The sequence below is a fragment of the Tetrao urogallus genome (genome assembly GCF_951394365.1).
Source record: "Tetrao urogallus genome assembly, chromosome: 2".
NCBI lineage: Eukaryota > Metazoa > Chordata > Aves > Galliformes > Phasianidae > Tetrao > Tetrao urogallus.
In genome coordinates, this window is record NC_136814.1 from 15,920,211 (window position 1) to 15,974,417 (window position 54,207).

Genomic DNA, 54,207 nt, shown 5'->3' on the forward strand with positions numbered 1-54,207 from the left:
TGGAACAGATAAGCAACGTGTCTGGGGGCAACTGAAACTTATTCTCAGATTACTGTGAGGTCCAGGCATCCATGCTCACCCCACAAAAAGCAGAAGAGAAGAACTTGTTTGGAGAGATACTGGAAGCATAAGTGAAGTGCACACAAGTTAAGGGGTCTTTAGGGACTTCTCTGCCACTCACACAATGTCCAAACAAGTGAGAGATTCAGAAAGGGAGACTGGCATAGGAAGGAGAGGCAGTGGGCACTCACAGGAAAACCATTTTCCCTGTTCAACCAAAAGAACCCTTCCTACTTGAGCTTGCTCTGGCTATGCTTGAGGGCGATGTATTGCTTGTCCAACTCCCTGCTGAGCTGCAGGCAGTGTCTCTCTGCTTTCTCTAAGTCCAGTCTGGCCTTGTCCCTCTCCCTGGAGATTTGCCTCACCTGGCTTCTGCAGGCACAGTAAGCAGTGCATTGAGACACCTCTTGCAGTCCAATGAAGGCCCTCTACCCCACATGAGAAGCAGCATCCTTACTTGAGACACTGGAGTTTGTATGCATAGGAGGTGATGGCTGCATGCTGAAGCCCACTCCTTGAGACCATCAGTGTGCTGTCCAAGGCTGCAGGCAGCTCTGCTGGGCTCCTCTGTGCTGCTAATCAGTTTCTGAAACAGAAGCACTGAGTGAAATCACTCTTCCTCTCTTCCAACAACACTTCCATGGTTACACCAGCTGACTGCTCTCAAGAGACAGCCTCCCATTTCAAAAAGAGCCCCAGTTAACACCCACCCCAGACTTTCCCCAACCCTGGGGTGGCCAAAGCTCACCATCCCATTACAAACCTGCCCACAGGCGCTTCTTCCACCCCAGAGAGACACTTGCTAGAAGGTCTCGTTCCTCACTTCACCTGCCACCACCAGACATGGTAATGCTGAGCACCTTGAGGATCTGCTGAGTTCTTCCAGGGCTCAGATGGCAATGACAAATTCAGGCTTGGCAAATCTAGTGCAGTTGCTGGTGCTGGTGAGGAGATGTGGGCTTACGCAGCTTGGCAGGAAGGATGGACTCCTCTGCTTGCACTCCTCTGACACCAAGAAAAAAAGCAACAGAGTTAAGTCAGTGAGGCAAAATTGGCAGAGAAAAACTGATATCTTTCAAAATCAAAATTCCAGGGATTCCACTGATATTGGATCAAGTTCTAATAACGACATCAAGCTGCCAGAAGTTAGCTTGGAGATGTCATAAGCCACCTCTAAGGCAGCCATAAGAAGACAGCTGGAAGCCACAGACCAACCACTTTGGTCTCCCTGCTAACCGATGAAAAGTCAGTGTCCACAGAAAGACCAACTCTGAAAGTTATACAGCATTAGAGGTTCATCTGAAAGCTGTTAAGACAGCTGATACTTGTTTGATCTAGAAGCTAAAATTGGGCTGAGGTCAGCTTAGCCCTTCCTGCCTCAAAGCTAAATGAGATTCAGCCAAGTTGACTCAAAAGAACTTGAATGCCAGAAAGTCAACACAGAGTTGGTAACACCCCAAAGAACACCACTTTCATTTCAGGTTTGGAGGAAGCCTTTCCTTTTCCACTTTAGTGCATTAAAACACTTCAAATGCATTTGCAACTGCTTTGTCAGTTCTTGGGATTAAAAGTGCTATAAAGAAATCATTACACCAAACAAGGAAAACACGGATGAACTAAAGAGGGTGACAACCTCAGTTAAGATGCGCAGTAACGTGTTTCTGAAGCCAATATTAGAATTGGGGTGATTTTTTCCCTTTTATTTTGTCCCCCAGTAAGGAGACAAGACTTAACAGCTCTCTTTCCTTCTGCACTATTGTCTCACCCCACCTGCACAGGTTTTGCTCCCACTTCTACTCAAGTGGCTCCCAAGAGGGTCATTCAGACACTACACAAGGGCCCAGACCGTCTCTACAAGGAACAAGCAAAGAACTCTCTCCAACTCACCACACCAAGTGACGTCTATTAAATCAGCCCCCTGTGAAAAATAGCAGCTTCATCTGAATTGTCCTCAGTAGAACCCATTCTTTAGCAATTTTGTTTTATGTTTGGATGAGGGGAAACAGAGATGTGATGGCTGGACTTGAGTCTGGATTCCCTTCAGAATGTTGCAGAAACATCAGACAGAAATGAACTATGTATGGCAGTGACTTATAGCTCCTTAATCAAAGCTAATAGAGGTCACCTCTGAGAAGCTGCAGATCAAGGCCACAAATCAGGATCTTTTTCTGCCTTTCAGCTCACCACATGATGTGCTAACAGCCTCAGTTGCTTTAGGGATCTCAGTGCACTCTGGAAAAAGAAGGTCGTGTGGCTGAGCAAACCAATCTGCAGCTCCTCAGAGCTCACCCTGCAGCGCCCAGCCTCGTTTGATTTAGTGAATACATCTTTGGGCTCCTAAAGGAGGACGACAGGAGCTCACCAGCCGCAGGAACACAGCTGAGAGCAGCCGATCAGGGTTTTACAATAGCTCCCCTCCTGGTTTTTTCGAGGCAGCTTCAAGCTGTTCCCGCAGATTCTACCGCAGAGAGAAGAGAACAGCACCAAACCGCTGCTAAAAAGAGAAAAGACAGAAGATACCAGACTTACCGCCCCACGGCGCATGCGCACAGCTCACTACGCCACTCTCCTGCCGCGCATGCACGCGCCTCCCACCTCTACCCACTTTGCCGTCGCGCATGCGCGGCGTTCTCAACCACCCCGACGTGCATGCGCACGCCTCTCCCCGCCTCTTCCGCCCGCCCACCATGCATGCACCCACCGCTTCCGTCGGGATTCCCGCGCATGCGCAGCGGCCCGTGCTCTGGGTGTGTGGCGGCCGCGCCATCGTCGTCGCGTGCGGGTAGGGCGGTGGGAAGGCCTGACTGAGCCATGTCGGGGTCCGCGGGCTCCGGCGGCACCACCGGCTCGGCGAGGAAGCGGATCATGAAGGAGGAAGACATGACGAAGGTGGAGTTCGAGACGAGCGAAGAGGTGGACGTGACGCCCACTTTCGACACCATGGGGCTGCGGGAGGACCTGCTGCGCGGCATTTACGCCTACGGTGCGCGGCGGGGCGGCGGCGGGAGGGGGAGGGAGCGGGGGTGAAGGAAATGGCGGCGGCGAGGGGCGGCGCGCATGCGCGGCGCTGCGCCGTAACGGCCGTGTCCCCGCAGGGTTCGAGAAGCCGTCGGCCATCCAGCAGAGAGCCATCAAGCAGATCATCAAGGGCCGCGACGTGATCGCGCAGTACGTGGGCGGGGGGGCGGGCTGCGGGAGCGGGATGGGTGGCTCCTCCGGAACGCCGGAGCCTTCACCGCACCTCTGTTCTCAGGTCACAGTCGGGAACGGGGAAAACAGCGACGTTCTCCATCTCTGTGCTACAGTGTCTGGACATACAGGTAGTCCACGCGGTGAAAATGTCCGTTGTCTTTACTGTGAGGGTGGTGAGATGCTGGCACAGGCTGCCCAGAGGCTGTGGATGCCCCTCCCTGCAGGTTTTCAAGGCCAGGCTGCACGGGGCTGTGAGCAGCCTGGTCTAGAGGGAGGTGTCCCTGCCTATAGCAGGGGGTTGGAACGAGGTGGACTTGAAGGTCCCTTCCAACACAAACCATTCTATGTTTCTGTGATTGCTTTCTTTGGAGGGCTGAATTGATTTCTCACCAGTGAGAATTGTGTTCTTGGAGCCTCTTGGATCCATCTGAACAGCTGGCACGCATTGTGTGGTCAGACACAGGCTTCTGACTGACGAGCGTTTGACAGGCACAGTGTTCTGAACAAGAAGATCAGCTGTTCTCAGCAATTGGATGAATAAAACAAGCTGTCCAGTGAAGAGCTGCTCAAGCACAGTCTTGTAACTTAGTGTAAGGGCTATAAACATGTAAGCATTCCATGGAGGTGCAGCTTTCTAGGTGTACCAATGCTTGCAAACCCATACGTTTTAGCGCAAAATTGTACAATTGATCCTTCAAGTGTGACAGTTCAGGGTGCTGTGGGCTCTATTCTGTTTGTTACTGCTTGCACTGTACTTGCTGTGCGATTAACTGCCACGTGGTCAACAGGTTCGTGAGACCCAGGCATTGATCTTAGCACCAACTCGAGAGCTGGCTGTGCAGATTCAAAAGGTAGGAACACCTAAATCATTGCCTGTAAAGCATTTATAAGGACTGGTGCAGATTCTCAAAGCATTCTCTGGCAGAGCTAGAAGTGCAACTTCTGCTTTTCAAGGGAATGCGTTTTCCTGAATGGAATAAGAAATCCTAATGAAGGGCTGTTTTTCCCATCTGTGTTATATCCGTTCTTCCTTACATGACGGGTTAGTTAGCAGTCTAATGTTTTACATATTCCTACCTGAATTTCTAAGTACAGTACTCTTTAAAAGTAGTTGTGATCCCTGGGAGATAACCAGATCCCCAGCCTTTGTAAGCCTGCCATTGAAGAGGTTTGGAGAACAACAGAAAAAATCTTTCGTTATGCTTTTATCTCTAGAAAAGCACCACGTGGCTATTCAGCCCAACATGACTTGATAAAAAACAAATTTCATAAGACCTCAGATGATTGATCTATTATTTATGTCAAAATAGGGTCTTCTTGCTCTGGGAGACTACATGAATGTCCAGTGTCATGCCTGCATCGGGGGGACCAACGTGGGTGAAGATATCCGAAAGCTGGATTACGGGCAGCATGTTGTTGCTGGCACTCCAGGCCGGGTGTTTGGTAAGATGAGGGAGGCTGCATGCTTCTGTGTTCATGCTTCAATTGAGCCATGGGACCACCCCGCAAATTTAATGCATTTAGATTTGAAATAGCATGGAAACTACATTTATCATTAACGTATGCAGCGATGAAGAGCAACATAAGTTATGGATTTATGAAACAGAGTAGTGCTTTGTTATATGAATACATACTACTGGGAGAACACTAGTCTCCATAGACAAAAATAACTAACAGCAACAACCACAAAGCAACTTCATAGCTGCCAAACTGGGTGGCTCTGAACAACTCTTAGAGCAAATAGTTCTGTCACAGGATGAAGGAATTACACAGAGCCATGTGCTCCTTCAGACAGGAAGTAGATTTGCCCACTGGATGCGAAATTGAGGTGGCACATTGCATTTCTGGCATCCAGCTGCAGTTCTATGTGAGATGATGCACTTGCATGCAGTTAGCAAATAATATCCCACAGCTTGGACTCAGCTTCCCTGTAGCCTGTGCTTCCTTATCTGGGCAGCAGAAACAAGCCCCTGCTTGCAGGCTATTGGGGAGCACTGTGGCACTTGACTGTGCTTTTCCATCACCAAACACCAGTCTCTGTTGGCAGCAGGGGAAGTGCCAGTCCCTCCTCCAGTGAAATGCACTGACAGCAGCTGGGAGCAATGTAGGCTCGCTTGCTTTCTGAGCCTTTTCATCTTACAAAGTGAAATCTTACAGATATGATCCGGCGACGAAGTTTAAGGACTCGTGCTATCAAAATGCTGGTTTTGGATGAAGCAGATGAAATGCTCAACAAAGGTGAAATATTTGTCTCCCTTGTACTTCTCTTTGCTCACCTCTTTGAGATTCTGATATCATCCCAGTTAGTAGTCCTGCTTCTTAAAACAGCTGTTTAACCAAAGCTAGGCAAGCACAGTTACATTATGGGCTGTAGGAAGCAATTTAATACACTTTGCCTAATTCAGTTATCATGTTCTTTTCAGTAGTTATAAATTCTGGAGTGTAGCTTTTTGTACTGTACTGTGCAACACAGCCATGTCACGGTAAGTCTGGCAGAACTGGGGAGAGATAAATGAGGGGTGACACTGGCTGTATGGTAAAAACAGTGTTATTCTTAGAGCATAGGCCCAATGCTGAAGTAATCTAAACTGAAATAAAAGGATATTCAGGAGAAAGATGTGCTAACTTCCCAATGCTACTTGATTTCCTTTTGCAGGTTTCAAGGAGCAGATTTATGATGTGTACAGATATCTACCTCCAGCTACACAGGTGGTGCTGATCAGTGCCACTTTGCCTCATGAAATTCTGGAGATGACCAACAAATTCATGACAGACCCCATTCGCATCTTGGTGAAACGGTGAGTTTTTCTGGGAAGAGCAATTCTTGTCTTAATCACGTTCCTTCTCAGCATTGCAGTTGGAGTAGGTATTTACAGACATCCTCATGTTGCACTTTGAGAAAGGCCAGATTGGTTCTCTGGCTTTATCCTTCTCCATTTCTGTTTGCTGCTGCTCAGCCCGACTTCCCTCATCCTCCCAAGTACAGTCTCTTCTGGAAATCTGTCTTTCATTCCTACCCAATTCCTGTGCTCCGCCATTAGACTTTTGTAGGTGTCTTCCACTGATACCATAGAGTATGGCTAGAAAGCTTAATGCTGATTGATCCTAAAGGCCCTAGATACACAGCTTATGTCTAGCATTGCAACAGGTACTTACGTGCTGCATCTCATCAAGTGTCAAAGAAGTAAGTGTAGGCAGCCTGACTGGAAAGGCCTCACCCCTGCCTGGTCTCTTACATTGCCCCAGTTACCTCACTACACTCTGTTCTTGTCAAGATGTTTGCAAGAGTGAGAACAGAAATGTTTCCCTTTGAAGTTGTCTGCCTAGAACAGAGAGGGTGCTAAGTTTGAGCCTCTGCTGTGTGGGTCACGCCTGAAGCCTTTCTTAGAGCAGTCTTCTCCAGGGACTTCATAGAGTAACTTGAGACCCAGCAATCCAGAGCACTTGAGACAGCCATGTGAGCATCCAGCCCTTTTAGCTGCATTGTATGCACTCACTCACTTGCAGTGTCTTAAAGCTGTTCTTCTTTCCTAAAGTGATGAATTGACCCTTGAAGGAATCAAGCAGTTTTTTGTGGCTGTGGAGAGGGAAGAATGGAAGTTCGACACCTTGTGCGATCTCTACGACACGCTCACTATCACCCAGGCTGTCATCTTCTGTAACACCAAGAGAAAGGTACAGCAGCCACGAGATGGGCACGTTATCTCACTTGCAGAGGGCAACACAGAAGAAAATGCTGGGCCGAGCCAAAGTGTCTGGTTGTTTCCCTGGTTGACAATTGCCTAGTAAGAACAGCAGTTAAATGTGTCTTTAGGAGATGCCTGATGTAGACAGCAAGCTACAGGCAGACCTGATGTAGTTGGCAGTAACTGCCTTTTTAGACTAGTAGGACTGATAAGAATGTGCTTATTAATTGTAATTCCCAAAGCAAAATCACTCTGAATGAATGCCTTTAATTCCTTTCCTTTCATGGAACCCTGTCATTTAGGTGATGCCCTGCAAGGACTATTTAGTTCCTTCTGCTCCAAAACACTTGTTAAAGTCTCTCTCAGTCATTACCAGCATATATGTGCAAACGTTCTCCAAACAGAACTAACACTTTTGGCTGGCATGAGCAGATCGCTAACCCAGGCTGCTCGGCTGTACACACAGGTAGACTGGCTCACAGAGAAAATGAGAGAAGCCAACTTCACCGTTTCATCCATGCATGGGGACATGCCACAGAAGGAGAGAGAGTCCATCATGAAAGAATTCAGATCTGGTGCAAGGTAAGTGATTTCAACAGCGTTGCTTACGGTATTGCTACATAAGGCAAGAGGTCTTCCAGTGCATCAGAGGAAACAGTCTTAGAAGCCTTTAAATCCTCTCTTCTCTCAAGGTCTTGTTTCTGGTTTAGTTTGAAAATCAGAATTATTGATTTCCCTCCATCCCTTTGTAGTGTCTCAGAGATGGGAGATGTCCCCCGTCCAAGAAGGGATGCTCGTACTTTTAGGCATAGAATTATCCCATTGTGTTTTGCTGAGAAGACTGGGAGTTGGTACATTTAAAATAAGGAATTAAAATGTAAGACCAGAGCTGGCTTTGCACCATCTCATCAGAGAGGTTTGGTGGTTCTGTGGGACCAGATTTCCTAGCAGCACACTTGTGGAAGTGCACTGGGGAGAGCAGAATAGCAGATGTTTCCAGCACTGGGCAGCCTGACTCCTCAGCTCACATCTGTGCTTAGTGACCGTCCCCTTCTCTTTGCAGCCGAGTCCTTATTTCAACAGATGTTTGGGCTAGAGGTCTGGATGTGCCTCAGGTATCCCTGATCATTAATTACGACTTACCCAACAACAGAGAACTGTACATACACAGGTAAGCTTGGTGTTCACAGTAGGGAACACGGCTGAGTTACCCTTACCCACGGTGGCTTCATTGTTTCTCCTGCCTTCAGAATTGGCCGCTCAGGCCGTTACGGCCGAAAAGGTGTAGCTATCAACTTTGTGAAGAATGACGACATCCGCATCCTGAGAGACATTGAGCAGTACTACTCCACCCAGATAGACGAGATGCCCATGAACGGTGAGTGCAGGCCTGCCCCAAGCTGCTGCCCTCCTCTGCTTGGAGGTCGGTGCGCTGCATCTGAAAGAGCGTGCTTTGTTCTGCACGCTTTGTTCCCAACCACAACCCTTCTCCTTCCCCTGGAGGGAAGCCCAGCAGTACATGCATTTTCCGACTGGGCTACAGTTCTCAGCACACTTGGTGCATACTTACATTTTCTTCTTTTCAGTTGCTGATCTTATCTGAAGGCCCGCATTCACGAGGGAGTTGGACTCGTACCTTGTCCTTAGCCTCCATAATTGTATTTTGGACCCCCCTCCATTTGTCATACTGCTGGTCATATGTTCTCGAGTTGAGGTTGCAGTTGGGAACTTGTGTAAATAATGTCTTTTCTCCTGCCCACGTTTTTCAATAAAAGTGAAATTTTACCATATCCTGTGCCTCATTACTTTAACCCAAAATAGTAACAGGCAGAGTTTTGAGATACTGCCATAAAATACAGTTTCCTGTTCTCCACTCCTTATAATTGCTGCACCACCATTGCACCATGTATCTGCTGGTTCAGATCCTCCCCTGCACACACCAGTACTGACCTTGAGACAATAACCTGTCAAAATACCCAGTGTTCAAGGCCTTTTTTGTCTCCACACAATTCAGATGGGTCTCAGTGGCCCTTAGAGTCTCTGTAACAAGAGGTTTGGTCCCTCTAGCTGCCTCAGGGAGAACAACATGTACATCACCCCAAACCTAGGGCTGCTTCAGTACCCCAGCAGGTTTACCTATTGCTGGCTAATCCAGATTCATATACAGACATGCATCCTGACTCTGCAGTGGCTGGCGCTTGCTTCCCACGTACTCATTCTCAACACAGTCCCTGTGTCAAGTTCCCTAGCCCAGTTGCTGGCACTTCAGTTGCACTGCAGTTCCAAAAAAAAAAAAAAAAAAAAACACCTTGATCCCTCACTCTTCCTGCCTTTGGATCCTCTCAAAATCATCCCACAACAAATTTGCACAAATCCCAAATGCTCTTTCCCGCATCAGTATCCTAAACCTTCAGTACTAGAAACAGCAGAGGAAGGATGAAGATGACAATTACCCCTCCTATTCTCTGTGTCCTTGCATTGTTTGCTTTGTAGCTTCTTGGGGCAGGGTCTACAACTTCTCTCCCCATCCCACCACATGCCCACCTTTATAACCACCAATCCTCCTGCCAGCAGAGGCTGGATCAAGACTTCCAGCCTCACTGACCATCACACTGCATAGAGTTCTGCTCTCACCATCACTGCAGGGCATGGCCAAGCCTCAGATCTGACCCTCAGTTCTGTTCTCCAGGAAGGTACAAAGCAAGTGTGGCACTCCAAGCCACCTTTGTGATTCCTCAGTTTTTTGACCAAGAAGAAAAACAGATTCAGCACAAGAGCAATAGATTGTTTAAATAACAGTATTTAATCTGTACAGTTTGAGAGAAGATAGCATAAAATGCAACATTCCTACCTCATCTTCAGCATCATTCACCTGGAGCTGAGCCCTAATCTCTGGAGGACAGGTAACAACCACCAACCCCTAGCAGCTCCGTAGGGTACAAAAGTCACAGTGCAATTGCTTTAGTTTAAACAAGTAAGTTTCCCTCCCTGTGAGAGGGGAGCCTGATGCAGCTCAAACATTGATGGAAATTTGTACTACTTCGGAATGAAGAAATAATAAAATACAAGCTATTGCACACAGTCATTTTCCAGCTGAAACTACAGCAGTTAGTTAACTGTTTAGCTGCCCTTATGCTCCGCACTTCTGAAAACACCTTAGTCGATGCTTAGTCAAGTGAAAACAGGGCCTGTAAAGAGATTTCAGAATGATACAGTTGTTGAAGGGCAGAAGCTGACAAACAACTCGGTAAAGTCAAGAAGCGTGCTTCAGAAGAGCAGAAAGTTTTCCTAACCAGGGAGGGGATAGGACCTAGACAGATGTCATCTTTCAGAGACGAGCAGGAAAGAAACATCAGCTTCAATAGAAAGCCATGAAGTACAATAGACAATTTCTTTATATAATTGTCAGGATAAGTATTTGACATAGTTTATGTAGTAGAATACATACTTAAACATCTTTTAAAAATAAGCACGAATTTCATTTCATATATACACAACTGATTTTAATCATGTACTGAAAATAAATTACAGGAAATAACTTTAAAATGCAACAGAAGACAAGAGTTTCACAACAAACATTCCCACTGATTTTCCCAAGGGGGTGAGATTGCAGTGCTCAAGGCAGGTAAATATCACAAATATATCAAAAAACTTCAAATTGTTGATGCATTCACACATTTACATGAGCCACAAACATTCCCTTACAGGGACTGCACTTAGCTACCACAGAACCAGGTTTTGCCATAAACTACAAAACTTTGATACAAAATCGTATTTATATATTTATATTTCATATACATGCCCTATCTGTGATTTCTTAAAAAATAAAAACTAAACACACTGTACAGACAATCCTAACTCATCGCTTGGTAGCTGTAGGCAACGTTTTTTCAATGGAATTTCTTCCCCCAGTAGAATTAATGGCAATATTATATACATGAAGGCTAAACTGCAGGAAAAAAAACAGCTCAGTTCTGATATGCACCTCCCTCTGGACCAGGTCTGCGAGTTCAAGGCAAGACACCAGATGCTCAGACCCACTGCCTCCCTTACGAGCTATTCTGCCATCAGCAGTGTGAGGAACCAACATACATGTTTGTGTAACACTGGTATAAAAGGCAGTAAAGCAGGATGCATATCTAACATAGTGGCTCTAATAGCTTCACCAACTCCATACACAGAAACATTCTGGCCTTAGAGGTGGCAAAGGGGTGTTGTAGAGCTCGGTACACCTGGGGACACCACAGCACCCCTTACAAGGTCTGATCCTTACTTCCCTGAAGTTATCTCCCGCAGAGGACAGGCTCCCACTGTAAGCCAGACACCGCATCAACTCAAACACTGGGGGGAAGATCCCTCCCCCACACACACCCCAAAACGCACACATGCAAGGTTCTCCAGGACTATGCTTAAAAACACACCCCTCCCACCCACCCCCAGTCTCCAATGGCACCAGTTTGTCTCAGAAGCAGAGCACTTGACAAACTTACTCTCCCCAGGTGATGGCAGCAGTCTGTGAAGCCAGTCACACTAAACTACTTCTACAGTTGATTGTAAACTTTGGTTTATTTTTATTTTTTTTTTTTTATTGAGTTCTCATGGTACAGCAAGCATGTCTAGGATGAGAGGGCAGAGTTGAAGAGGAGATGTACTGTCAGTCTGTCTTTAGTCTGGCATGGTGAGACACCTGCTCGGTCAGGCCTGCTTTGATAGAGTTTCTAACAGACTGCCTCATATGATCCTCCACCAAATTATCACTCATGGGCTTCAACACCTGTGGAATGAGAAACGTGCAAAGAAACAAAAAAATGAGGTAACCAAAGAAAATAAAATATAAAAAAAAAACATACAAAAAGATGAGACTTGAAATAATGGAAAAATTTGGAATGCTGAAGCCTGACACAAACTGGCATGAACTGAAATAGATGAGTTTCGCTGCTACACTAATGAGGTTAAATCAGTCACATGCTATGAACACAAGTGATATCCCTCCTACACAGCAGTATTTCTCTGAATTCAAACCACTTTACAGTTCCTAGAAGGTGGATGTGCAATTCCATACCCTATATGCAGCATCAGTCTGGTATGGTTACAGCATTTATGCAGACCGGCCCAGACGGTCCAGCTTATTGTCCTATATGTGTAAGTTGTGAACACTTCAGATACAGAAAGAAAGTTAAAAACACTGGCTAGTTTTTCTTCTTGTTATTGTTGGATGGGAGTCGCTGTCGCGGCACTGATGTAAGAGCACGGCGAATTGTTCGGCATCTAAGGACTTCAAAGAGTTTGAAAAACACCTAGAACATGAATTGAGCTGTTAGGAAACGTGGCTCTCAGAAGGCAGCAGATAAAGTCAGTTAAGTTCAGAAAAATCTGATTGCCAGCAACTTCTTACCTTCCTGGGATTCCTCTGAAGCATGGAGGGAAAAGAAAGAAAAATCAATAGAAAGAATATGGGACATACAGAGAGTGACTCAGACCAGGACCAATAAATGCTTTGCCTGTTATCTGTGATGTAGAATAACAACAGAAAGAGCAAACTCCTTTGGAGAACACCTTCCTCTAGCCCACAAAAGCTCCTGCTGCCGTAAACCACATGCTTCCCCTCCTCAGGGAAGGCCAGTGATCAAACTAAATTCATATGCTCTAGGTATCCTCCAGCAGAACTGCTCTCATAGGGAGCAGTGCACAACCAGCTGACACCCTCCACTTCTCTTGTAGTGCTCTTCGGCTCCAAGCTCAAAAGCAAGAAGCTACAGTGGTACAGAAGAGCCTCAATTTTAACCACTAATCAAGCAGTGTAACTCAATTTAGTATATTTTCTCATTTCCTTCCTTTTATTAGAAATCCACTTTTTCTCTCCAGTTATTTCAGAGTAATTCATTATCCTACACAGCTGCCAGAGACAGGTTGAGTATACCAGTGCCTACGAAAAGCCTGGAATAAAGTTATTTGAGATGTACAAGACTGCATCCGCATAGGAAGCTCCAGTTATTTGTTTGTGCTGAGCAGGACCTATTTTAGCATCATCCTGGGTCAATTCAGTCAGCCCTTTTAACTGGTAGTAACAACAGCTCTAAAAGCACTTCCCTTTTGTTGGCATCTAATATAGCTACTAGGAATGTTCCAAAAGCTACTTGGAAGAGTTGGTCAGTTGGTCAAGATCTTCACACTGGCTGTACTGGGATAGCTATGTTAACTGGATTCAGACAAAAGATCTTTGTACAGATGCCTTTGGTACTGTTGACACTCAAGTCTTCTCATTTTTGTCTAACAAGCATCACAATAACCATGCTATCTGAAGTATCACACACAGCACAAGTTTTCCAGGAAGAGGAAGAAACTTGGTGTACAACAACTATTGCGAGTCTGTCTGGTCACCCATCAGCCATTTTCCTTCAGGTCTAATTAATCCTCCAGAGACACACCATTTGGTGAAATGCAAAAGGACAGCACTGTTTTTAACATCCACATTTCTTAAACCATTGGAAATATTTTATCCAGCTCATCCACAGTGCAGGCCTGCCACTTTAAACTTACCTTTAAAAGCACAATTTTTCCGCTTCAAGAAGTAATAAGATTTTTAAAGAGTCCTTCCACTTTTACCATTCAAGCATCTAGTAAGGCCTGTAACATTCCTGGGCTAGCATTCCCTGTACGCTCTGCTAAAGAGATCAGTCACATTTCTAAGCTAATTTTCCCTTCAGCAAAACCAGCATTCTTTATTAAGTCTACACCAGCTTTTCACTCACAGCACTGAACAGAAACTATTTTGTATGTTTGCTCAAAAAAACATTTTTCATTAAAATAGATACCAACCTGTTCCCATATAGCTTCAGCGATCTGATCAATGGCTGTTCCAACTTCTCTGAATTCCCCAGAGTACTTAACGTATGCCCACGTACAAAAGGATATAAGAGCCATCCCCAGCACAAGATTACACAGGGTAGCTATGGAGTTCATACCAAGGAACCCAGTCAGTCCTGAGATTATATACATGGCAAACATGACTGCAAATAGAGTGGCAGGGGTACGAGCAGCGTAAAATATGTTTTTGCCATCATTGTGCTTCACAAAGTTTGCATAGATCTCGTCGATTTCTGCCTCAAGCTGATCCTGGTAGCGCCGACAGAACTCCTCCCCTCCCATCTTCTTCACAGAGCAGAAATGCTTGACAGCTGACTCTTTGAAATCCTGGTGCTTCCGCTCGAGATCCGATGGGGCAATGTAAGGCTTATCTCCTCCACAAATCTGCAGGAACAATCAGGTGGCGTCAACACATACAGCATCTTGTCCTGTACAGAAAGCAAACCTGCTCCTTGCTGCTTACCCTTCAAACCACTATCAGACTGACTCCTGCAATTTTCCTCTGTAAGGTCTGGAGCGCCATCCCAAGGGAAGCAGCTAAAAGTACTCTGCATCATGGACCTGCAAATGCCTAAACTGCCTGACTGTATACAAAGCCATAGCACGTGACAGGACTAATACTTTCTGTATTCTCCTTCAGGTAAGCCCATAAGGAGAGGACATCAACTCCACTGTAATTTCCTGCTATGAAGAGGGAAAAAGCAAAGAACATCCAGACGCAGAGAAAGCTTGGCTAGAGAAAGGTTAAATAGCACTCTTACGCCCTCCCCTCAGCTTTTTAGTTCAGACCACCCACCCCAATGAGAAGTTCAGCAACAAATCTGGACAAGCAGGGCAGATTTCACCCACTCAGTAACTTGTTGGTTATCGTTGCCACTCACAGGCTCCAGGGAACTCACCAGGTGATACAAATTAACAAGAACTAGCTGCTGACAGCATCTTTAGCCTGTTCTTCCCTAGACTGCCCTCTAGGACAGTTGATTCAGTTCAACCTGAGAGAACAAGTTTCTGCTGAAGGGAAGAGAGCAGGGACTCAGATGGATGCCTGCATTAAGGACACCCATCATCTTCCTCCCCCTAAATAAGCACAAGTACAAAAATGGTTATGCTCTTAAGGACTACTCTGTAACACTGACGTGTGACCACGAGGGCTACAGTCAGAGGGTACCTAGGACACAGATCCAAACTGTTCGCATCAGTCCTGACTCCTTGAGTCCCTTACAGTCAGACTATGTCTGAAGATTTTTTCCACGTGACCTTAAACTACAGCCTTCATCCTGCGACACAGGCAGACTTATCACAGTGCTCATCATCTCATTCTTCAAACACAACTTAACTTTCTCCTGCTGCTGTTCCTTCAGCTGGACACAGAAAGATCACTTTCTCAGAGTACAGCACGTCCTTTCTGCCTCACAAGATGTACATCTTCACTGGCTAGCTTTTTCAAAGCAAATCTCACTGTTGAAATCCTGACACCATCACCCCACCTGCTTGAGTTGAATAAGCACCTTTCTGCTTTTTCTTTTTTACAGTTCTCCATAGCTAGAAAGCTCCCTGGAAAACAGTTACTAATCTCTCATTTTCCAGAACAGTCTTTCCACATTCCCCAGAGTACTGTAATAAGAGGAGATCCTTGTGCATCAAAGCCATGGCTTGCCATGCAGATACTGCCACTGTTCTCCGATGCTCTGTGTGCCTGCACTTGTTTTTCCCTTACATTTAAGATCATTAAGGGAGAGTGTTTATGCATACTCAGAAAGAGGGTTTTGGCTCATGAGGAGAGCTCAAGGCACTACGGTAAGAAATATCCATACATAACCCAGCCTTAAGCCTCGTTCCTGAAAACAGAAGTTTCAAAGCTGTGTCACATTACGACCATTTGGGACTTCTGGATAAGAACTGATTTAAGATATTTGTGTTTCATCTCTACAGCAATATAAAAATATACAATACTGAGGGAAATTACTATGGAAACATGAGTCTGTTTAGGAGAACATTTGTTTCTGTTTATTCCTTGCTCCAAGTAAGGAAGTCCTACAACTATGGTATCTTAGTAGCCAATAAAAAGTCAAGACAGGAAAACAGACTGGGCTTTTTTTTCTTTCCTTCAAATACACAACATAAGTTATTTCAAGAGATATCCAAAAATGGAAACAAATGAAGGAGTCCCTCTACATCAGCATTCTCAGCTCAGCCTGCTAACAGCTGAAACTGCCTAGCCTGCCACTAGCACTAGGTCTTATTCTAACTTCAAAACAGAAAGCTATTTCAGTGATTAAGACCAGAATTTGCCCGCTTAGTGGGGAGCTGTGTTTGTAGCATGTTATCACACCCACTGGTCCCCTCCCAATATAAAGTTTCACAATAAGCATAGTCTCGTTAAACTTTAAGACATGCAACTGCTTTCAGAATTGGCTGTGATAAAAACCTTGTGTAACACTATGAAATCCATCTATATAAGTTACTAACTTAAAGAGAAAAAGCAAGTAGGAAATGGCATACATAGTTTTGGTATTACAAAGGTTTGCTTCAAAGGATTTTAATCCACACATTTGACAGCTAATAGACAACTGCTACTCAAAACTGTGAAACCATACTAGAACTCTACCCTCAGATGCCCTGACACCACATCTCCTCACTTACCTGTCTATTTCATGTTACAAGATCTTTAAGATATGTTAGGAGCAGCAGCAGGAATCCACAGGTGGTTTCTTACAAACTCCCATTCCCACACCGCCCCACCAATTCCTTTCTCAAAGAAACCCAGATGCACTACATCAGATACCCATCCTGGCTGCCTAAGCTATTTTTCCCCCCATTAACACACTCCTGACCTACACCAACCACTAAAACAGAAGGCCCATATTTACATTCAGTTAGAAGAAGTTTTGTTACCATACCTGCTCCATGCCTTTACTGTACAAGTCTTTTGCTCCTGCCACAGCAGCAAGATTATTTGCCTCAGCTGTTGCCTAGAAAACATTGAGAACCACTTATCACTATAGTACTACCAGCTAGTTTTACACATGTATCTGCACTGTCCAACATATTCCAGCAACCACCACCAAACAAAGACTGCCAAGAAAATGCCCCACACAAACAAGTGAAGGTTGGAGATATACATTAAGACACATTACGGACTAGGAGAATGGTTTTTTCAGCTAATACAACTCTGAACAAACTCCCATGTGCTTGTACAGCTTGTTACTGTGAGCAATCTGAGTGTTCTACTGTTAAAAAGCAAATAAGGATCCCTAAACTATTGAACATTAATCCTGACACATCGCTGCCTGTGAGGAAAGCTGCAAGCTGGTATTAATTCTGCACTGTGTATGTGCAGTTTTGGTGTCAATCTGTAAGGACTTATACTACTTTCAAACTGTGTCACATCAGAGACAGTTATTCTGGCTCATACTGCAAGATGTCATCATCTTTACCTCTCAGCCACATTTATAGCATGTTAATTAGAGGACATGGTAACCACCACTTTCATTGTGAAAAGTTCTCTCAATCACCCACTCTCCCCAAAAGTCTCAAAAATTGTTTCCTCAACTATTCTAGGTATTGACTTGCCCTCCATGTTTTAATGAAGTGACACTAAAAGCTTAATTTTTTTTACCATTTCATGTGGGTAATATTTTTTTAACTGGCTCTAGAGTCTGTACTTAGAAGAAAACTATCACAAAAATCTGAGTGTTCATCACATAGCTTTATACAGTCACTATTTCTAATTACTTTATAGCTGATTACACCCTCTTTGGATCAACACAGAAAGGAAAGTTCAGTGTAGTTACCTGATCTTTGTTGCACATGTTTGTTTGTTAGGAGCCCAACACTGAGACAGTAGTATTAGCTGCACTACTATAATCTTTCTCCATTTTGTCTACTAAGGCTGATACTAAAAGCTTTCTGAATACTGTCTGAAAGACACTGACAGAAGAGCAAGTTATTAAAGGAAACTTATGCCTGAAATTGAAGCAGGTAAAAAAAGAAACAATGCCCCCTGCTTCACTTGCTTTCAAAGCACACAGTTCCTTCAAGAATTACAAGTGTGTGTGTGGAAGCTTCACATTCCCAAGGGTCGTGACCAGGACTTATGAAATACATATCTACTATCAAAATACCTGCAGCATAGACTTTGGATGAGGTAGCTCCTCTCCTTGATAGATTTTAATGTAAGCCTAGAATTAAAAAGAAAAGGTTTCTCACTTCTTAAGCATATATGGGTAAGAAGGAAAGAGAAGGCATTACATAGAGACAAAGCTCATGAATTATTACTTTGTCATAATGACAAATACTCACACAAGTTTCTCCATACATCAATATCTGTCACTTGCCCATTTATCCCTAGTGCTTTAACCCCTTTACATTTCAGAAGCCTAACATGAAGCTCCCATAATCTCCAGTTAGAGCAAATCAAAGCAGTATTTGCTTTTAACAAAGCATTTCAAGTAACATGCTTTTACTGGTATTAAAAATAAGCTGTTCATCTCTACCAAAATGGTTCTCTTTCAATAACCACTGGCAGGCTTTCTTAACGTGCAAGCACCAATAAACTATGAAGTTTGGCTTTTTTTTTTTTTTTTTTACTCTCTTTGGTAGCTATTACTTTGATAGCTATTTCCTTCAACTAAAACCCCTCAGTTTTCCAACTCAGAGTTCACGATTTCAACTTTAGATCCAGACCAGGGAGTGCTTTTTCCTGCACAACTGCTCCCAGGTTGGCTACTGCAACATGAATTAGACTGCTTTTCAATAGCCAAAAACAGTTTTAGGACGCACTCCTTTTCAAACTGCCACTGAATATGTACTCCCTGCACCCTATGAGATCAAGCCTCACTAAAGAAGAAAACAGAGCAAGCTATACACAACCATGTGAACACCAAGAGACTGAGCACACCAGCTTCAGAGCAGATTTTATGCTTGTCAAAGCAGCCATGAGTACTGCATCCCACATCATACCCTCCACAAAGCATCTTCTTCTAAGCATACATAAAACAACATCATCTACGTGTCAGAGTTCTGGTCTCAGATTCCACTCCATGTAAGTACTTCCATAACACCAGCTGACTTGCCATCAACACGTGTTCAAAAGTAGTAATGTAAAATTCAAGTCAGTAGGGATGCTGCTTTCCCATATGAAGGCAGCTAAGTCCTTTCAATTCAAAAAGAGCTATAAACCAGACCAATTCGTGGTGACGTTGGAATCATGCTGTCATGTTACTCCTGATGTCATCATGATATCAGAACAGCTCAAGAGTTTAATAGCTGCAAGCACCCACAAGTGTTATAGCACACAATGGTGTAACACATGAAGATGCTTTCTTGCACTCACCTTGCATATTACAAACTTGGAGGGATAGAAAATAAGATGAGATTTTTACCGCACACCTAGAAGCTTAGGAGCTGGATTTCTACCTGTCAGTGAGAGCTCTGAAGAAAACCAAAAAACAAAACACCCACCCACATAAATCCAGACAAACTAGATTCTCAAAATAGTACAAACAAAGAAAAAAATCTCTATCTGATAGAACGTGAAGTATTTTAGCTTATTACCAAAAAAAAAATTGCTAACAGCAGATTGCAAGGGGCTATTGTGTTAAGCTGTGTGCCAGTTCTGGAAAGTCAGATAATGAAAGTAAAACTGAGATGATCAGTGGATGTCAGCCTAGATACCTTTATCTTCTCTGGGAACAAGATATCCTAAAATTAGAATATTTTCTTTCAAGCCATTAACAAAAATAATTAGCATGAGTTTGCTTACCTTGAAGTATTCTACAAGATCTCTACAGGTCACCTTGGATCCACTAATCTCTTTTTCTACCAAGTTCTCAGGGGCAAGCAGTAATGGTACCAAATTCCGCAGCTCTTTCTTAAAATCCTCATCTATATCTGGAAAAATTTAGTTTCAGAAAACAATCATTAGTTCTCTTTTCAATCTTATATTTCCTAAAGGAACACTGATAACCCGTAACCCTTAACCCTTCAAAATATCAACAGAACTGCATTTTATTTATTTATTTTTTTAACTTTTCAAGTCTTAAATACATGTTATGCCTCCATTAAGTTCTATTTACTCCTGAAAGCTTGAATTCAAACAGAAAACTGAGTCCTGTAGACCTTGTAACATTCAAAGTACATTTCCCAATTCCACCAGTCTCTTACACAACCTATAGGTTGTTTGTGCCTTCAGCACAGAACTAGCCAGCATCCCAGTATTGCACAGTCATATTTTTAGCCTTTGCCACCCTGATACGTTCTCTCTACTGGGAGAAGCACAATAATAAAGAAATCCTAGCTGCCTCCCATTCCACAGTGGCAAAATCCTACAGTTATTTTACAGCAATTCCAGTTTAGACCTTTTTATTTAGCGAGTTCTTAAAGAAAAGCCTTTCAATATTAAGAAAAGTTCAGTCTTTTAATTTTACAAATGCTCATGTCTGCATTTTTTTTTTTTTTTTTTTTAGAATCCTATTTAATGACCTTTAGGTATGTCTCACACTAATTGACATTACAGTCAACACCTAGATGCAAAGAAAGATATCCATCCCCTTTGAATTGATAAGAACACACAATACACATTTCTAGATACCATCAATTCACCTTTTAGCCCCATATTTTTCCAATAAAACATTTCAATGGCCAACTATATCAGTGCTTAACTTTCATGACAAAATTAATTCAGTGATCTGAATAAAGAACACACAATAGAGATTTTCTTACCATTTAATCTCCCATCAAAATTTGGATTTGTTGCAACTTTAAGACCAGGGTGGGGCAACAGGAAACAGCCAAGGTTACTGAAACAGGAGTGAATATGCTTCCTTACATTCTGTAGCTCTTCATGTTGGTTTTGCTTCACCTGAAGAAAAAAAGCATTAAGAACTGCTAACAGTTTTGCAGCACTGCAAGAAAGACTGAGTATCAGTTTAAAAGCAGTAAGAGCACAAGATTGTATTTAAGCTTTCATTCTTGAACCTAGAAATGTAGAGTTCTAAATCCCAGAACTCTATACAAGTGGAAAAGCACAAAGAGCTAGGTCATTATGCATCACTATCTTGACAGTGAGGCATCACTTATGCCAGACCATGATACTGGGATTACTGTAAATAATTTACCTGCAATCTTTTCTCTAGGAACTTTTTTCCTCCTTCCAAGCCATATGCGTGCTCATAAGGGTAACTCCAATCTCTAATTAAGAACATTAGTGTCTGTAACAGGAAGAACAACAGTGGTTAATGGTTTGTATCGTTCCCAAAGTCGAGAACGATGACACATGATTATTTTAAGATTAAAAAGTCTAAAACTGGACTACTATGAATGAATTAGCCTTATAGCTTTGTGGTGTAAGTAGCAGCTCTTTTAAAAGACACCACACACCAACACACAAGCAACTGCGACTGACTTCTTATCTGAAAAGTAGTATTTCAGCATCTCAAAAAAGAGCTTCTCTTTTCCATGGGTTTACTTTTTGCTACCTCTGAGGGATTACATGGTCCATCCTCCTATTTATTAGCTGAAGATATAGAACTAACCTTGATGTTAGCCTTACATTAGATGAGGTGCTTTTAAAGGCTCCATCTTACCTGCACCAACACAAGAGCACGAAGGACTCACACAAATATTCTAGAGACACAAGTTGTAAAAACTTGCCACTAGTACCTTTAAATGTTCAGAAGGATCATTTGATAATTCAGATTGAAAGGAATCTCAGACTTTGTCTCCACTAAACGTAAGAAGCCTCAAACCTTTCTCTAGATTAGCCAATAGAGAGAGGAAGTTAGCAATCTAGAGAACTCAAACACTAACATCACTGATGCTTCAAGTAAATGAAACATAACATGGCCCTGAACAGTATTTCAAAGCTATATGACCTATACTCACAAACACACAGCAAAGACCAACCACAACTCAAGTAGTAATGATAAGGAAAAAATGAATCTTTTCTCCTTAATGTCAGCACAAGACTTGACTTTCATACCTCCTTAATGCTTAAGCTCATCTTGTAAAGATGAGACTAACTTGAGGCAAACTAATTTATCTTCATACATTATCCTGAGCTCATTTTCTACACATTCAATTGCTTACAACACATTTAACATGTATACTTACTTGAAACGGCTTTTGGTAAATTTCTTCCATTGCTAGTCTTCCATATTCTGTAAACAACTAATAGAAAGAGTGTAAGAGGGCCACACATAAAACACTTTTCCACTGTAACAACTCACTATGTCACATTATATCACTAATAAATAAAGCATTCAATCTTAAATCCCATTATGGTTTAAAATGGCCAATGCAGCTCAAGAACAAGCACATCAACCTGTAAAACTCAGGAAGGAAATAATTTCCACTGGTTTCACAGTGCCACACCAGAATTGTCATGGCACTGCAGCTCAAAATGGGCAGCCTGCAGGCTGTTCTCAGACGAAAGCCGAGCAGGTCTCCAGCCAGTTTCCAACACTTGTCTGCAAGGCTAAGGAGGTAAGCCTGCCTAACACTTGTCCCTTACTTACATTAAAGATCTATTCCTCAGAATTTCAAGGAACTTGCCTAGACCCAAAGTAGCAGACATTCAAAGTCAAGCAGCTTCCCAGATCTCTAATTCAGCCTGAGATCTCGTAATTTTTCTTACTCTTCAGCATAAAATGAAGTGCTAACTTAACTGTCTTCCTCTGGTTACTTTCACCATCTTTAATGCTAAAAGCAGCATTCTTCCTCTCCATGTTAAGCGGGCCAGCAAACTCATGAGAACACAAGTAAAAGATGAAGGAGGCATGCCAGTACCCTCTATAATCAGGCAATTGTTCCTCTGCATTAAAGCTAATCTCTCTAACACTTCAGGAAGAAAAAAAAAATCCTATGTGGACAATTTTCCCTTTGTTTGTCAGAAGAACATCTGAGAACTTACGAGACAGACTTAATACAAGCGAACTTCTAAGTCCCTGTCATCCTGAGCATAAAGCTTTGAAGAGGCCAAGCATCCATGTGAGAATGGCTTGTTTCTCTGACCCTGACTGCCCACTGCACTCACCTTCCTGCTACGTGAAAAAGACAGAGTGAGAGTATTTCAGACTAGCACATTTTCTTCTCTCAGCCCATGACTCCTTGTCCCCATCTTTAGTGGGTAGGGAGTGCCTGTGCATTTGCTTCTTTTTAATTGCACTTCCCTCAAATCTCACTATTCACTATAACACAGATTTATCTATTCTGACTACACTGAGGTTGCCAAAGGTTATTAAAAGTTATTTGTAAATTATTTAAAAGCCAGACTTTCCTGACCCTTTCTGTTTGCTTGGAAATGTTTTTGTTTGTTTGTTTGTTTTTTTTATGGGGTTTGTTTTGTGGACTCTGGAGTTTTTTTGGTTGTTTTTCTTTCCTTTGGCATACCACTCTTAACTGAGAACAGAATCAGAAGATTATGTTCAGTTAATTCACTTCTACTCCCAGCACTGGCAGCCAGCATTCCGCAGCACTGAACAAGACAGAAGTCCTTTCAATCAGACGATATATAAATAATCAAGCTGCGACAAGGTCACGACCTGAGCACAGGCAGACATAAGTTGATACAAAACTGCTTTTGAAGCTACAGGTTTTAAGTTGAGATAAAGCTCTTGTACCATTCACATGAAGCCACAATTCAGTGACATTTGACTACAACATCCCAGTAGAGGATGAAAATCTCACAGTAGAAAGTGGACAACTCTTATGATTTTTGTTTCCAGACTGAACCGGACTCTCTAGAAGTTTCTCAGCTGAAAAACTAGAAAAGGTTTCCAGGCAGCAGATGCTCTTTCTTCTCCAAGTCACGTTCCCAAATTTCAGTAGAAACCAGTTATGAAACACTGTCAGTTTTCTAATTTTAGGGAAAAAAGAAGAAATATTGGAAACTTCTCATTAAGTGCTCTCAGGAATTACTTCCCATTCTAATCCTTTCTGGAATTTTGGCACTTCCTGTATAGAGAACAGACTTTCGGAAGACTTTACCAAATGAGAAGTTTATGCTATATTACTTTTATGCTGTCAAAGAGGAAACATCACAGCATCATGGAGTTGATGCAAATAATGTTTTTATAGGCAGCATTAGTTTTAGCATCAGGTCAGACTCAGTGCTTGCACTAAGTACAAAGCAGCTACCAATCACAGTTCTATCAGTAGTAAATTCAAGAACAATTTCAAGATTGTCAGCTCAGACGTAGCTTAACATAAGTTCTGTATATTCTTACCTGCAAATGTTGAAGGTCATCTTCCTGAATATTCTGGGACAAGTTGTATACCTAGAAGGAACAGTAAAGAAATTAAAACATGACTTGAAGCCATTATCTTTTATGTAGGCTCCTTTAGACCTGTTGAGTATTTTCACCACCTCCAGAAACATCCAACTACCTGAAAGCCAGTGTCTAAAAACCAGCCAAAGCAAACACTTCAAGAGAAGTCACTACCTTGACCTAGAGGTAATGACAAAAAAAAAAAAAAAAAAACCACTGCTGACTACCCTAATCCTTCTTAGAACATCCTCTTTCCAAGGAAAGAAGTGATAAAGAAATCTAGGAAGAATGCTGGAATGCTTCTAATTACAGCACAGTGGTGAGAGGGAAGGACTAAGATGGGCATGTCCATCTGCTGTTCTCAAGTTTAAGTGCTCCTGTGGCATCATCTCTATTTTAAAAACAGCTGGGCAGATGGTTCACCAGCCCTTTTTGCTCTCAAATCTTTCCAGAGAAATCTGACTTTCTCTGGGGAGCTCACAATTGCTCCAATGACATCAATACTGAAGAGCACTTAGCTCAAGGATGCATCAGTGATTCACACTTTATCCTAACAATAGGAACAAAGGGGTGGAGGTGAGAAGCAGAGTTCCACATCCTCCTGTTACTTTGATGTTTTTAGTATCAGTAGCTGTACCTTTAAGAGACTGCAGTGTAATTTCACCCTAAGCTGTATTATCTAAAGTCTTAAAGGTTCCCTACTGTATCAATACAGGAGTGGTTGTTACTATGACATTTTTGTTTGGGATTTACCAGTTCACTCAGCAATTTAACCCAGCCTGGTCTTGGATATCTTTCTGGAATCAAGGTTATCTACACAATACTGCAAATGGACCATTAAGTATGAAAGCATTTATAATTACTGGAGGAAAACGTGCAGGTGAACTTCCTAAGCATAGCTAAAGAGAAAGTGCAGACTCGGGCAAGAGGGTTCCTATAGCTGCCATTATTTGTCAGCACAGGTATTCTCACCTGGACAGAACTTGTCATGGTGCTCAGGGCAAAAACCGTTGCACAGTCTTTGATAGTGGATTGGCTATCAAAGGCACCTTGGGTATCCATGAGTAGTACAGCAACCTAGAGATTTTTGAAGAGCAGCAACAGTTAACCAAGTTGTTACAGTTTCAAACTCCAGGTCACTGGGGTAAATTCTGTTTACAGTACAGTATTGTTTCTGCTTCCACACCTGCTTATTAAAGCCTCAACTAGTTTCCTGTACAAACATTTATATATACCTACAGATTAGCAAGCAGCAACTACACAAACGCATCAGCCTTATGTCCTTGGTATTGCTATGCTGTTCATCCTCTCCCACAGAAATAACATCTCACAGCCCAGTTAAGAAAAAGGTAGCTCTTAAATCACTGTAAAAATATCGGTCTCAGCTTTGATAACCTGTACTGGATTGTCAACTAAGTATGAGATGGTCCCTTTAAAAGACAGACAGACAGACGTCTTAAACTAATTATTTTCAAAAGAAAGCTAGACAAATGGCACATCTACTGAAGCAACATGGAAATGAAGTGGTCTTAATGATAAGAATTAATCTGCCCAATATCCATCCTTGGGATCTAGTACAACTCCTTTTTTCTTTCAGTTGCAGACAACAAATAAGCAATAACAAATAAGTTTGTTGCTTTTTTTTTTTTTTCCAGAGCACCAACAGATCCTCATAACTCAACTGCTTTCCAGTCAGAGAACTGCTTGGTTCGCTCTAAAACATGGTAAAATCAGCTTCCCATACTAATTCATCATCAAATGTTCTCATTGCACTTCAGCAATATAAGGACTATGCAAGTTAAATAAGAGTTTACAGTTCAGGAGAATAGTTAAGAATACAGTGCTGATGTTAGGGAGTAAATACTTACTGACAACACTGAGACTGTTTCAGCATGAAAATAAACATCTGAAATCAAACTCTGTAGTTACAGCAATTTAGAGTTCAAAGGTGCACCAGTTTTGATAAGTACAGTTAGTATATAAAGTATTTCCCACAAGTAGATGTGCTTTGTTTTTATGAGCCAGCTGCTGAACTATGCAGAACAACCATCTTCTGGCCACTGAAGCTGCATTTCTAGTGCTTACAGCTACATGCTACATGTCGCCAGAACAGTTACAAGCCAGAACACATCTCAACTCCAAAAGCAGTACTTGTTAGAGCTGTTCTTATCACAGCACTTGTCTATACACTGTTTTTATAACCAACATAGTTTTAGAACATTCACAGGATAACCCACCCACTGGCCTGGACAAAACAGACTTCGCCAAAGTAATTTTAAAATGGACTATTGTTGGAGATTGAATACCAGCAGGAAAACACACACCTGCACTGATAGAAGGTTTCCAAATGCCTTACATAGCCAGTGAATAGAAAGGAGCAAACCGATGTTTGAATTGCCCCCACAAAACCCATGGCATTAAAACTCTTCACCCGGAGGCCAAAAATCACTAAATACAACTGTTTAAATCAAGCACTTACCTTTGTTCCATTGGGTTTATCAATTACAAACACTTCACTCCAGATCTGTATGCCAGTGGTTTCCCGTTCACATCCACCTCTCCATGTAAACCCAGTCAAAGGCTCTGTGTTTCCACCTATCCAGCAAGGAGAAGTCTATAAAACAAGAAAAAAATCTTATTTAATACCAAGAAAGGGTTTTTTTTTTCTTATTCCAAGTATGTTTTAGCAGACTTTCATATCGCTCTTTCATTTTTGTCAAAGCTGAATAGCAACATTACACTAAGAATTAAAAACCACAATGCTACTCAACTGTACATTGTAGATGATAAAAAAGTTTGTTTTGTGGTCTATTGCATTTCAGCAGTTGCCCAGATCTTTATCCACTGAAGAGTGCACATGCATAACTTTCAAGTCTCAAGCGCTCAGAGTCAGCATGAGAACAGCTCAGTTTCATCCATCAATTCCACTTTGCCTACTCTTCCTCTCCAAAACAAAGTTGTAAACACCATATATTGTAACTTCAGAAACAGGTGAACCTCTGTGAGAAACAGAGAACTAATTTCAACTTGATCCTCCCCCTTCTCCGCTGCAAACTGGTCAACTGCTGAAATTAAATAAGCATCTAAACCCCTGCACTAACAGAGGCAAAAGTCAAGAATCCCACTGCTGCTTGCAGAAGCCAAAAAGAAAGCACAAGGATTAGAGGATTCCTATACACTAGTCACAGTGATTAGTATTCACCTTACAAGGTAAAACTGAGAGCCTGACATGTACCAATCAACACACGCATGTTACAAGCTCACAGGCCAAGTCTTCTGTGTTGGGAAAGGCTGCTGGGCAGTCAAATACAGACTGAAGCTAAGGTCTGGCTGCTGGTATGGTAGCAAGATCTTCAGTCCTCAAGGACTGGCAACGAATGGAGCACTGGCTCACATAGTGGATTCCAGACACGATGTGAACAGATTTAGCCCACAAAAGCAGCTTACGTACTGGGGAAGTAAGGAAACATGAACAGGCACTCTAAGGAACTTCAACTGTGATAGGTTACACACACTGAAATCCTGGAAAAGCAGGAAGCAAATTCTTCAGTGAAGAGGAAGCTTAGGGAAAAGCCTTTATAACACAGAAACACATTTTCAATGAATTTGCCTCTGAGCACCCAGAGAAAATCAATAACAAGATAAGTGTGCTCATAATGGAGGTCAAAGGGGCATCTCCTCCACTCACTAAGCTACAGCCTAACTTGCTAACTCCACATCACATCTTTTCAGAATAGCTCACGACAGACTTCTTCACATCTCAGAGAACATCAATGATGTGTTGCACATTCAGAAATATATGCTGTGGATAAATAAAACTGCTTATTTCAAAAGAAGGAGGAGAAAAAAGTATGCTTCATACACACTACTGTCACCTTCTTAAGAGAAAACCCATGTGCTAAAAGGAAAAGTCAATTAAGCAATTCTGCATCAGCATCCTCCCAACCTAAGTGCACACCATTCATCTTTGCTACTTGGATCATACATGGCAAAAGCAAATCAAATGAGCAGATAAAAAAAATACAGAAGATGTATTCACCTAAGGGAAGCAAACTACTGCTCTTTACAGGTATCTTTGTCTTTGTCTTTAACACACATATACCTACAACCAATGAGAAGAAGAGTAACACAAAAATACTCCCTGGAAGCTTTGTTCTTTTTGAGGTTTTGTTTGTACCCCACAACTGCACAGCCACTGACCATTGCAGAAATCAGAGCTCCAAGCTTGCTTTGGGACTCAGTACACCCCAGGACAGAACTCTGCAATGCTGAATCAGATCTCACAGACGTACTGTAGCTGACTGTAGCTTTGCACTTTTTTCAAAAGCAGCTGTTACGTTATTCAGCAATATAATCCATTACTCAAGAGGAAGAATACTTTTTCCCAATTTAGTCCAGACATATATTGCCCTATGCGCAGAAACTCAGACCAAAACTACCTGAAGTTTTAACAAGTATTTCAGTGAGAACTGCATAAAATCACTTTTTACTTCATGTGATTCATGCAACGGGAGACATTAGCGCCTTAATAAGCAGAAGTTCAGCTCAAGCTGCTTCGTCCTGTAGGCAATGCAGATAAAGCCTGGGTCTGACTCTGAGCTTTGCATTACTTTGAAGCATTCCTAGCTTGGCTCTCCTTTCCAGGGAACAATGTTTTAACAACTTTCATCCACTAAGCTGGCTTTTGGAAGGCTTTACTCCTACAGGAAATCAAACTGTAAGAAGCACCATAATACTGTATTAGTCTCTCTAAATGTATTTCATATCAAAGAAAGGTCCAATGCAGCTTTATTTCGTTAGTGCCATCAACGTGAAGTGCATCTTGCAGATTAATACAAGCTATGGTCACACCTCTAAATAATAAAAGCTTTCCCATTTAAATTTACTACTGTTACTGCACCCAATTCTTTATAAAGCTCATTATGCAGAGATCACAGGATCACTGCAGCAGCTTTATTGAACACATACTGCTGCTATTCAGTAGCAGCTCCTGTTCCATTTCAAATAAGCAATGATAACATTAATTATCAGTGCTTGAAATGAGATGCCCATTCTCCCTGAAGTCAGCAGCCACTTTCAGACTTGTAAAACTTCTACGTTTGACTTCAGCAGCACAAGTTAGATTTTTAGAATGGGAACTTCCCACATGACTCTTAGCTCTTGGTCTTAGATAAGAAAATGGGATGTCACCGTTATTTTGGCAAGGTTTTCATGTACTTTAAGTGGAACAGAATATCCCAGGATTGCTTGATTAGTGTATGAATTGAACATGGATGCACTGGTATTTTGTGCAAAGGCCAACATTCAGTTCACAGTAAATATAGACTGTAATAAAGTTAGAGAGATCAGACTTAAAAGTATTAGAAAGCCCCACCAAAGCTCCACCTCCCCTCCTGTACCAAAACTTGTGTAAGCATAGATGACACCACCTGACATAAAATTCAGCAGGCTCAGAAGTAGAGGCACTGCACTTATCTTTCTTCATCCCCAATTTCTATTATTCAAGTTTGAAGCTGCTCTTATGCTTGTCATACTCCTCCCCAGAGCCAGTTTACGTCACTGGCAGGAAACAATTCAGCGAAGTGCAGCATCTTCTGATGCATCCATGAGCACAATCAGCTCAGCTAAGGGCCTGCGAGCATTACAGCTTGAGAACACAAATGCCTGGCCAGAAGCATCACATGGAGAGCAAGACCTCCTCTTTTTAGGGAAGAGATAGCTGTAACACCAAATGGCTGAGCTTGTCAGCAAATGGTATTTAAAGGACACCTATAGAAAACTGAAAAAAAGTGTTTGTATAGTACAGGGAACAGAACATTACTACGCAAGACTGAAAATGTTCCAATACATTTTGCTCTCTGCACTTTTATTTTGCAATCTGAAAGTTACAGTATTTGCTTGAAGAGCAAACCTGTTTTTGAGATAACCTACTTTTGTCTCCACTTAGTGCCCATTTAGCTCAGAGGGCTGTATTTCTTGAGAGTTTTGTTGCTGATTGTTTCGGGGGGGAGAGGGTTGGTATTATTATAAACATGACACTACAGAAGGTTTATATACATGAAGAGCCACCCACTGAACAGCCATATCAATGAAATGTTTATTTCTCTGTAGCCTAAAAGAGTCTTAAGAAGTTGCAAGTGCCAACTTACTATTTAGTATTCCTTCTACTACACCCTTAGTGAGTGTCTTACGGAACTTTTGGCAAATCAGTGAGAAGAATTCAATGGCAAGCATTACTTGGAGTGAGGGAAAGAAAGTCTTCATCTGCCAGCTACCAGCAGCTTCTTTACAATATTCCCATATTTCCTGAAAAAGCAGGGGTCGCTTGATTTCTCCTCAAGCCAGCTAGCACAAAGGCAAGTTTCCACTACCATGAATTCCAACTCCAAGAAGTGACCAAAAAGGAATTTGTTCTTGTTCTGTCACTTAAGACTTTCAAAAAGCAGCAAAGTACTGAACTGTTAATATTCACTGTACAAAGAAACACATCACAACTTATGACAGGCAGATGAATACATTCACAGGAGGCCCTATGCCACCTTCTGTATCAGCCAAAAATTCAAAATATAGTAGACAAGCCAAAAGCTACAAAGTAGAGGAATTAAGCTTCAGATCAGGCATTAACTAATCAATGACTGAAAAGTACCTAAAAAAGTTCCTGGATTATGTTCAGGGACACATTCCTGTTTGCCACATCTCAGTAAGCAGATTTAACCCTCCAATAGCTATCTGCTAAGATTCTTCTTTTTGCAGCAATGGATAAAGACAGTGGCACAACATGACTGTAGGAGACCAAGTCAAAGGAATATTCTTCCAAGCCACTTTCTGGATAAGACCTTCTGCAAACCTCAACTAGAAGGCCACTGTGATCACCTGACTCAAGATCTTCTCAAGTCCACTTACATCAGGACCCCAATAATTTAAGTGATAACTATAGTAACTACATATTGGACAACCATCACCTTAAATACACTTCTTTACAGAGTTGTAGCACACAGCAGCTGGCTTCCCTTCTTCCTCTGTTACCTGCTATATTTGTACTCAAGTCAACAAATACAAAAGTAAACAACTGAAAGATTACTTTTTTTTTTTTTGCTGCAGGAAAAAGGCCAAATTACTCACCCTGTTATACATGTATCTAAGCATGAAGTCCAGCAGAAAAGATTTTCCTTTGCGGAAAGCTCCTGCTACAGACACAACTACTATGTTAAGATCTTTGATGTGTTCCTGAAGCAAGATTTTTTCCAATGCTTCTTCATCTAACTCAAAGTTATGGTCATCTTCATGAGCGAGAACAATCTGTATGGGGCGTGGCTTATCCAAATCCACCTCGTCATCTGAATCTGGCATGACATCCGAGTCAGGTAGGGCATCCTCCTCTTCTTCCTCCTCATAATGCTTACCTGCAAATTGACAGGTTACACTGCATTAGTGAATCAGACCTTAAGACACCAGACATTTCTATGAAAATCCATGCTAGGCTCTCATTCCAGCAACAAGAGTAATGCTGTTGGGAATGCACATGTGCAGATGAGATCAACAGCTGCTGTCTGTACATTTTCATGAGTTCTGCACATCATCTGCATTTCAGATTCCAGCATTCCACATGTTTTAAGAAGTCACAGAAGGAAACTTTTTCAGCACCAAGACCTATTTTCAAGGCTTCTTATATGCAACTTGCATTAAAAATTGCAGGTTTCTTCTTTATCTGGGAAATATTAGTTAAACAAAAGCTCCAAAGAGGTAAAAAAAAAGTTTAGGTAATCACCTTCTGCTGCTGTCAAAATGTTTTCAGTCCGTTTTGGTTACCAACATGTACAAGCAAGACCAAGATTACAACAGCAGATGATGAAATTCCTTTCTAATTCCAACACCTGCTTCAGTTCTCAAACACAGCAGAATGCCTGTTCATTGCCTTGAAAGAGGAAAAACCTCACACACATATATAAGGAGTAACATCTTGGGGTCTAAAACAAAGCGAGAAACACCAAAACAGTTCCCACGCTGTTTTTCTGACACATTAAGCATGGTTCAATAACAGCAAGTACAAGTTGCTACAAAAAGAAAAAGTTAAAGAACATTGGGAGCTCATTTTATTCACACTAAGAATCAATAACCTTTGAGAGTCCATTCTTTCAGTAGCTGAAAGAAGGTCAGATTTAGTTACAGAACTCCATGTGCACAAAGCTGATTGAGGCATCTCCCCAGCAGTTACGTATGTGGGGACATCAGTGTATCAGCTTCACTGTGTTGGATGGCTTGTCATGCCTACATTCCCTAGCATGGCTTTTATCAAAGAGAGGAAGCAGCTGTATGTAGATTTGTTATTACCCAGCCCAGCGTTCCCTGTGGAAGCAGACCAGGAGCAGTATCACAAGGCACCACGGAACCCATGCAGTTGGACTCATACATGGCAGAGATCCTGCCAACATCCACAGGTTCAGCCAAGTCATTCCTGCCAGACTATGCATCTTAGATCCCATCCCCAGCAAAAGACTTTGAACAGTGCTCCAACACACTGTTTTGTTGATGTAACGAGACATTTGAATCATTACCACGTACTTGAAAGCCTGGCAACACAGTGACCCTGGAGTTTTTCCAAAGGCTGCCTCTTTAGCCAGTTCTGACAGCACTTCACTTTACTGTAAATTAGAGTGGACAACTCCATTTTCAAGCATTGCACTTGTGTTGCTCCAAAGGTCAATGGCAGTAAATCTTTAAAAATGCACGTATGTATTGCTTTGAATATAATATAAAGCCAGTGTAGAACTTCAGGAGGAAAGAGTCTACCTATAAATACCTGGTGCCACAACCAAAATATCGGGGGGGTTTTGTCCATGGGGTGGCCTGCGTGGATCTGGGCTTGCAGCCACCAAACACCTATCACCTTTCCCAAGAGGAAGAGAGTCCTTGGGGAAAAGCCAGTAGGGCTTCAAACTAGGTTCAGAAGGAGAGGGGAGCGATAGTTGAGTCTGCCCATGCACAGATTGCCTGGACATGTGGTAGATTCTCCATCCCTGGAGACATTCAAGGTCAGGCTGGACAGGGACCTGAGCAACCTGATCAAGCTGTAGGTATCTCTTTTCGTTGCAGGGGAGTTGAATTAGATGACCTTTAAAGGTTTCTTCCAACTCAAATGATTATATGGTAATCTTGAGTGTTTAAATCCTAAGGAGCTCGAGTTAAGTTATCCAGCATTATCCAAGTGAGCGCACAAAACAGCTCCCAGCAGCACCCTAACCCAGTCTGGCTGACAAAGCAGGCCAAAACATTCAGCTGCACCCACAGGCCTGATAAACAGGAGTAGCTTTAAGATTAGCTATCAGTTGGACACCAAAGTACATTGACACAATACTGGTCACCATTTCAGAAGAAAAACTCCACCTTCCTCCTAAAGCTTTTTTCTTCTCAGAAGTTAAGCACACTCTTTTTTGAAAGTTTCACAAAACAGAATTGGCCCCATATAGCAAGCATTCTTTGTAGGTCAAAAAACATAGAAGATAGCCCTTGTCTTTTTGACAGAAAGAGAGAATAATTCTATTGATAAAAACATTAAGTAGGAAAAAGCAGCTTTCAAGTTCTAGCAAAGTATACCTCTGCTTTTACATATCCCCCAGACAACGTTTAACTCTGCTTCGTAAAAGCCTTATTCTTAAATCTGTTCCATTTCAACTGCAATAATGCTTCAGTTTTATAAAGTAAAATAGACTGTGTTGTGTTTTTTATTATCAGGGCAGTGAGGCACCAGCACAGACTGCCCAGAGATGTGGTGGATGCCCCAACCCTGGATCAGGCACTGGGCTACCTAATCTAGTAGTGCACGTCCCTTTCCATTGCAGGGGAGTTGGACTAGATTACCTTTAAAGGTCCCATCCAATGCTAAGGATTCTATGATTCTATAATATCAAGCAACATCTGCGATTTCTCTTCCCTGAACAGGAGTCAGACACTAACCACCTTTTCCTTCCTGGAAGTCAACAGACCCTTAGCAGATCTCAAAGCAAGAGCCTTAGCAACATTCTTCTGCCAATACACAGAGCAGCCACCCAGAGCCTCCTCAAGCCAAAACACTTTCCAGACAAACAAGTAGTATGATCTTTTATCATTAGTTTTTTTTCTAAACAAACGTTCTCCCTGTCACAAGTTGATAATGCTATCAAGAGCTTGGAAGCGATAGGTCTGCTAAAGGTCCACAATGCCTTGTTAATAGTCTTCTGCACCCTGCAGCTTAAATAACAGAGTATGGAAGTTTAATCTCTAGTCCTGTTCAATGTCCATTATATTTTACTTACCAACAGAGACTAGAAAGAAAAGTCCAGTGCATCAAGTCAGGAGGCAGAGTGTGTTGGTTTGGATATTCTTTTGTTGGGTTGTTTAGTTTTTGTTGCTTTTTTCCCCCCCTCCTTTGGGGGAGGGAGGGGAAGGTCAGACTAGACAGCTTAATATATCTCCAAGTTCCCAAACTGCCTACAGAAAACACTATCATAGCCATGAATCAAGCACTTTGAGGGTGGAGAACTACAGTGTTGACAGCTGTGAAGGAAACTTGATCCATCCAGAAGAGCTGGTTTCATAAATCCACTCTCAGGTGGCACAGAATACCCTGCCTTTCAAGAGATTTTAAACCAGTTAACTGGACAGACATTGCAATGTTAAATATGGTAACTGTGGAACAAGTACTACTGTTCAGCCCAGCAACATAACCAACATACGCTAACCTGCCACTGGCTCCCAGGCAGATATCACAAGCTATCTGGCCTCTTGATACTACTTTCTGACTGCTTACCCTGTCACTTTGCTAGCTGCTGTCTCAGGTAGCACCGGAATACTCTGGAAGGCTTCCTTGGAGGCTTCGGAATCCTGGGCAGAAGGATCGCATTCCACTTCTAAGAGCTACTTCCACAGCAGTGTCTCAAAACAATGATTAGGAGAAGTCCCACTCCACAGTCAATTTTCATCAAAAGCTGCAGGAGCATTACAGTAAGCCTGCATGTAGTTCATAAAAGAAATGTGCTGAGCACTGTCAAGTCAAGCCAGGATTGACGAAGTGCAGAATACTCCTTACTGCTCTACTCATCATCAGTTGGGTGTTCTTGTTTTTTCTGGTTGGTTTGGTGCATTGTTCCCCACCCCCCCCCCATTCATCACCTATCCCAGCACAGACACAGTGCACAAATACCAACTCAGAATTTACGTGTATTTGTCCTACACCTCATCTAAGGACCACACACTGCTCTAGGTTCTTCCAGTACTCCAACAATCCAAGCATAAGCAGTGGCTTTCCCAGAAAGGTCATCCCTGCACTGGAGTGTTTCTAGACAACTAGACAGTAGTTTGAATTCACCAAGCTCACGGCAACCTCTCTGTATAGGTCTCCATGACAGGGCATTCAGATTGCAGAAGAAGCAATCTAAGTAGTTGAATTCTGTTGCCTTGGGTGGATTTTTTGTTTGTTAGTTCTTGTTGTCAGCTCTTTTTTGTTTTGAAAAGCTTGACACTGTGGGGAAGTCCAGCTCCATTCCAGAAACAGGGTTATGGTCCCAGTGCACTCATTCACAAGCACTTGGAGAAGAGTTTTTTCAGAGGCATGGCATAAGGCTTGCCTCAATGTTGGAAATGCCCACGTGAATGGAAATGCCCACAGAACACTGGACTTAAGGCTTTCAGTACCTACAGAAAAGCCTCATCTGACAAAACACATGGCATTCATAGAGTTCATAGAGCAGTGATAACATGCCTAGAAAGCCACAGCTGAATTTTTTCAAGCAGTACATCCATCCTTTGAAGCTTCTGCACTATTAAACTAACGTACTTTGGTCTGTAGTCACATACTTTGTTCTGGAAGAAGCTGATGCAGAAAGATCACTGACTGGACTTGCCCTGAAGCCTGCTGTCCATTCAGCCCTATGACTACAGTGATTTGCTAATCACTCCCTACTCCATTTCAGCCCCTCACAGCCTGAATAATTCAGATTAAGAATCTGAGCTACTGCAATAGCTTCCTAAGCCAGGTCAAACAGCCTAGGAGATGCAGGAGAAGCAATCACAAAAGTAGACAGACTTGAATGGAAGCAGATACAGCCACAGGAACCAACTTTGCCCAGCTTCCCCAGAAGTTTTGCACTCCACTCAGCAACCACTACAGCAGGACTACTGACACAACAGCTAAGTATCCAAAACAAGCAACATTTGTTGAAATGCTAAGCCAGATTGTGAAAACAGTAGCTTCTTGTGTAGGTAAAGAGAATATTTCAATTGAACAAACTCAACTAAATAACCCATTTCTTAAAGTATGAAGTAAAATGAACAAAAGCTAATTCCTGCTTCCCCTAAGGGCACAGTGAGCAGCTGATGACCTATTTGTCCTCCAATGTAAGAACATGGGAACAAGAGCTCAACTTGCATGCTATGAAAATAAAAGAGACAGCCTGCTTTTAATGCTTGGGAGGAGGAACCTGCATATTCATTGAACCCAAGCATCAGACCTACCTTTAAGTTTCAACACAAACAGAGCCTGAGCAGGTTAAACGCATCACTCACGCTCTTTCATAAGGTTAAAAAAAATTACATAATTACTAAATTCAGTTGGTGTTAGATACAGTGTGTTTCTGATCAACAAACACCGCATTTAAGCATCTCTGGACACAGGAGCTGACACATTAAAATAAATTTTGTTTGCTCTTTAGTAGCTCTATAAACATTCAACTAAATCAGTCATTTTCATTTAGTGTAGATGGTGCATCAGTATGCCTTCTATTTGCTCCCTCAAGGAGTTACAGAGACATGAGGAAGTCAAAGCCTCCAAGCTAGCAGTCTTGCAATCTTGTTCATTTACAAGCCCACACTTTGGTGGAAGCCTTGCTTCTTCAGCTCTCAGCACACCTGAGCCCCTCTCCTGATCATCCACAGACACCACACATCTGTGGCCGCACAAAACAACCTAAAGCTCCCCCCTCAGTGTAGATTCACCATCACTTTGTCCACACAACTGAATGGCAAAGCAAGCTGAAGTGGACTGCGCTGATCTTAAGCCATCCAGCTTGAAATTCTGGTGTACTTCAACAGCCTGTGGAAGTTGGCAGCTTTAATTAAAAGCTTAAAACAAGGCCTTATGAAGAAATCATTGCACCACATATAAAAATAATGCATTCTCTCAGAGCTTCACCTAGGAAATTTTCATTAGAGAGAAAGGAAACAAATTATTTAAATGTTTCTCATTTTGGAGTAGTGAACCAAGGAGAGCGTAGGCAGGTGTAAATTGAGTTCCAGAGCATAGAAAAAAAGTAGGTTAACTTTCAAGCCTTATTTGAACAAGACAAAAAAAAAAAACCTGACATCCACTGTAAAAATAAATTAAAAAAAAAACAACAACTAGATTTAAGCTCAAATCCTCCCTTTCTCCATCAGTGCTACTCCATGCAGTTAACTCACAACAAGACCCACATGAAAGTTAAGGGGCTGCTGCAGAACTTAATGCATCATTGCTTTCTCACTGCTGACTAGCAAATACTGCCAAGTAGCTCATTTTAAGGCCAAAAATAATTAAATGTTTTGAATATTTCAGCTATAAATAGGACTGACAAGCTAAGTTCCAAAGACTTGTTTGGATACCCAATAAGACTGACAGAGGAGAACGGGGGAGGGGGAAGAAAGCCATGTTTAACTCTCTCTCTTCCTTCAGGGCAATGGGATGTTGAGGGAGGGATCTAGAACTGTTACATAAAGTACTAGGAGAAGCAAAAAGAACCTGAAGCTACAGTTCTGCCAGCAAAGGTGGTGGGGGGGAAAAGATACTCCAATGACCTAAATAACTAATCAGACAATAGGTCTGTCTACTCCTGAAGTGATTTAAATTGCTTCCTCTGCTGAATGATCAGCACGCTCTGAGGAGTCAGCTCTCTCATCCCCATACAAAGTACTTGTAAGCTGGCATTTTGCATTCTCCATTTAAGGGGAGAGAGAGGCTGAAGGGCAACTTCACTGTAATGATGAGCAAGAAAAGTTAACCTTCCAATTCAGCTATATTCATTAATGCCACGAAGCAGAGGCTAAGACAGAAGCAGCACAACCCCTAAACCAATCTCAGAAAATAAGCAGCAAAAAAAACCTGTATATGAAAGAACTGCTCTCCTGAAAGCACATCATGAACTGAGAGAGATGTTTCTCCATAGCTACAAGGAAAAACTTGGAAGGTAGTGATAGCGACAAAGCATGCTCCTCAGCCCTCTTCCTCTCTGCCTAAAAACCACAGCTATTATTAGCATATCACTGGAGAATACAACAGGATCTCTACCTACTAAAAGGTTTATCAGCATTTTTCCAGCCCCCTCAAAGGACACTGCTTTAGAACACCAAGACTAAGGTAGACAAAATTATTAACCTTTTCTTCCCTTTCTCACCACATCCAAGTTGCTGAGGATGGGAACGAGCTTATAGCAGATGTGGCAATGCCTGTGTCCACCACAGATTCTAACACTGCCAAGTGAAAGGTGTACAAACACTGCAGGCTAACTGGATCCTTGCAGGCCATTACAGACACAAAACAGAGTTGAAGATCAGAGTATGACACTATTTCACGTTGCTGCTCATCCTGGAAGATTCAAGCAGCATCTTCTAATCATTTTAGGCTGTAATTGCATGTTACATACATTATATGTAGTCCTCACACATCAGCAGCTACTAATTCAGAGAATAATTAGCTACCCCAAACCACAGTTTTGAGTGGGGATAGGGAGATAAGAGTAAGGTGAGAGATGCCAGCTGCAATTATGCCATGTTTGATCACTAGATTACCAGCCAGAATAGGTGAAGCCACCAGCCCCATCTGCGTTGTGGTCACAGAAGAGCTCAAGGAAGTGCTTAATTGGGCTGTACAAGCAGCTATGTCAGAAGGCCAGTTTTCATATTCATTTCCAGGATAAACAAGATGTCAGTAGGAATACCAACAGGTTTAAGAAAAAGAGCGATTCAAAGAGGCTTTAATTTTTCTTTTTTGCTCAGACTATGCTTTTGATCTGAACCTTTTAAGTAAAAACGATCCTTTAGTCCAGTCTCCAGCTTACACCCAGCTTCCTGCCTTCCCTTCAAAACATGTAGCTTAGAAAGCCTCCCATCCAGCTCTTCCAGCATGGAATGCAATAATTTAGTTTTATTACATACTTCTACAATAAATTTCAAAGAGCTAAGAGCTGTACAGGGAGTAACTGGATTTACATTAAGAAACAGCCTTCTCTAGATCATGTACCTTGCAAAGTGCATACAGTAACTACTTTCAGACATCTTGAGGGGGTATTTCAATCCCTCTCCATGTCACGGAAAATGGTTCTTAAGCTGGTGGTATCACTAACACACACATGCACCGGGTGAAACCGAAGCATGACCAGGGAAAATGCACGCAAAGTTAGCGCCCAGAACGAGAAGCAGAATCAAAACAGGAGAAACTAAAGCATACCATGCAAATCACATTTTAGGGAGAACTGAAACAAAAGCAAAATGAACACTGAAGGAAGAGACTGTTTTCACAAGGCTATAACACAAACAGTTCTCACAGTCCCCACTGCTAACCATGCACAGAAAGAGCCCTGGGCTGCCCTATCAGAGTTCTGCAGCTGAGCCACAATAGATGATACAGCACCTCATGGAGCCCAAGCTTTCCAGAACCCCACACTCACTCTCCACCACTGCCGAGTCTTCGCCAGGCATCGTTGCTGCTGCACAGAAGTCCTCTGCTAAGACAACAACTCAAAGTACACTTCTCGTGCCAACGAGACAGTGCCAGTACCTGCCTCCTCCCTCTCTGCCGCCTCTCCACAACTGAGCTTTAACCTCCCATTCACACGTGGGCTCTCCCACTCCTTCTCATTTCCAGTACCAATACACAGCCTTTCCTGCTAGCTTTGCCACATATCCAACTCTGCTAAGAGACAAACCAGCTAAATTATACTACAGCAGAAAAAGCAGAAAGCAATTCATATTGGATTGCAAGCTGTAAGAGTTCAAGAAGTAGCTGAGGTGAAGAAAAACAGCATAGCTATGCAACTTCGTCATCTGACCCCAGAGCCTAGTTCATCAGTATTGCTGAACTGTACAGGACAGCTGCCATACCAGTTGGCACCACTGTCCTTGATCCCCACAAAAGCTTATCTTGAAGATACACAAGGTGATGTGCTGTGCACCCTACAGCTTCTGAAACAGCTGTACCAGCACAAGTGAGGGGGAGGCACAAGCTGCTTGACTCAGCACTGGTGCTAAAAGGCAAGTTTGGCTTTGTGATTACAGCCTAGTGAATCTGGAAGACTTCTCCCACCACCAAAAAGCTGAAGTGCATTTAAGCAGCGTGTTCACACAGCAAGTCAACGATACATGATAATGCTGCAAAGGAGGATAGACAACTGGGCTGTAACTGGATCAGACACTGCGTTGCCAAAGATTTGTCTCAAGCTGAAAGAGTTCAGATTTAGATAGCCAATACACTTAATGGTCATTTAACAGGGCTCCCCTCCTCTGTATATGCAGTTAAACACCAGCTTCAGTTTTGTCAATAAGGTAGGTCAGGTTGTGCAACTGGTGGGAAGACCTTGAGGTCTCCCAGTCCTCCTGCACTGGAGGAAGCTGCCCTTGAACGTACCTACTGAATGCCCTCAGCCTGCTAACAGCAGTCTCCACTATGTGATTTTTGAAACTGCAGCCGTTGAATCGTCGTAAGGATGCTGTAAAACTTTCTCTCTTCAGTATCTCAGTGCCACGCAACAAGCATCTCTGCATTAGTTCAAAGGACTCCAGACTTACCTATTTACCTAATGTTCTGTACCATCTTGTCCAACACTTGTTACCACAGCAGCCTCTGTGATAACTGAGAGCCCAAACAAGAACGTCGTTGTTAACAGTACTCTTCTGAAACAGTAAACACCACTGTTACCTGCATGCCAAGCGTTGTGAAAGCCAAGCTCAGCAGAGTATAGTGCTAGGGAGAGAAAGATGATAATCCCAAATGAAAAGCAAGCCACACCATTCTCCTGATCCAAACACATGTAAGGGGAGCAAGTTACTACTTCTCTTTACTTCCAGTTCTCAGAGTGAGTATATCCAGGCAAACCAACTACTTTTCTGCAGCACGCTGTATGTCAGAAGTACACTTTCATAGCCATCTTTCCCTTGGGTAAAGGAAGAGGGAAATAAGTGACTGTCTGCAGACTGAACGTTTAACACCTCAGCAGCCAACAGTTTTGCTTTTGCAGAGCATATTCGGTGATCCCGTTCTGTGGGTTCAGGAAATCCTTCTTTAGAGCACGTAGAGGATAAGAGGACAAGTCCAAGTTCACAAAAAGAACCCAAACAGAGATAGATAGCAGTGTGCTGCTTTTTTAGATTCATGTGGTCTTTTTTAGTGTGTCTTTTTAGTTTTAGTGGTCTTTTTAGGTTTTTTTTCATGTGGGTTTTTTAGCTTCATGTGGTCAGTCCTAGTACACTACAGAAATGAGAAATCAGCAACAGTTTACATCACCAAACAGCTCAGTTTGATATTTGATTAATGAAACAGTGATATGTCTGCAACTCAAAGTACTTAGACTGAATGTTATTCTTAGAGTCTCAGGGTATCACATGAGCCAACTTCCAACCTCTTTAAATGCAAGAGGCTGAGTTTCAAGGCTCTTCTCAAACAAGTAGGATTTCTGGTAGGACTTGAAGGTATTTAGGCACATCTGCTAAGAGCCGCTTATTTCTGTAGCACTACCAGTTCTAGAAGATAGCCCAGTTTGGTGCCCCAGCCCCTAAAAGCATTACTGAATGCCCTTTTCCCAAACAGTTACTGTACTAATCAGTCTGACGCACCAGCGTTTAGGAACATTTCCTTTTATGTATTTTGCACTGCATTCCCTCCCTCATCCCTGTGGCAACCTTAAGACTTCACTGCCTGAAAGATAAGTGATAACTGCCTCAAGGGCAACTTCCAGGGCAGGTTTAGAGTTGGCGTTACTAAAAACAATTCCCTCGGATTTGTTCCAAACTAGAAAGTTTAAGAAAACATTTCTGTTAAAAACAAGATAACTTTCCAAGTGATTTCATGTACTTTGAATGATTGTTCACACCCTGAAATCAGTACTATAATGATTTCTGCATTAGGCAGAAGATTTACAAACATTATCTTTCACTTCCCCCAGTTAGCTAAGGTTCCACAAGTGGATCTCACTACATAGACAAAGTGAGAGACAGGAAAAGCCAGAGGAGTGTTTCTTACATCTACCTCAGGAGCTGAGAACATAGACAGGGTTACAGGGAAAGGAATAAGACACAGCACTCAAGCTTACAGGCTGTACTATCACAGGACTGGGCTTACAGAGATGGTTAAAATAACCATGCTTATTCCTCCACTCACCAGCACCACCCTGTTTGAGAAGATAAGAGGCAAGAACAGTTTTTCCAAGTACACACAACACACAGGAATTAATCCTAAAATGTCAGCACAAGCAGTTGATACATTCTGCAACAGGTTGAAAACTGTATAGAAGCCAAATAAAACAAACAAAAAGCCTTGTTGTACTGGAATGGTTATACAACACTTTGCTCAAAAGCCACTTCAAATACTGTACTGAAACCCCAAAAAACTTACAAGTTCAATATGACTATATTACAATTTGACAGTAACTACTGACAGGAATCCAAGCCTCACCTCACTTAAGCAACAACTGCATAAGATCAAACCACATTCTGCTTTCAATTTACTCAAAATTACATTCTAAATTATATTCTAAACTCCACGCCTGTAACCTGTACATTTTATTAATTCGAGTCCTCAACTTTAATGTCTTTCTGGTTTAGCTTCTATTTCTATCTTCCAAGAGCACCACAGTGTGGTTTTAAAGCTCTAGCAGTTCCCTCATCTATTACTGCACAACAGAGAAGAGCAGGACAAAATACCTCCAAAACTTAGTTGTACATAATCCATTTCCATATATTCGACTGCCTATTAGCTCCGTGCAAGCATTCACCAAGAGGCACCAAGACCTCCCGTACATGGCTTACCGCATTCATTCGGGTCACTTTTAGCAGGCTTTGGATGCTGCATGACTCAATAAAGCCATCTTAGGTGCCAAACGTTTTGCCTTAAGATCTTCCAGCCATAAACAGGAGCCAGTTACTTCCTGTTCAGTTAATGCAATAGTGGTCAAAGACAGAAAATGCTTATTTCAGCACCAGAGGTCATAATGAGCACTAAGACCTACCACTATTCTCACACCAGAACTAGAAACTAACTGGTTTTGTTAGCTCAAGGAGTAATATCTGTGTAAGAGCAGGGGCTTGCAGTGACCAACTCCATGCAAGCCAACTGGATAACTTTAGAATACATAAGTAGATGAGCAACCTGCTATGGAGGCAACTCACTGGGTGAATATGCCATCAATAGCACTGTACAGCATGTGTATGCTCCCTCCCAAAAGGAGACAGGAGGGCAAGCTCCTTTCTTGGCAGCAGTGACAACTCCAGTTAGACAGCAGCAGGTAGGTACTTGCCTAGTATTACTTTATGCTCTTGATCATCTCACACTAACTTGTTTGTGCAGCTATAGAAGGTAAGGAACATTATCTTCAAGTTTTAGAAGATAAACATAGTCAACCAAGGCTTAAGAGTGGGAAATCTGTCCCACAGATTTCATTTCAAGCTTCCTGGTTGAAGAGAAAAAAGATTTCCAGAGTTTAAATGTCCTCCAAATTCCTCAGATTTCTATACTGGATGTGTTCCATAACATACATTTAGCAAGCACATAAGGTCTTCCTCTGCTGAAAATGAGCACTAGACAAAATGTATTAATTCCTTTCAGAAATAATCAGAAATGACAAGTCAGCCATCAATGCTCCCATAAAATTAGTACCTAATACATGTTAACTTGTTACTAGAAATGACGTGATTACAATCCTTATTCTAACAGACATAACTCACTTCATATCAATCATCACTTTGCTGTTCTGTTTAGCTGCAGACATCAATCTTAGTGATGTTCACATGTATCTTAAACTCACTCACAGAATAGATCTGTATTTCTTTTGTAGACAAATCCCAACACCACAAATTAATTCATGTGTAAATCAGCTTTACAGCTCTCTGACCTCAAAATCTGCTCTAGAACAAAATAATATTCTTAATGTCATAAACAGCCTTCTGTAAACAGGGAAAGCCACTTTCATCTTTCCTCCCAGACAGCTCAAGTTCAAAGTTTGGGTTGCTGGAAGTGTTTTGAGAAACAGACCCAACCATTTCCCACTAAGAAGTCTTAAGAAACTATGCATGTAATTACTTCTGAAACTTTCCGACTGCTTACAAATGACATATACTGCAAGTCTAAGCAGATGCTCATAGAATGTTTCCTTGTTCACCTTACATAGTTGAGAGGTAAGACAAAACCCTACCAAATAGTATAACAACTTTGAGACGTTAAGACAGAATTTAGCAAAACTTTGGCAAAATGTACTCAAACTGGCAAGTTGAAGATGTCATTATAAACACAGCATACAGCAACAACAAAAACAAGGATGCAATTCCACCTGCTATTAAAGCTCATAACTTCCCACTCAAGAATTGCCATACCAGCACCCCCAACTTTAACCTGACTTCCAGCTAAGTTTGATGTGAAACCTGGCAGTTTTCCTTATGAATGTCCTTGGAACAGTTAAAACTTCCTTTACGGACTGCTAAAAATGTGTAACAGTTTGCTAACAACAAGCACAAAGTTGGAACAAGTTATCACAGTGCTCAAGTACAGTGACCCAACTTGTGTTGGAGACTAGCACATCAATACGTTTCACTACCAAAGCAAGAACACAGAAAACAATTCACCTGCATTTGTTACATCCGTTTTCACAGCTGGACAAAACTCAAAGGCAGAGGGGTTACAACACAGCCATCAGGAGATAAGCACCCTGCTATTACATCAGAGAAAAATCCCCATCTCTCCTTCCCTCCCACACACACCTGCACTTATCCAGCCTAGCCAGCTTGAGCTTGCACTCCTATTCTTACCAGGATAAGGAGAGGAAACAATCACTCCTGTATCATCATGCCTTGCTCCATTCAGCAGTACCTCAGTAGCCTAGTCAATAAGCAGACGTTAATCACAGATATTTAACTGATACATGGGGACCACATCTGGCATACCCAAGAAGTATCAGCACCCCCACAAGACTTGGCTCAGGCACTCCAGACCACCTGGCATAAACGAGGGCAGCCTGGCCTCTCTGAGCTAGGAGAGTATGCCATGCTTAAAGGAATGCTTCCACAACAGTTCCAGTACAGAACAGCTATACCTGAACTATTCTAGAAGTGTACTTAAGCTACAGGCAGGTGAACAACATGAAAAGGAAAGAATGCAGCCTTCCTTAGCCTTACACCTAGCTTTCAGAAGATTCATAGCTGAAATATATCAGAGCTCTGGCTATTATTTGAGAAAGAACTGTAATGTCATGAGTGGCTCTACTGCAAGTTAGAACATAACAGCTGTTAAGTAACATTTATTAATGGTACAGGAGTTACAGGCCTCTCCTGTTACTTATCTTTCTTTGTAACTACTCTAATCTTCCATGCTGCTTTATTTCATTGTACAGAAGGGTATTCTGCAGGCACAAAAGGATCACCCATATCTTTACATGCAGACCCTGTCAGCTATGTTGTTCCATTCCTAAAATACCTAAGCAACTTAACAGTGACATACTCTCGTTTCCCACACTAATGATGACACAGCTACCTTAAAGGCCATTTATTATATGTGCACTGCTACACTTCTGACCCTGAGCAAGTTAAGCAATAACCCAATACTTTTAAGATTATTATGCCAGATACTACTGAAAATATAGACAGGACCATCAAATAAAATTCAACAGCAGTAGGAGTGGAGGAATGGAAAACAGAAAGCCAAACAGCCAAGCAGCATCGCATCCTCAGTTTTCCACCTCTGAATGCATCTGGCAGCACCGCATCTTCAATGAAACAGCTCAGTAGATTTCTCCTACCCCTCCCCTGTAAGAAAGTCAGAACAGCAGATCTGCACCTGCCAGCTTACAGCACTGTCAGCCTTCCCAGCTCCTAGCTGGCTTGCAGAAGCAATTTGAACCAATACTGCCACATGGCATCTGCTAGCTTTGTTTAATCATGCTTAGTTCCACCCTTCTGTTTCAAAATTAAGTGAGAGTTGTTAGAAGTTGTTCAAATAGCTCAACATCTAATTGCAGCACTAAAACCTGATGCAATTGAGACCTGTGTTTAAGCCAGTACTAACTCTGCCAGTCCCAGTGATAGTCCCCATCCATGCAGTAATGCAGACCTACATTCCGAAGTTCAAGCTACCCTTCAGATCTAACCATATAAAATGTATCTATGTATTAAAGAAACCCCACACTGCGCAAACTCCAGCCCATCTGAGGCTCAGCCCCAAGCAGAAACACGTCCCACTACCAGAAGACGCGTTAGGAGCGAGCACGGTGCAGGGCACGGGCTCCGCGCGGAGAGCGGCCCAAGGCCGAGTGGCCGCCCGCCCTGCCAGGCGGCCAGAGCCCCCCCGGCGGCCCAAGGTACCCGCAGACCGCCGCCGGGCCCCGCCGCCGCATTCCCGGCCACGCACACGTCGGCCGTGCCGCAGCGACGAGCGGGGTCGGCGGCCCCGAGCCCGCAGCCCCCCTCCGCCCCACACAGCTGCGGGCCCGGGCCGCGCGGGCAGAGCGCGGTCACCGCTCCCGGGAGCGAGCGGCGGGCCGGGCGGAGGGAACGGCGCTACGGCCCCCACCGCCCTCACCCCGCAGGGGTTGGCGGCCGCCCCCGCCATTTTGAGGAGGGGGGAGAACCCGGGGCCTCCCCCCGTGCCGCCCGCGGACGGCTCCCGCCGCCCGGCCCCGCGCGGCCTCGGCGGCCCCGGTGGAGCTCCCGCTGCCGGTCCCCGCCGCCGCCGGCCGCCCGGCGGACTGCGCTACCTGCCGGCTCGGGCCGTTGGCGGGTCGACCCCGCGCGCCGCGCCGCGTCCCTTTCCGCCATCTTGTCCGGGTTTAAAATTAACTCGCCGTGACGTCAGAGCTCCGCCGCGAGACCTTTATCGCCCGGCGGCGGCGCGCGGGGCGCGGGCAAGGCGGGTCCTAGCGCCTTCGGCTGCCCGCCGCGGGAGGGGCAGCGCATGCGCAACCCGCAGCCCTGCCGGTGGCGGGAGGAGAAGGGCGCATGCGCGGTTTGCGTTTGACGGGCCTCGAGGTGTGAGGGGGCTGTGTTGGCGCGGGGTGGGCAGGAGGGTGTCGCCGCTTCGGGCTCCCTGGTGCCGTTCAGCACCCGGTTCTGCCCCAGCAGCTGTTCGGACTGGCTGCGGAAAGGCTTTAGGCCTGCGAGGTTGCCTATTGGTAGAGGTCACGTCATACATTTCAATGGTAAATCAGCACGTGAGCCGGGCAACAGCGTTGCTGAAACCCCTCTGAGTGCAGCAACGCTCCTTGTGTAGACCTTACCCTTCTCAGGGCCCTGAGCTACCCTTGCTGAGCTGGTTCTGGAGACATGGCTTTGAGTGGCAGCAAGCTAAAAACACCAATGCCTAAACAGGTGGAAGGAAAAGTCAGACGAGGTTGAAAACCAATGTGCTCTGTCGTAGCCCCAGCGAGCGCTTTCTGAACCTGCACGCCCTGCTTTCAGCTGGGCACAAGGGGCTTTGTGTCACTGATACCTGGCACACCGCTGACAGGCCTTGCCTCCGGCAGCTCAGTTTCGGAAAGAGATGGCATAACCACAGCAGCTGAGTGCTGTAGAACGAGAACAGTGGCTTGTATGAGTTGCTGTGAAACTGACAAGAAGCATTCTACTATGCTGTATTTAAGCCAGCACAAATGGAAGCAGAATGCTCTGTATAGAAGTGCAGAGGAAAACACTGCCATTGGCCTTCTGCAGTTTAATATCCCCCACTTATTTGTGGCAGCTTGCTATGGAAAGTAAGTGCGTCACTGCCTGTCCTTCTCACCTCAGCCCAAGTCAAAAGGCAAACTTTCCTTGACATCAGAAAGAAACCAGAACACACTCTGGATTTGTGACTTTCAAGAAAGGAGGGATTTGGGGGTATTTCAGACATACATAGATCAGGCAAATGGAAAAGCCCTGAAGTAAAACACATGGAAAATCAGAAACCCTGTTAGTATGACATAGTTAAGATTCAGCAGCTCAGTATGAATCTAAGGAGCTGGGAAAAAAAAATTAAAAACAATAAAGATGGTTCCAAGTTCTGTTGCTAGTAAACAGTCTTATTTCTGATCAAGTCTAAAAGAGTTCATGCAAAGAAGAGTTTGAAATACTGCATATACAGATGGATAGATTTCTGTTCCATGCAGCAGGATTTACTGCTGCTGTAATGTGAGAACAGATATTAAGAACGCAGAGGTCAGAAAGCTCAACCTTAATTCTGCTCTGTTCACACGAAGAAAGGAGACATTTTCCAAGCTGAGGATTTTGCCTCAGGAATGCAGACTTGCAGACTCCTGTCTGCAAAGGTCCCCACCTCCACCACTCTCCCAGTTGCTCGCTGCTTGCCTCTAACCAGGCTAGCAAGGAGTTAGTACTGAAACTTCTTAAGCCAAACACTGATTTCATACTGAGAAAGCCCAGATCAGATTCAGATTCTTTACACTTTTCCATATACAATTATCCTCTGTCACCATCTCTAACCTGTATGCTGCTTGTTTAAGGTAACCTGCGCAATGACAAATCAGCAAGCCTAGCACCTACCTGAGTCACTGTAAACACTGTGCTGGCACTGGGGAACGGGGCAGTCTCGCATCCTGAAGGGCTGAGGGTCCTGGGTCGAGTTGGAGAGGTTTCTGTCAGAGGTACTAAGCTTAGTGATATCTTTCCTCATTTGCTTGGGGCTTTAGAACCAAATGAATGATAAGACGAGTTTCAGCCTTCCCTCCAGGCTGCAGAGAGGTATAGAGAGAGCTGAAGAAAGCCAGCTGTGAGATAAAGGTGGACTTCTGGCAGCCCCCTCAGCAAGAAAACATGTCTGGTGAGCAGTGGCTGCTCTGCTCTGGTCAGATAGTCAGCTGCTATCTGACCAGAAATCACTGAGGGAGCCACGTCACTTAGATTTCCAAACAGTCTCCCATTAGGAAATCCACCCAGATCTCAGGCTTGCTCAAAGAGTCAAGCATGTTCCCCTCAGAGCTAGGACAAACCCTGCAAGACACCTTGTCTTCTTTTTCCATGTGAAGGCTACCCAAGCTATAGCTGACTCTGTAAGAAAGCATGCTCCCACAGACACATCCTGCTAGGTTCTGCCTGAGCTGTCTGGCATTTGCCTCACCACCTCACTGAGGATTCCAGCCTCACAGACAAGCTTGGTTTCCAATGCATTTTTTCTCACTGATATTCACTGTTTCGCATGGCAACCTCTTGAACTGAGGGATGTCTGCAACCATCATGCGGTGATCTCAGACTTCTTGTGTGTCTAATTTAGAAAGTGCCCACCACAGCCCTGAGCTTGTACCTATTTGTGTGTTTGCTGTGGTGGGTAGCAAGCACGCAGCTTGGAGTTTGCTCAGGCAAAACCAAGATAGTGCTTAACAAAGATCCATACTTGGTTGGATGCTTTCAGCAGTGCATGCTGAGCATGGAAACATGGGATAGCAAACCTACCTGGGCAAGCAGCTTCCCTGCAGAGAGCTCTGAAAAAGCAGAGAGGCTATTGGGAGCAGAAAGTGAGTTAGGAAGGGGAAGAAAAAAACAGTTCACCAAATACCCTGAACCTGCAGCTCTTCTGCATGCTCAGTGGAGACAGCATTTCAGCTGGCAGCAGTGCATGCTCTTAAGAGGCAGAGAGCAGCCCCTCACATACCACTCTTTGTAGCAAGCCGAGTGGGAGACACATCCCATCCCCTCTGGTGATGACTCAAGAGCTGCTCCTCTGGGGAAGAAGGATGAAATAATGTTGAATTTTAGCTGTTGTTAGAGCAGCTCAGAGCACGTTGCTAGGCACCAGCTGCAGAAATTGCCTGCAGGTGCTTTCACAGGAGGGATTGGGCCACTTTGCTGGTCTCTCCCAAGACAAAACTGGGTTTGCAGCCTGAGTACCTTTGAAGCTGGACATAATCCATTTTCAGCCTCAAGAAGTTGTTGCACAATCTTCCCAAGATTAAGGGCTTACATCAAGAGGCTGTGGCACTGCCAGAGGAAGGACAATGGACAGACTCCAGAGTAATGCTTTGGTTTAGGTCTCCCCTCTGAGAGATGGTGGCAATTCCAGAAGTGCGTATGGAGAAGGAGCCTTCTGCCCTGACTTCAGGATGGTTGAAGTTTTCAGAGGAGCGAACAGCTAAGTGATTTACTTCTGTTGGTGGAAATGAAGATCTCTAACCAGCTGAAGCTTTCATGTACAAGCATTTCCTCAAACCAACTCCTGTCATTTGGGTCTCTACAAACACAGTGCAAATTCCATCTCACTGTTAGGCAAAAGCATAATGAGATGAGGACAGTTCAAAAGCCAGGGCTAGAAAATGACTCCCTTACAGGCTGCTTACAGAATGCTAAAGAACCTGCAGCAAAGAGAAGCCTCTCTGCCTACAGTCATTGCACTGCCCATGGCCTCACCCTGAGGATGTGTCTGCCTTGGTTTGTGACCTGCCTCTGTGTTCAGAAATGACACCAGCCTGGGAGTACACACACATTAAATGCCAGCATGATGCTAACTTTTCCACACGAGTTTTTAACTGCTTTTTCTCACTTGACGTGGGTCCCTCTATGTACCTCTGGGGTTAAAGGCCCCTTTGTTGTCATTTCCTAATAGCTGCTTAGCACAGGAAAGCCACCACAAATAAGCTCACCACATCCCTAGACTCTTGCTCCCAAACCTCTTGTCCTAGAAAAAGAGGAATTGCTCCAGCTGTCAGTATGATGCCCATCAAACATCACACCACCCACTGGAGCCTCTCTCCACAGCATAGAGCTATTTCTGCTCTGCTTAATACAAACAAGAAGACACGTGGCTCAGGGAAGGAAGAGACCCCAGTGGTGTCTACGCAATGCATGGTACTGTGCTTCAGTACACGCTGCTGGTGCTTTTCCTGCATGATGCAGCAAAAAAGATGTGGACACCAGAGCCAATTTGAGATGAAAGTACCCCATCATCACATGAGCATCAGTGTTGATTCAGAGTCTCATTTGAAAAAAAAATGCTTAGTAGACATTTTATTATTTAGTGTAATACAGTAAGACCAGTTGCTTAGTTCAGTGCTCTTTTTTTCTAAGAAACATTCCTATCAGCACAAGTTTAACTTTTAGACGAGGTTATTTTTCCTTGTAGATGAACTGGTCTTTGGTATCACAAGCTATCTCCTCTGCCACAGGGAAAAGCATCACTGTGGTACGGATTTGAATAAAGCGGTGCAGCTTTATACCCAGGGAAGGTATTTTACATCGAGCCCTGTGGATGCAGGCCTGGCTCTGGGTTGTTTGCAGGACTGAATGTGACTGGCCCACTGTACAAAAGGTGCTCATTACAGAAGAGTTTATTTGCATCCTTCACAGCTACGTGACTCGGGCCCTGCTGGGCGAGATTTACAGGTCCCTTAAGAAAGTGGGTGGTTCATTCCCAGGGTTTCACGTGGTTTCTTCGCCTGCAGGTCCAGACTGGCTGCACAGTGATGAATTAGCTCAAAGAGGGATTCTTCTGTGAATTCCCACGACACCAAAGAAGCCAAGTTGCAGCTCTCATGATCCTTTCCAAGGAAGCAAACTCTCACCAGCCCTGTCCCCCACATTTCCATCCCCACACCCCCGGATGCCACATCAGGACAGGCCTCGGTGCAATATAACCACAACCTACTGTGCTCAACTCTCCTCGGTAAGAGAAGATTTGGGTTGTTGTGGGCTTCCTCATCAAGCTCACAGGTAGCAAAGCCCAAGCCTCAAAAATGTAATAGTTACCAGCAGGAGCTGGTTTGAGACTCACTTCCAACAGTGCTTTGGTCTCTAGGGATCTTCCACCAGCACTGTGGGCTTATGACAGGATGCCTGAAGCAGAAACATCCTCCAGGAAAAACAGATAGCCATGCTCTGCTTTGAGCCAGGCCCAGGGCTGGGGCATAATCCTTAACACACCAATGAAACTGCTTGGATTCAATCTCTGGCATTAAATCAAAACCTGGGGCTGAGACTAGACGTGAAGTATCAGACCAGCTTTGCCGTCTGCCTTTCCAGATTCAGCCAAGCCCTGTGCCAAGCCTTGGACACAAAACAGAATGTGTTGCTTAATCACTCTGGATTAGCATGCAAATTTAATTTACGTACTTTCAATGAAAACGAGTATATGCATTCAGTTTTTCTCCAAGCATCTTTCAGTGTGCCTGAGTTGTGGGCCTGCACCATGGCCATAGGCACATCCTGCCTGGACAATCTTCTGCATAACCTACTCTAGGGAGCCTGCTTTAGCAAGGGAGTTGGACTTGATGATCTCCAGAGGTCCTTTCCAACCCCTATGATTCTGGGATGGGGCTGAGATGAGGGTCCTGTTGTCTTTGGCTTTATACTGGCTTAATGGAGTCCTCCTGCCTCAAAATCTTTCTGTGTGACAGAGTGAGAGGACAGGTCAGACCATGGGCAAGGCATAGTCACAGGGGGGGTACCTGATAGCTCCAGTCCTGCTCCAGTACCACCAAAATGAAGCACACAGAAGCACAGCACATCTTTGTTACTGGGGACTGCTTATGCAGAGCATGTCTCCAGAAAGACCATTTTTCCAGAAGTAAAATAGGCTTAGCTGCCGTCATTGGCATTTGTTCCATGTCAGAAAAACAGAGAGAAGAGGCGTTTCATTCCTTACCTGATTCACCCCATCCTGTGTAAATGCAGCCTGGCTGCATTAGAGGGCTAGCTGCCCAAACTGAAATTCATTTGAGATCCAGAGATTAAGATACAATCATTTGACCTCAGATTAAATAGTGGATGAACACCACAAAGAATAGCTTAAAACATTTGGAAAGGTGTTAAGGAAAATCAAGCAGGATTAAACAACAAAATAGCAGCATTAAGCCAGAATGCCTCCCTGGATCACATGAAACTAGGCACCAAAGAGCACACTGTGCCACAGCTTAGCAGCACTTGGGTGTTGAGCAATTCACTGTAAAGGAAAAGCAGAACAGCCTGATATCAGAGACAGGTAAGCTGCATGTGCCAGTGATCTGCCAGTTTGGGGTCCCCACTGCCTCTTGTGTGGAGCAGAAGGGATGGCAGGAGACCCAGCTTATGACTCCCACCTGCTTTGTGAGAAGTTCTGTGAAGGACATGAAGGTGAAAGGTGCTTGGCATTATCCCCAGCTTTGTTGTTCCTGTATCAGCACCAGCTTCCATTTCCTAAGCCAGTTCCTAGCACAGCCCTGCTGCTTGCAGCCTTTGGACCTCAGAGCAGAGGGAGGCAGAGCAGCAACAGGTGAAACCAAGAACCTCACTCCTGCAGCTTCACAGAACCACACTGATGCCCAGTTCTGCACCTATTAATGCAGGATTTAGCAGGGCAGAACACAACTAAGGGATAACTCAAGCCATGTTTGCAGCATCCAGCCACCCCCCAGTGTTTCTATTTCTCACTCTTCAAACTGAAAACAGGAATTTGACAGGCCCTACATCACTTTGTTGAGGTGCTCTCCATCACCCTCAGGGGAGAACAGCCAGCTGCCAAATACCCTTATTAGGAAGAAAATATCCAGCAAAAATAGGCTAACTAGCTGTAAATGTGTGCTAAAGGAAGGCAACTCAGGGCAGCAAGGCTTAGACTCAGAGCACAGCACGACCACTTTCCAGGTTTGCTCTGGGAGCTCTCCCCACACTGCAGGTACAGCCTCTCCCGCTGGACTTGGCCTCTATTTCCTATGACAAATTGTCACGGCACCCTGGAGGCTGCTTGTTTGCAACCAACAGAGATCATTCTAAGCCCTTCCTACACATTTCCAGTTTTTTTTCCATATGCTTTCCTCAGCTTCTTTGTTCTGCAGTGTGTTTGAAATCATTAGTGCAGTGCTGTTAAATGAGACCCAGTCCCAGATGGGCAGCGTCGCACAAAATTGGTGCCTGAGAGTGTGACACTGGCCTGGGCCTTGCACTCTGGTAAACAACACTGGTAACACTGGAGGGCTCAT

The 54,207-nt window shown here is 43.5% G+C and overlaps 2 protein-coding genes across 3 annotated transcripts; one reads left to right on the plus strand and one right to left on the minus strand.

Moving 5' to 3' along the window:
- Window positions 1–2,871: 2,871 nt before the first annotated feature.
- On the plus strand, window positions 2,872–8,541 carry EIF4A3 (eukaryotic translation initiation factor 4A3; the record flags this gene model as incomplete). Its single annotated transcript, XM_079532795.1, has 12 exons — window positions 2,872–3,043; window positions 3,156–3,228; window positions 3,314–3,380; window positions 4,041–4,103; window positions 4,563–4,695; window positions 5,410–5,490; window positions 5,909–6,050; window positions 6,789–6,927; window positions 7,405–7,520; window positions 8,002–8,109; window positions 8,189–8,316; window positions 8,525–8,541. The coding sequence occupies 12 exons, from the start codon at window positions 2,872–2,874 to the stop codon at window positions 8,539–8,541; spliced, it is 1,239 nt and encodes a 412-aa protein (XP_079388921.1).
- Window positions 8,542–11,592: 3,051 nt separating this feature from the next.
- On the minus strand, window positions 11,593–47,089 carry ATL2 (atlastin GTPase 2; the record flags this gene model as incomplete). 2 transcript variants are annotated; one of them, XM_079550683.1, is made up of 14 exons in its annotated part: window positions 12,128–12,235; window positions 12,334–12,348; window positions 13,758–14,189; window positions 16,706–16,777; window positions 17,930–17,986; window positions 19,570–19,697; window positions 20,529–20,667; window positions 20,924–21,016; window positions 21,918–21,974; window positions 24,032–24,082; window positions 25,046–25,150; window positions 26,553–26,687; window positions 31,196–31,476; window positions 47,029–47,089. In XM_079550683.1, 14 exons carry the CDS (start codon window positions 47,087–47,089, stop codon window positions 12,128–12,130), a joined length of 1,734 nt encoding a protein of 577 aa, XP_079406809.1. The 2 variants fall into 2 exon arrangements, with proteins under 2 accessions (XP_079406810.1, XP_079406809.1); XM_079550684.1 differs by lacking the exons at window positions 12,128–12,235; window positions 12,334–12,348 and adding an exon at window positions 11,593–11,712.
- Window positions 47,090–54,207: the final 7,118 nt, after the last annotated feature.